The 50,743-nt window shown below is 46.8% G+C and overlaps 2 protein-coding genes across 2 annotated transcripts; both read left to right on the plus strand.

Annotated features, from left to right (window-relative positions):
* The first annotated feature begins 11,033 nt into the window (after positions 1-11,033).
* LOC115636014 (ficolin-1-like) lies at positions 11,034-22,738 on the plus strand. The gene is made up of 10 exons (XM_030535566.1): positions 11,034-11,151; positions 12,604-12,717; positions 13,326-13,379; positions 13,643-13,678; positions 14,594-14,638; positions 16,040-16,075; positions 16,672-16,799; positions 17,799-17,928; positions 18,574-18,708; positions 22,491-22,738. The coding sequence occupies exons 1-10, from the start codon at positions 11,070-11,072 to the stop codon at positions 22,736-22,738; spliced, it is 1,008 nt and encodes a 335-aa protein (XP_030391426.1). The 5' UTR covers positions 11,034-11,069.
* Positions 22,739-36,756: 14,018 nt separating this feature from the next.
* LOC115636006 (ficolin-1-like) lies at positions 36,757-47,257 on the plus strand. Its single transcript, XM_030535558.1, has 10 exons — positions 36,757-36,838; positions 38,351-38,464; positions 38,865-38,918; positions 39,181-39,216; positions 40,212-40,256; positions 41,123-41,158; positions 41,969-42,096; positions 43,513-43,642; positions 44,244-44,378; positions 47,008-47,257. The coding sequence occupies exons 1-10, from the start codon at positions 36,757-36,759 to the stop codon at positions 47,253-47,255; spliced, it is 1,008 nt and encodes a 335-aa protein (XP_030391418.1). The 3' UTR covers positions 47,256-47,257.
* The last annotated feature ends 3,486 nt before the right edge of the window (positions 47,258-50,743 follow it).

A 50,743-nucleotide genomic window follows, 5' to 3' on the forward strand; every position in this document is an offset into this window, starting at 1 on the left:
TCCGACTGTGACCTCAGATCAGATGTGGTGACCTGCTGAATTTAAGCATATTAGTCAGTAGTGGAAAATAAACTGATCAGGATTCGCTCAGTGTAGTGAGGCGGTGTGGCTCCCCACTGCCCCAGAGGAGGAAGAGCCCATCCGGAGGCTGGAGTAGGCGGAGCTAGGGAGCTCTGAGCCTGCCCCTCAGAGGGTCAGGTGGCGACCCGGAACTATAAAGACCGGCCCTCAAAGCTCAGTAGGAGCCCAAGTGCCGGAGAGAGCAGATGTCCCTAGTGGAGCCCGTGACTGGGAAACCACCATGACCCAAGGTGGCCACCCAGATTGGCCGGGCCCTGCGCCCACTATCTGGAGGAGTTGCTGAACCTGCCCTGCGCCCATGATACGGAGGAGTTGCTGGGCCTGCTGACCAACCCCTGCCCTGATGAACCCATGCTCCTGGATCCTCCAGAGACCAACACCAGGACCCAAGTAGAGCCCGAGGGGGAGTGTGGAAGTAACCCAGGGACAGCCGACCCCAGTCTGGCTGCAGCACTGCCTGAACCTATGTCAGTGTGTTGCGGCCAGGATCTGCACTGAGACAGCAGCAGGTCATCTGCCGCTGTCAGGGCCCCGGGCTGGGATGCAGTGGAGTGGGAGGGCCTGCGTCCCCCCTGCCACCCAACTCCTGGGTGGCATCTTCCCCTCTCTTTGGCCTGAGGAGGCTGGAGCCTATGGTTACTGCTCAGCCCTGCCTGAGGGCCTGAGCCCCCTGACTCAGCATTTGCTGCTCCACCCTGACGTGAGGCCGGGGCTTAATACTGTGGTTACTGCTCAGCCCTGCCTGAGGGCCTGAGCCCCTGACTCAGCGTTTGCTGCCCTGCCCTGCCCTAGGGCTGGGGCTTAATACTATTGTTACTGCTCGGCCCTGCCTGAGGGCCTGAGCCCCCTGACCCAGCATTTGTTGCCCCGCCCTGACCTAGGGCCAGGCTAACCACATTTCGTCCGGCTACAGCAAAGGCTATCGAGGGAGACCCCCTGGCTGGACTAATTCCCCGGAACCAATGATGTGTAGTGAACCGGTGTGGCTCCCCACCACCCTGGAGAGGATCGAGCCCTGGCGAACTCTTGTACACATGGTACCAGAAGTGGGGATCTGATCCCTTGACCCCTGTGAGAAGGGGCCGGAGGTTGGAGAGCCACCCCCAGAGAACCATGGAGATGGAGCGACTGTTTAAGCTGCTGACGGAGAATCAGGAGCGGCAGCAGGCCGCCCAGCTGCAGCAGCAGCAGGCAGCGGCCCAGTTTCAACATCAATAACAGCAGGACACTGCCCAACTCCAGCAGCAGCAGCAGCAGCAGCAGGCAGCGGCCCAGCTTCAACATCAATAACAGCAGGACGCTGCCCAACTCCAGCAGCAGTAGCAGCATGCCGCTCAACTCCAGCAGCAGCAGCAGTTGCTCATTCAGCAGCTCGGAGCCCAGCTGCAACAGCTGGTGACAGCATTACCTCACACCGTAGACCCGCAGCCAGGGGACAGGGCTGGGTCACCATGCCCTGCCGCCCCAGTGCGACTAACCAAGATGGGTCCCGACGATGACCCCGAGGCTTTCTTGGTAACGTTCAAACGAGTGGCACTGGTTGCTGGGTGGCCCCAGGACCAATGGGCCACCCTTTTGGCCCCATACCTAACAGGGACTGCCCAGACAGCATACTGGGGCTGGTGACGGAAGAGGCAAGGGATTACAGCTGGGTAAAGGCCACAATCCTGGATGCCTTAGATGTCAGCCCAAAGACTTTTTGGCAGCAGTTCCGGAACCAGACGTACCCCATGGGTACCAGACCCTGGCTGGTGGCCCAAGCCCTGAAGGAGGCTTGTAGGCAGTGGCTACGGCCACAGACGAGGACGGCAGAGGATGTTATGGAGCAAGTCATCCGGGAACAGTTTGTGCACATCCTCCCGGCCCGAGGATGGGCCTGGGTGCTCCGCCATCAGCCGGTGACATTAGCTGCGGCTGTCATGCTGATGGAGGACTTTCTCACGGCCGAAACGCCCGTGGGGCCCGCCTTCTGAACTCAAACCCCCGGGCCCGAACGCCCTAACGCTGAAAGAAAAGGGGATGTCCCGACCGGGCCATGGAGCCTTGTCCGCGGGCAGGAGGACCACCCAGGACCTCGGCTCAGAGGTCTGGAACCTTCCTCTCGGCCTGGACCAGTGCCCTGCCGAGTGTCATAAGGGTCCACTGGAGTCTCCCTAGGAGTCCGAGGGGAGCCCCTCCCAGGATGGTCGTCCTGAACTCTGACCCTGTTTCCATTGTGGGAAATCAGAACACTTGCAGTGGGACTGCACAGAAATGGACTGCAGCTTCGGGCAGGTCTGTGCAGGGGACACCAGGGCTCAGCTACCACAGGCTCCCAAGATCATGGTCCCAGTAGTGGTTGGGGACCATGCCACCCAGGCTTTGATCGACTCTGGCTGCGGCCAGACACTGATTCGCCAGGGTTTGGGACCCCGGGCGGACCCCCACCTGGGAACAATTCACCTGCAATGCATCCATGGGGATGTCTGGCCTTACCCTAGTGCTTTGGTCCTGTTAACAGTGGGTGGTGTCACCCGACGAATTGTTGTCAGCTTAGCCCCTCGACTTGCATACCCGGTGATCCTGGGGTGGAACTGGCCGCCTTTGAGGACGTCTTCCAGTCGACCCCGGCGCTGGAGGGGGAGTGCCAGGAGGCCCTACTGGAAGAGGAGTGCAGGACCCCAGGAACCAAAGCAGGGACCGAAGAAACCAACAATCTCCTGCTGGGGCCCGCGGTCAAACCCCTCTTCCATACTGATTTTTGCCATGACCAGAGAGCTGACCCTACCCTTAGCCGGGCCTATGAACAGCTAGTGGCAGTTGATGGGACCATCATCGACCCCCAGTGCGCAACCTAGTGACCCCACTTCGAACTATGCTGGGACCGCCTTTACCGGATCGACCGTGACCCCTGCACAAAGGAACCCCAAACACAGCTGCTGGTTCTGCGGTGTCACTGGCGAGCTGTGATGAAGCTGGCGCATGACATCCTGGCTGCCGGGCATCTGGGCCATGAGAAGACCCTCGCCCGGATTTTGATGCAGTTCTTCTGGCCCGGCGTTTGCCAGGAGGTGAGGAACTATTGTAGCTCCTGCCCGGAGTGCCAGTTAGCCGCTCCCCTGTGAGTGCCCAGAGTGCCCCTTGTCCCCATGCCTATAATAGAGATGTCTTTTGAATGAGTGGCCATGGACCTGATGGGTCTGCTCCCAAAAAGTGCTTCAGGGTTCCAGTATGTTCTGGTCATCTTTGACTACGCCACTCATTTCTCTGAGGCCATTCCATTGCGGAGCACCACTGCCCGGACCATTGCCGGGGAACTGGTGAAGGTCTTTGCTCGAGTGGGCCTGCCCCAAGAAATCTTAACAGATCAAGGCACCAATTTCACCTCCAGGTTGTTACAGCAGATCTGCAAGCACCTGGGGGTTAAACAATTAACATCTCCGTCTATCACCTACAGACGGACGGGCTGGTGGAACGATTCAACCGGATCCTCAAGGAGATGCTGCGGAAGTTCCCCCCGGAGGAGCTATGCCAGTGGGACCAGTTGCTCCTTCCCCTGCCGCTAGCCATCCATGAGGTACCCCAGTCATCAACCAAGTTTTCCCCATTTGAGCTGTTGTATGGGCGCCATCCGCGGGGCCTGTTGGACTTAATGCGGGAAACTTGGGAGCAATCCCCCTTTCCAACCCAGGGGCTCCTGAAGTATGTCCTCCAGCTGCAGGCGTACTTTGCTCAGGCTGGGACCCTGGATCATGGAAACTTAAGGGCTGCACAGGACAGGCAGGAACAAACTTATAACCAGGAGGCGGTTGGCATCGGATGGCAGGAGTCCACGTACCTAGGATACACTATTGGGGGAGGACGAGTGAAGCCCCTCATCGGGAAAGTGCAAGCCCTGGCAGCCTGCCTGATGCCCACCATGAAATGCCACGTCCGACAGTTCCTGGGGCTCGTCGGGTACAATCAAAGGTTCATCCCCCAGTTTGCTTCCATCGCAGCGCCCTTAACAGGACTGTTGACGAAGAACAGTCCTCGGCAGGTGCAGTGGTCCCCAGACTGTGAAAATGCCTTCCAGACAGTCCAGACGTGTCTCTGCCAAGAGCCGGTCCTCTACAGCCCGGACGTCTGCTGGGGGTTCATCCTCCAGATGGATGCCTCAGAGGTGGGGCTGGGGGCCGTCCTGTCCCAAGAAGTTGATGGAGAGGACCACCCAGTTCTATATCTTAGCCAAAAATTATTTCCCCGGGAGAAGAACTATGCCGTGGTTGAGAAAGAGGCACAGGCTGTGAAGTGGGCCTGTGACGCCCTACGCTACTACCTCCTTGGGGCTCCGTTCACGTTAGTCACGGACCATGCCCCCCTCTGATGGTTGATGAAAATGAAAAATAAAAAAGACCGATTACTGCAATTGTATCTGGCCTTACAGCCCTACACGTTCACCATCCAGCATAGGGCTGGCAAGGAGCATGCGAACGCAGACTTCCTGTCCCACCTCGGAGAGATGGAAGAGCCTGGCCAGGGGTGAAAGTAACTTACAGGACTTACTGGTACTACTTGAGTCCTGAGGGGGCATGGGCTCAACCGGAAGGGGCGTGGGCTCAACCAGAAGAGGTGGTGCCTCTCAAGATTTAAAGGCCCTGGGGCACTGACTGTGGCTGGAAGCCCCAGGACCTTTAAATCAACCCGGGGCTCCCAGATGCAGAGGTACCTGGGAGCCCCGCAGGGCTCGAGGGCAAATTAAAGAGATTGGGGCTCCTGCCACCACGGAGCTCTGGACCCTTTAAATCTCCACTGCAGCTCCAGCTGCCGGAGCTGTGGGCAGGATTCAAAGGGCTCTGCTTTTACCGCAGCCAGAGGAGCTCTGAGCCCTTTAAATCAAGCCCCATCCCTGCCGCTGGAGCCGCAGGAGGGATTTAAAGGGCTGTGCGTTGACTGAAGCCAGGGCAGCCCAGATCCCTTTAAATCCGGCCCCAGCCCAGCCTCCGGAGCCACGAGTGGGATTTAAGGGGCTCTGGACTGCCCGCTGTGGCAGGAAGCCCAGAGCCCTTTTAAATCCCTGCCGCGGAAGCCGGTGTGGTCCGGCACGGAGTACTGGCTCTTGCCGGAATGCCATACCGGACCGTATCGGCTTACTTTCACCTCTGAACCTGGCCCCGACAAGCGGGAGCCAGACTTGAGCGGGAGGTGTGTGTAGCAAGGCGGTGTGGCTCCCCAGCTCCCCGGACGAGGAAGAGCCCATCCAGAGGCCGGAGTAGGCAGAGCTAGGGAGCTCTGAGCCCACCCCTCAGAGGGTCAGGCGATGACCTGGATCTATAAGGCCAGCCCTCAGAGCTCAGTAGGAGCCCAGCCACCAGAGAGAGCAGATGTCCCTAGTGGACCCCAGTCTGGCTGCAGCACTACCAGAGCCGACGTTGGTGTGTTGTGGCCAGGATCCCCACTGACTAAGCAGCGGATCTTCAGCCACTGCTAGGGCCCCGGACTGGGACGCAGTGGAGTGGGAGGGCCTGCGTTCTCCTGCCACCCAACTCCTGGTTGGCAGACTCCCCCTCTCCCTGGCCTGAGGATGCTGGAGCCTATTGTTACTGCTCAGCCCTGCCTGAGGGCCTGAGCCCCCTGACTCAGTGTTTGTTGCCCCGCCCTGACCTAGGGCTGGGGCTTAATACTGTTGTTACTGGTTAGCCCTGCCTAAGAGCCTGAGCCCCCTGACCCAGCGTTTGTTGCCCCGCCCTGACCTAGGGCTGTACTAACCGCGTTTCAGCCAGCTACAGCAAGAGCTACCGAGGGGAGACCCCCTGGCCAGACTAATTCCCTGGAACTAACGGGGTGTAGTGAGCCGGTGTGGCTCCCCACTGCCCCGGAGAGAGTTGAGCCCTGGCGAACTCTTGTACACTCAATAATAGTGAGTGGACAGGAAAGAGCGCAGCACCGAATCCCCATCCTGCAGTGGGGCACAGGAAATGTGGTGTACAGATGACCCACTCCCTAGTGCCGCTCTCGGCTGCTTAAGTCCTTCTGATCAAGGCACAGCCTGTGGCTGGTGTGAGACCTGTGGTGGCCCCTGGCATTCCAGGACCGGGTCTTCTTGGAGTCGGGTGGCTTGGGAATGGAGCCCAAAGCAGGTGGTAAACTCCATCCAAGGCTAAATACTGGCACAAGACAGGCAGCTGGCCTGGGACAACAGATCCCCCTTCCCTCCAGCGAGTGTCAGAAGGGAAGAGCTGCTGCTTGGACAGCCCTGTCCCAGTCGGGCACATTTCCACTAAGGCGGTGCGCTGTGACCAGCTCTGCGTTGGCTGGGAAGGCCTAGTGGGCAGGTGGCTAGCTGCTTCACGGCAGGGAGTGTTAGACTCCCCAGGCAGCAGCTTTTGCTGCATCCCGGGGCCGAGGAAGATGACCGCTTCCGCACCTTGCCCCATGCTCCACTGTCCCCACCTCACGGGGGATGTGGTATGATGGCCGTGAGGGGGATGAGTCTCCCCACTCTCAGCGCAACTGTTAACTGGTGCATGAGGATCATTGCTTCAATGCTGGTGACAATGGCTTCAGTGAGGATGACGCTGGATAGATTTGGCTGTCCTCCAAAATGTATGAAGGGACTAAGTATTCTTCATGATCAGATGACTGCCACCATTCTCTGTAATGGCCTGGAGACTGACCCTTTTGTCATCAAAACTGGATTCAAGCAAGGATGCATTATTGTCCCAACTCCGTTCTCCATCTATCTAGCAGCCATTTTGGTACTCGTTAAAGACTGCCTCCCTAGTGGAGTGGACATTCAATACAGAATGAATGGGTGGCTTTGTAATCTTTGACATCTTCAGGGCATCCATTACTGATCTTCAATATGCTGATGACTGTGCCATCCTCACACTGACTAAGAATGATCTTCCGTCCAGAGTGGATTTTTTTGCACAAGATTACCCAAGACTAGGACTCTCAGTCACTATTGAGAAGACTAAAGTGCTCCATCAGCCTGCTTCAGGCCTTGCACATGACTTACCACACATCAACATTTAGGGGCAGACTTTGGAGACAGTTGAGCACTTCTGCTACCTTGGTAGCCAACTTTCTCAAAACGCAAAAATTGACAGTGAGATTCAAAACAGGATAAACTGTGCAAGTGCTTCCTTTGGGAAAATACTCCAATGCATTTTCATGGACTGTGACCTGCAGCAGGACACCAAGATCCAGGTCTATAAGACAATTGTTATTCCTACACTCTTTCACAGATGCAAAACCTGGGTGACCTATCGACAGCAACTCAAGAGTCTGGAGAGGTACCACCAATGATGCCTCCGGAGGATCCTTCATATCAAGTGAGAAGATCACTGCGTTAATACTAGCATCGTCACTGAAGCCAGTGAGAATAACAATCCACCATCAAAACATTGTTTTTACCAGCATAGGTAACTAAACCCATGACAATTTCATACCACGCTCTTAACTGTTTATTATGTAAAAACATAGGATCTTTTTTCTATTTCGTTGGTATTTTTGACATGTTTAACACATTTTAACAGTTTTGTCTCTCATTGTTCATTTGCAGCCAATACAGTCTCTCTCTCGAGCTCCGTATTTACCTTTTGCCATACCCAAGTACCCTTCCTGTATACTAGTGAGCATGTCAGCTTGTAACATCTTAGGTACTGCTCTCCAATTTCCTCCAAACAACATGCCATCAATAACAGATCGTTCTGCTTTAAACTGTAAATAGGGACATGGTATGTTATGTCCTGGCCACCCTGCAGTAATAGCCTTAATACCCTCTGTAAAGTCTCATCATTAGCTGTAGCCTGAGAAAATTCTTTTCACTTCCTGTCTGAGGCTGGACAATTCTTTTTTTATCCGTCTGATGTGCACTGTCTTACTCCACCCCTGTTTCTATCACAGTTTTATCAAATGTTCTGGATAATGTGTCCCTTACTTTCTCTCCCACGTGCACTCTTTGTATCAGCCCAAGGGCTGGGCATGTTTTTAAATCCAATGTACTTGCTTTATTCCCTTGCACTATCTCAGAGTCCAACAATTCTGTTTGATCTTTTACTGTTACTGCTAGTACACATGTAGGTATGAGTTTTCCCCCATTATAAGCTTTCAGTTTGACCTGTTCGCTCACCATGTTCCCTGAGTTTTTTCCAACCTTTTAACAGTAATACCTGAAACAACATTCGCCTGAGCATCAGTGCACAATTTGTAGGTTATAAGAGTCCCATTAGTGTCTAAGGAAATTGCCCATTCATCTTTTCCTTCCTTTTCGGATACAGCTCCCTAGATAGAACCCCTGAGACATTGCCTGTACTCTCTTCCTGGTTTACTTGCATAAGCATATAAGTTTCGCTTCCTCTTCCGCAGTTGCCGAACGTGGTTGCAGACTTTGGCACAATGATTGTATTTCTTACAAATATAGTAACTCCTCACTTAAAGTCGTCCCAGTTAACATTGTTTCATTGTTACGTTGCTGATCAATTAGGGAACATGCTCCTTTAAAGTTGTGCAATGCTCCACTATTACGTTGTTTGGCTGCCTGCTTTCTCCACAGCTGTCAGCATCCCTATGCCGCCCCCTCCCCCCCTAGAGCCTACTGGCAGACCCAGCAGATCAGCGCCTGCCCCCTCCTCCACCTGCCTCTTGCCGGTGGCAATTAGCTGGCTTACAGTGTTTAGGAGGCAGGAGGGAGGGGGGAGGAGGGAGGACTCAGTGCGCAGGCCCCCCACTTCCCCTGCCTCCTGAATACTGAAAACCAGCTAATTGCCCTGGGCAGGAGGTTAGGGGAGAGGGAGAGGGAGCCTGCACGCTAAGTCCTCACTCCTACCCCTCCCTCCATCCTCCTAAACGCCACAAGCCAGCTCATTGCCCCAGGCAGGAGGGAGGGTGGAGAAGTGAGGGTGCAGCATGCGAAGTAAAGGGGGAGGGGGAGGGGGAGAAGAGGCCGGTCGGGGGTGGGGGCTTGGGGAAAGGGGTGTTCAGAATTCAAGGCAACGAAAGGATGAATAATTAAGGGCATCTCAAATCCAATAAAAACCAATTTCCATGATGCAAGGACAAAAAATTATGTCTTAATCCATTTATGAATAGGTGGTAGTAGCACTGGAAGTGTCGTTAAGATACCTTAAATTTATGAGATCAGTCCCAACAAGGGTTCAGAAAGTTCAGCAATAGAGCAGCTGGACAATCCACCCTCTTCCACTTTCTGAAGCCACCACCTCAACCAAGCTTCATACTCAGCAATGATGATTGTAGCACAGTATTAAATTGCTTGTTTAAAATTGTAGATAATGCCTTTTGTCTGGCAAATACAAAAAAATCCCTGGACCCTAACACCCTCCCCCACCCATTTACATTCATTCTTATGGGGAAATTGGATTCACTTAACATCGTTTCGCTTAAAGTTGAATTTTTCAGGACAGAACTACAACGTTAAGTGAGCAGTTACTGTATTGCAGCAATTACCAGAAGCTGGGCATTGTTGACATCATTTTTGTCCACATCATGAGCAATCCTTGAAGCTTTTACAAACTCTTGTGCTTTGCATTTTTCATGCATCTCTATGTTGTTTGTTTTGTACTGACTGACTGCTGGCCAGTTTTTTGTCCCTGTTGTCACTTTATCCAGTGTGGCAATTTTCTGCTTTCCTTCCATAATTTCTATTCTGTTGAATGATTTCTGCTGCCGAACACAGACTTACTGCTTTATCCAAAGTGAGACCTATATCTTACAAAAGTCTCTTTTGCAGCTTTGAGTCTCTGATTCCAATTACAAACCACAATACCACATTTGGAAGTGTCATCACGCCTCCCTAGTGTAAAGAGAGGAAATGTCCTTTGCACAGAAGCAGAACAGCAGCTGCCTTCTTGCGGTACAGACTGGAATCATACAAACACACATGCGCATAAAGAAATGAACCTCGGCAGTGATCTGCCATCAATAGCATCCGCCATGCAGCAGTCACTGAAAAATCACATGTAAATACAAAAAAATGCAGCAGTGGTATATGAGCAGATATGGCTTGGGCATGCATCATTATTATTTATCATTTCTATGACACAGGCACACAGAGCACTGAAAAAAATCAGGATAATAATTCTTCTCTTCCACCCTTCACTTGTCTTGGCTATTTAGATTGTAAGGTGTTTGGGAAAGAGATGGCTGGAAGGTGAAGCTGGACACGTTCAGACTGGAAATAAAGTTGTAAATATTTAAAGGTGAGCGTGATTAACCACTGGAGCCATTTCCCAAGGGTTGTGGTGGATTCTCCATCACTGACCATTTTAAAATCTAGATTGGATGTTATTCTAAAAGCTCTGCCCTAGGAATTATTTTTGGAAGTGCTGTGACCTGTGTTATACAGGAGGTGAGACAAGATGATCACAATGGTCACTTCTGGTCTTGGAACCTATCCCTCTATTACTTTCTCCTACTGTGGGTTTGCACAGCATTCAACACAGAAGGGTCCAATCTGACACAAGTTCTCCTGTGGCTACTGTCATACAAATAATAATAACAGAGCAGTTGGCTAGTAAATTCACCCAATCCTGCTCTCCGTGTTCACCCAAAGGTTCCCACTGAAGCCAACAGAGGGCTTTGAAGGGATGGAGAAAGTCAGCTTGGCCTCATTATTTGGCACCGTATTTTAATATTTCAGAAGACACATTCACATGACTCAACTTTGTGAGCAAAGGTTCAGACCGGTTCTGTTCAATAATTATCATTGCAGAATACTGTGTTCGCTCTGCGGGGGAAGCAACAGCTGCCTGTCCAGTACTGACCATGTCCTATCAGACCATTTTATCAGCTATGGTTGTGACCGCTGCAGCATAAATATCTCAATGGAAACTGCTGGAATGTGGAGAGTGGGAAGGAGGCGCTGAGATGCCGGAGGCAGAGAGCTTTATTTGCTCTAGGCTCTTCGTTATTGCATATAAAAGGCTTACAGGGACTGAAATACTAAAGTAGAGGAGGAGGTGGGGAGAAGACAAGTGGAGCTGCTGTTGCAGAGACCAGCACTAGCCATGGGGAGAGCTGCCCAGCAAACCCTCCTCTCTTTACTCTGTCTAGCAGCAGCAGTTTGCCAGGCTCAGGACACCTGCCCAGGTGAGTGAAAAACAATCCTGTTCCCAACTGCGTTTCATAGTGTGGTTCTTGCCCTACCCTGGGGAACTGGGAACTGTTCAGGAATGTTTCTTGTCCTACATGTCTATAAAGTGCTTTGCCTGCTTATGGTGCTTTTTAAATAATAAGAAGAACAGCTTCTCTGTACAAAATTCCTTTGTAGAAATTACTCTCTATTGCAGAAGTGCCCGTCACAGACTAGAAGTGTTCAAAAAATAGGACACAGTTTTTGCAAATAATGTGAAATTGTTGTCTCTTGTCTTTATTGAGACTCTTCAAAAATTGACTTGACCTCCTCTCCCTCATGTTCATTTACTGTCTTTTAAAATTCATGTTGACCAAATTAAGATGATTATTTGTAAAATTGCAGCTGTTGGGTATCTATCACCACAAATCCACTACACAACTCTTTCCATGTCAACACATTCACATTGAGAATCCAGCAGCATTTGAAGGTTTATTTTACTTCATCATGAAATCCTGGAAATCCTTATGCAAGATTTAGTCACATTTGTGCAGACATCATTCAGGCAAATGGTCTCTTGGAAGGAAATGTGTCGTTTGCTAAATAAGGATTGAATGCAGGCTCTGCCATCTTATGCATAAATTATTATACTATTTCAGAGTAATATTGCTTTCTCGTTTCATCTCCTTACATCTATGATCATTTTGAAAATCATTTGCTATGTACAGTTTATGCCCAAATGTTCCATATTTGGAGGAAGAGTTCCTGTGTCACCGGGAATATTAACCATGTCCACCCCCATTTTGTTTACCTCAAAAATTTCCACATCAATAGAGCTCAATGGAGTTAACAGGCATGTCCCTATTTTTCTCCAGTGATGTCCCTATAAATAATTTTAAATCTCACAATGTGTATAATATAGAGAGGGGACTGTTAGGTTAAAAAACATATTTAATTCTTTAAAATGTATTTCCTGAGCTTCTAAGAGCAATTGTTTTTAAAATTATTTTACTTTTGCACAATATTTTCACTGAATGGCAGCTATTTGTTCTTCCTCTGCATTTCATTCCACTTTTGTTTCTCTGTAGTTAATTTCGTTAAAAGATTCTCATGATCTGACACAAGCTGCAAGAGTCAGGTCAAACATTGCAGAGGGATGTGTACATCAAAATGAACTTTGCAGTGATTTCTTTTAAATACAAATATTTAATAATTTCTTTTAAACTTTTGTTTTCACAATAACTTAAAACAAAGACTAATAGTAATAATCCCCAACTTTTCATATTAGGGCATTGTCTTTGAAATGCTTAAAACTGAAGAAAATGTTGGATTTGTCACTAATAGAGAAAAGAAAACCAAGGAACTATGTAGGCTTTCATTTGCTGGGTTTATCCCTCCGGATTTCTGCAGAATATTTCAGATCCTGAGAACCTAACAATCATTGATTATGGGTTCATTTCTTTCCCCAGACATGAGCTTAGAGGGTTTCAACAGTACCGATAAACTCTCCATTTACCAAGGCTGCCCTGGAATTCCAGGTGCCACAGGGCCCAGAGGAGACTCAGGAAATGCAGGAATGCAAGGTACATTCTCAGGCACTGAATGGGAACCAGGGATGGCTAGGTGCTGAGGTAAATGGGAATTATTTTTGTAATATGCTCAGACTTTGGAGATTCTCCTCAACCCTGATGTGAGGAAACTCACATGGCATCTCCCGTATCCTGTGGCAAGGGATTGGAGATTCAGAATAAGCAAGCTCTGAAATATTGTCCATTCCCTTTGGGTTGTCAGATTGGGAACCAAGTCTTCTGGTTCTTGCCCCATCTCTGTCACTGGCTCGCTGTGTGACCTTAGTCAAATCACTCTCTTTGAGCCTCAGTTTTCTCCTCAGTATAATGGCTATAATGGTCCTTTACCTCCCAGAGGTTATCTGAGGCACATTTCATTGATCTGTTCTCACCTGGCAGCAAGATGTGCCTGTCCCTTTGACTTCAATGGGCCTCCATGCAAGAGTCCATACTAGTGGATCCTGATGTGAGATCAGGGAGTCAGCGAGCCAGATGCAGATACATTATGTGAATTTCGACACAGATGGCTTATTGTAATTCCAAGTTGGGGTGGTGGGTGGGGATTATGAACTAAATATTTGTGCTACCTTGGAAACTATTCAGTCAGTTTTCTGTGTTTGCAGGACAACGGGGACCTCGGGGGATCCCTGGAAAGGTGGGACTAACTGGCTCAAAAGGTAAAGTAACAAACGGCAGAGAAAGGTGTTTTCCTACAGGTGACCTAAGAACAGGAAATAAGTTTTTAATCAAATATCTCTTAAAGCTAGTTATACAACACCAATTGCTCTAATATCTGGGCTCGAAAAATCACCATAGCTTCCCTTCACTCTATATTTGACAATAAAAGGTTTATTATTGCAACAGAATTTCAGTTCTGATCCACTGTCAAGATATCGGTATCTCTGATCAGTCTTTACTATCTTATTTTTTGTTCAATCAGGAGAAAGAGGTCCTGCTGGTGCCCCTGGAGTGAAAGGTGAGAGACCTCAGATGATTCTTCACACTGCAGAGCACCTTATGGTGCTATTCATGGTGACAGAGAAATTGGGAGCAACAATCCCTCCTCCTGGCCTGTGTCATTGTACAATTTTTCCTTCCAGCTTCTTGCCAAACAAAAAAGCTGAAATGAAATTGGGTCCAGTTAAACAAGAAATGTCCCCTTTTTGTTTTTGTTTAATAGACAAATGACAAAACAAAACGTTGCTCTGAAATGAGCAGTTGGAACATTTCAAAATTGTGAATAAAATTTTAGCCTGAAAAATTTCACCCAGCTCTAATTATAATGTTTGATATGCCATGAGTCCTATGCAGCCACAGGAAATAGAACTCAGCTGCAGTGGAGACGTAGCCACTGGCTATTTCATGTCAGCCAATGCAAAAGACAAGATAAGATACATGCAGTACTACCAGCCCCAAATCTCTGAAAAATTTAAGTCAGGTTCATCAAAAATCAGGAGACTGGTTTTAGAATCATGAGATTATGTAAAAATAATAGATGTGGTGTTCTTTTTATTTGCCTTTTTGAGTATTTAGGGTGCACTGGGGTCACATTTTGAGGCTTTCGCCGTAGCTTTGAGGGTTAGAAACTTACCTTTTTTTTAGGCTGATGGCTGCAATTATGTCATATCCACTTGACCCCAGGAGCTTGGGCTTTAAGGAAAAGAATAATTATCATGAGAGTCATGACAAAATCATGAGTTGGCAATGTACATCACTTAAGTCCCACAAAATGCCAACTTTAACAGATTGTGCAGAGTGTATGTAAGTGGTGCATAGACCTTGAACTAGCCTCTCGACACAATTAAACCCAAGTGATTGTTGTAGTGAGATGTTGAATTATGTAGCTGACCTACAGGCAAAACAAGGATTTTATTCTGAGTTCTTTTTTTAGGAGATAAAGGAGCCCTGGGAGCTACGGGAGCCCCTGGAACAGCTGGTGAGACCCTCTGCATTCTCCTTTATACTCTGCACATCATTTCAGTTTTATTTTTGCAGCACTAACAATTAAGTGGTTTAGAAAGCTTGAATAGTTAACATGTCCACCCCATGTCCACAATATCTATATCAATCTTCTTGTAAGATTTGGGCTCTACAAAGACAGAAATAGCCCCACCTATAAAAACAGGTGCCCATCCATGTGTTGTAATGTCTGGAACAATGCTGGCCAGATGACTTTTTTGGTATGAGAGAGAATAGTAGAAATGTAAGTGAAATCTGTAGATTTGGAAGTGTATCCTAGAGAAGGCTTCTTTCTCCTATCCCTCCTTATATTTCATACATACTGGGAGTGGGGAGTATGAACTACAAGAAATGGATCCTATTTATATGTCCCATTAGAGGAATGACCTCTTTTCTACCAGTACTTTATTTAACTGATATTCTCCCATTGTCACTTGGAATTTAAAAAAATATATATATTGAGTCATATTCAGAGCTAGTGTAAGCATATGCAACTCCCCTGACTTGGTGGGCATTGCTTCTAGTTATTGACCAGCAATTCTGAGCACATCCTTTCAGTTTTATTTCTGCAGCACTAAAAATTAAGTGGTTTAAGAAGCTTGCTTTGTGAATAGTTACCATGTCCACAATATCAAGCCCACTGATTCCCCTGTAAGATTTGGGCTTTACAAAGAAAGAAATAGCCCCATCTACAAAAACAGGTGGCCATCCATGTGTTGTGACATCTGGAACAATGCTAGCCAGATGACCTTTGGTATTAGAGAGAACAGCTGAAACGTAAGTGAAATCTGTAGATCTGGATGTGTATCCCAAAAAAGGTTACTTTCTCCTACCTCTCTTTATATTTCCAATATACTGGGAGTGCGGAGAACGAATCACAAAACAATGGATCTTGTTTAAATGTCCAGTTAAAGGAATGACCCTTTTTCTACCAGTACTTTGTTTAACTGATATTCTCCCATTGTCACTTGGAATTTTTTTTAAAAAAAATATTGAGTCAAATTCACAGCTAATGTAAGCATATGCAACTCCCCTGACTTTGTGGACATTGCTTCTATGTACTGACCAGCAATTAATTTAGTCTATTAAGGACCAATTCTTAGCCATGCAAGTAGGAGCCTCATGAGAGGGTTACAAAATAGTGTTGGCTACATAATGAGAGCCATCTCAATGGCTCAAGCTGGAAGACTCAGATGAAAGATGTGTGTGAATCCATTAGCACTTGGATTTTCACAAATAAAACCTGTCTAGAGCATTTTCAAGATAACTAGTACTTTGCTATCCCAGCTGTCACTGTTGGCCAATTACATAATTTAAATGACAGTAGAACATTTTCTAGTTCCATTTCACTTTCTATTTTGTTTCTTTTCATGACCAGTGGAGGAAGACCTGGAAGACATACAGTGTAAGAAAGGTGAGTGTTTCTTATGACCACTAAATATCATCTCATTCCATCCAGAGACCCAAACATAAAAACCCACTAGAGATAGACAAATTGCAAAAAAAATACATCTGTTATTTACCACATTTGCTGTTCTCAAAGTATCCGCAAAGCTGTTAGCAATTGGCCAGTGAATCTTTCTCCTTCACCTGATGGGTTCACTTGCAAACAGGATGAGCTGGTCTCACACAGAACACATGAGTTGGATAGGTGGTTGTGTCTTTTCCTCTTGCAAACAAACTTCATACCACCACACTGGCACATTGGAGTCTAAATAATTTGGTTTGCTAACTACAGAGAGCCTGAAAAGCGTAGATGGGTACATACGCTGCTGTCGTGGTAGGTTTCCAAAGACAGAACGCAGAGGGACCACAAACTATTTAAAGGGATACTACCCAATTCCCAAACACTACAGTGGGGAGGAGAGGAGATGTGGCTCAAAGATTGTTTTCCAGTTACCTAATTCTGCAAATGATATAGCCCTCAGTGCAACATAAAGCAGCCTATGAATCCCAGTACAAGAACAGTTATACAACCAATTTATATATTTCAATTCCTTTTTCAACCAGGAGCAAAGAACTGCAAGGAGCTGTTAGCTAGGGGGAAAATCATGAGCGGCTGGTACACCATCTACCCCCATGACTGTAACGCCATGACCGTGCTGTGTGACATGGACACAGATGGTGGAGGATGGATTGTAAGAACCGAGCATAATGAAGCTCACTGGACATTATTTATTGAACAAAAAAACATTTTCTGTCCCAAAAATGGGAGGTGGCCCTTACCCAGTGGGTTGTAGTTAGTAGAAAAGCATGAGGACAGAAGGGCTGAAGCTGTTAGCTCGTCATGGTTAGCTGAAATAATAAACAGACTCTTCCTGAGCCCTTCTAATCCTCCATAATTTTTCGTTGTGGGGATAACTTGGTTGTGAAGGTCTGGAGGGAACCCAGAGCTTTAGACTCTAAAACACCTGGTTTGAGGGGACATTTGTCACTAGTCTGACACAGTTAACCAGGTTTCCCGTCTCCTGGCTATTCTCTGTCTGGCTCTCAGAGCCTCCTCAATAGCAGCCCAGACTCTGGAACCAGAATTCCTTCTTCCTTCCACTTCTGTCACAGGCCCGTTGCCTCAGCTGCTCTATCGCTCAGGCAGCCCCTGAGTTTGAGAGGAGAGAGTGTTCTAGGGAGCTGAGGGGTTTGAACCCTGTATGTACCTCACATTTAACCCTTCCAATTTATTATTCTGCTTATTTATATCCCAGTAGTGCCTAGAGAATGTGATGAAGATCAGGGTCCCATTGTGCTGGGTGCTGAACACACACCCTGAGAGACAGCCCCTGTCCCTTACAGCTCACAGTCTCCATAGACAAGGCAGAGAAAGGGCCACACAGAAAGCAGAGGTGATGTGACTTGCCCAAATGGCAGAACTGGGTATAGAACCCAGGTCTCCTGATTGCTAGACCAGTGCTATAGATTTCAGACCATGTGATCCTTTAATCTAGTGCAGTTGCTGCCAAGATTCAATATGATCCTGTGGGACAAGCCTCCATCTGCAATAGTCATCTGAGACTGAAACAGATCTGACCCCATTAAATCTCATCCAGTGATTTACAGTCTCAGGGTTTCTGGTCTCCTGCTCTAGTAGGATGGAAATCAATGTGGGATTTCCCAGCTAAGAACCTCCTGTTTCCCTGCAGGTGTTCCAGAGGCGGGTGGATGGTTCTGTGAATTTTTACCGTGACTGGAATTCATACAAAAGAGGTTTTGGCAGCCAGCTGTCAGAATTCTGGCTGGGGAACGACAATATCCACCTGCTAACATCCCTTGGTAAAGACATCAGTGATGCATTCTTTTCCTTACAACAACCTTCTCCGTGAAGCTTTGTTCCCACATTTTAACCATGGATACAGGGTATAAATTTGTACTATCGATAGAGCTAACCAGTCTGCTCCAGACACCCCTTCCTGTTCCTTACATCCCAGTCTTGCCACACAAAGCTATTGAAACCAATAATGCTGTGGTAGCTGGGCTGGCTCCAGTCATGATTAATGGAGCAGCATTTGGTCCTTTGGTGGTTCACCCACAGTACAGCAATAAGGGATGTTACAGCATGGATGAGGTCATAGATTATGAACTACCTTAGCAAAGCATAACACGGAGCAGATTTTTAATAGTGAGGTTAGGTTGGTGGGCAGAAATTGAATTGATAAAGGTTGATATGAAGATATTGGCTTGATGCGAGAATCAGTGGGTGAGATTCTATGATGTGTGTAATGCAGGCAATTTAAATTAGATGATCATAATGGTCCCAACATAATGGAGCCTGATTCGTGTTTAGAGTATTTAGGGGCTTCTGCAATAAAAGCAATCAATAATAATAATAATAATAATAATAATAATAATAATAATAATAATAATAATAAAAACAAATGGAAGGTGCTGAACATTTTGCTTTCAAATTCTTTTCTAAAGGTCCCCAGGAGCTTCACGTCGATCTCAGAGATTTTGACAACAACTATACATTTGCTCTCTTCTCGTCATTCAGAGTTGCAGAAGAATCTTCGAAATACATGCTGTTCATTGGGCCCTTTGTTAATGGCACTGCAGGTAGATTCTCAGCTCATACTTTATCCTTTGTGGCAGATGGAAAAATGGAAAGCAAAAGTGATGCAGAGTATTCTATGGCAGAAGCAAAAGGCAATGTAATCTGTGGAAGTGATGTGTCAGGAAGCATCAGTTATTCTCCTGCTGAACTATTAAAGGAAAAACACAAGGTTTGGTGACAACAAAACATATAGTATAATATGGATATCCTGCCTAGTGGAGATCTGAAAGCAGAGTAAAGAGAAGTAGGCACAGCTACTCCTGGTTGCTTTCCTAAATTAGATCTTAATGCCCCATAGAAATATCTGAATTAAACTACATAGACACATCAGGATTGGTACAAGTCATTGAGTGGTTACATATGCCCCATGTCATGCAAACTATGCATCCAGACCCCTGCATACCAGAGACAGAAATAGTTTGTGCCATGCAGAGTCTTCTACACATCACTGCAGGATTGCTTAGGCAGACCCACAAATCAACTAGGGAGAAGGGCTTTTAACTAGGTTTAAAAGGGGCAGGGGACAAAAGCCAACAGCTAGGCATAAAAAAGGGCCATCTTAACAGAGGGCCAGATTTTTTGGGAGCGGGGACATGTAGGGTCAGAGGAGGAAGAAGAGAGTAACTAGTAGAGGCATATACTCAAAATCTCAGATACCGATACATAAATGCAAGGCGGATGGGGAATAACAGGAAGAGCTGGAAGGATTAGTACAATAGTAAATTTACCACTTAAGTAGCATCACCGAAACTTGGTGGGATGAGTCTCATTACTGGACTATTGGTATAGTAGGGTACAGCTTGTTTAGGAAGGACAGGCAAGGTAAAATGGGAGGAGGTGTTGAATTATACAGCCAGAGTAAATACACTTGTTCTCTGCTCCAGGAGGAGGCGAGAGGCAGACCAACTGACAGTCTCTGGGGAAAGAAAAAAAGCATAATAAATAGACATGATCTCTTGATACAGGTGTACTATAGTAATGAGGGACTTTAATTGCCCAGATGTTTGTTGGAAAAACAAAACTTGTGATAAGCCCTTGGAATGTAATGGGGACACCATTTTGTGGAGGAAGTAACCAGGGGGACCAGCCATTTTAGACTTAATTCTGACCAACAAGAAGGAATTGGGAGCGAATCTGAAGGCAGAAGACAATTTGGGTAAAAGTGATCATGAAATCACAGATTTCTTTATTCTAAGGAAAGGAAGGAGTGGAAACATGGGCAAACTGTTAAAGAGAAGTATAAAAGAGTAGCATACCCATGTAGAGACAAAATAAAAAAGATTAAGGCACGAAATAAGTTACACCTAAGAAGGAACAGAAAAATCCATAAGAAGGGATTCTTTACACATATTAACAGCAGTAAGAGAAAGATGACAGCAAGTGTAGTTCCTTACTTAACAGGAATGGAGAGCTAATAACTGTTGACATCAAGAAGGCTTGGGTGTTTCATGACTAGTGTGTTTCAATCTTCACTCAAAAGTTTACTGGTGATAACATACTCAACACACTATTAACAACAAGCCCAAATAGTGGGGGAAAAGTTAAACAATATTTAGATAAGTTAGATATATTCAAGTCGGGAGGGCCTGGCAAAACTCATCCTAAGGGAATAAAATAGCTAGCTGAAACAATCTCAGAACCATTAAAAATTATCTGGAGGACTCCTGGAGGATGGGTGAGGTCTGAGAGCACTGGAGAAGGGCAAACATAGTATCTATCTTTAAAAAGGGGAACAAACGGGACCTGGGGAACTTTAGGCCAGTCAGCCTAACTTTGATACCTGGAAAAATACTCACTCAAATTATTTAACAATCAAGTTGTAAACACCTAGAGGACCGTAGGATTAATTAGCAATATCCACCATGGAGTTCTCATGAACAAATTATGTCAAACCAGCCTAATTTCCTTCTTTGACAGGGTTATTGGCTTAGTGGATAAGGGAAAGCAGTAGACATGATATATTTTGATTTTAGTAAGACTTTTGACCAAATCCCACATGGCATTGTAAATAAGCAAACTAGGGAAATGCAGTTTAGGCACAATTACTGTAAGGTGGGTACACAACTGGTTGAAAGAGTACTTATCAATGGTAAGCTTGGAGCATGTAGCTAATGGGGTTCTGCAGGGGCCCGTCCTGAGTCTGGTAGTAGTCAATATTTTCATTAATGAGTTGGATAACTGAGTGGAGCATATGCTTATAAATCTCCAGATGGTACCAAGCTAGGAGGGTTTGTAAGCACTTTGGAGGACAGGATTAAAATGCAAAATGACCTTGGCAAATTGGAGAACTGATCTGAATTCAGCAAGATGAAATCCAGCAAAGACAAATGCGAAGTGATTCATGTCAGAAAGACTAATCAAATGCACAAGTTCAGAATGGGGAATAACTGATTTGGTGGTAGTACTGCTGAAAAAGAACTGGAGTTTAGAGTGGATCGCAAATTGAATATGAGTCAACAATGTGATGTAGTTTCACAAAAAGCTAATATCATTCTGGGTGTGTTTTCAAGACTGTGGCATGTAAGAAACAGTAGATTCTTGTCCTGGCCTACTCAGCACGGGTGAGGCCTCACAGAGAGAATAGTGTCCAATTCTGGACACCACACTTTAGGACTGATGTGGACAAACTGAAGACAGTTCAGAAGAGAGCAAGAAAAATGATAAAAGGTTTAGAAAACCTGACCTATGAGGAAAAGCTAAAAAAACTGGTGGGTGGTGGTAGGGTGAATCTGATCACTTGCCAAGATTCCTCATCGGTCAGGATTAACTCCAATTCCTTCATATCTCGTCTGCTTGTGTCTTTATAGTGAAGCTTGAGACTTCCTGTTGTTGTTGTTCCTTTTGATAGCTCCCCTTATAGCGTGTCCTTGGGTATGCGTCCATCTTCCAACCTACTCAGATGGCCCAGCCAGTGCAGTCATCTTTGCTTGTCATACTTAGCAAATTTGCTCTTCGAAGAACCTCTGGATTGGTAACTTTATCTTCCCATTTGATGTTGAGTATGCAGCATAAACAGCATAAGTGGATACTGTTTAACCTTTTCTCCTGATGAGCATAAGTTGCCCATGTTTCCCCACCATACATGAGAGGGCTGAGGAAGCAGGTTTGGTACATTAGCATTTTGGTCTTGATGATGAGCTGTGAGTTGTTCCATGCTCTTTTAGTTAGTCTGCTGAAGGTGGTGGCAGTCTTTGCAATGGAAACATTTTGTTCTTCATCCAGTGAGAGGTTTGTGGTCACTGTAGAACCCAAATAGCTGAACTTTTTGGATGACTTCTATCTGGTTGGCATTTAAGGTGACTGAAAGATCTTGTGGATCCCCCATCCTTATACAACCATTTTCTTGATGCTGATGGTGAGAGCAAATGCCTGACAGGTACTTTAAAGGCTGTCCATGAGTTCTTAATGGATCTTCATCGTGGGCTCTGAGGGAAGCAACATCAGTGAATATAAGTTCCCTGATTAGCACCTTTTTGACTTTGGCCTTTGTCTTAAGTCATGACAGGCTGAAGACTTTCCTATCCAATCTTGTGTGGAGATATAGTCAGAATATGGCCTGGTGAAAAATGTTCCTCTCTGGAAATAGAACTGCAATCTCTCTCCGGACCCCAGGGAAGTTTCTGCTGCCTGGTGAAGGGAGAAATTTAGTAACCCCACTCCAGAACCACCAGGCTGGGCTGTGGGAACTGAACTGTAAAAATGTAAAAAATAAACAGTAAGAGATTATCTCACCCACCTTGTGTCTGTAAAAACACGTAATAAATAAACCCAATTGTTTCTACAGGGGATTCCTTAACTGACCACAATGGCATGATGTTTACAACCTATGACCAGGACAATGACGTGTCTGAGATTAACTGTGCTGAAACCTATAAAGGGGCCTGGTGGTACCGGGGATGTCATATGTCCAACCTGAATGGATTATACCTGAAAGGAGCCCATGAAAGCTATGCTGATGGGGTGAACTGGGCTTCAAACAAAGGGTACCAGTATTCCTACAAGATGGCAGAGATGAAAATGAGGCCCATGTAGCTAATCAAGGACGGAATTGTAATAATTAAACTTAGCTCTTATATAGCAATTATAGGGCTGTCATAATGAACATTAATCTGCAGATGACAAGATCTTTTCTTTATCCACCAGCCATGAGGGGGCAGACATCATCGTACACACTTACCCAGCACAGTGCACAAGGACTAGAGCTGGTAAAAAACATAAGAATAGTTTTGTGGGAAAAAGATTGAATTTTAAAGTGGTTTGCATTTCAAAGGATTCTAAATTAACCCAGTTTTGATTTTGTGTGTTTAATTTTTTTAATTCCTCTCTCTGATATATAGTATCTGAAAATGTTAGTTTATTTTCTCGTTTACCAAAATCCTGGTTTTCTCTAAAGAAAAAAAAAAGGTCACTGACATGAGAATATTTTCTAAAAGAATTGCTGAAAACATTTCAAAAGAGGGGTTTTTTTCCTGCCAAACAAAACATTACAACCACATCAATGATATTTTCATATTTTTTTTCAAAAGCTGTTTGTCCACAGAAAAACTCGTAGTTTGAAAAATGTCAGCCAGCTCTGTCTAGGTTACGTCTCCTCTCCTACATGGCTCTGTTGTCGCTTGATTCCATTCCCAGAAGCACCACAGACAGCTCCTACTGCTGTCATGCAATTCTTCCTGTGGTGTTAGTGACTCATTACCCTCAGATGCTGCCTCTGCCTCTGGAGAACCTTCCCCTCTGTCAATAAAGCAAAGGCTGCTCAATGATTTCCCCGTCTGAGATTTGTTTGTACACACAAGCCAGTTCAATAGCATTAAAGCCCAAATGTGCCTGGCCCTGCGTTGTGAACACTGTGGGCAGAGTGCACCCTGGGCAGCCAGGGACATTATTGGCCTGGCTCCCCTGGGGAGTACAAGAGAAAGGCGCTCCCTCTGCCAGCAGCGCTGTGGCTGCAGAAGGGGAATGTCTAAATAGGGTGATGGTGCAAACAGAAGAGCACTGAGACAATCTCAGGCTAAACCTGCACTAGAAAGTCCCATCGCTCAGCCCATGCCTGCTCGTGCCTTGTGAGGCAGAACAGGCCACAATCTCCCCTCTTTGTGCTGGTATGATTCCCAGTGGAAGATTTAACAACCAGCAAGTTCCACCTCCTCCTCCTTCTCCCTCTCCCTGTGCCGGGCTAGAGGAACAAAAAGATGGACCTCAGTGCACTCTGCCCATCAATTCTGAAGCCCTTAGAGGAGAGGAAAGTGATCAGGAACAGTCAACATGGATTCACCAAGGGCAAGTCATGCCTGACTAACCTAATTCCCTTCTATGAGGAGATATCTGGCTCCGTGGATGAGGGGAAAGCAGCAGATGTGTTTTTCCTTGACTTTAGCAAAGCTTCTGATATGGTCTCCCAAAGTATTCTTGCCAGCAAGTTAAAGTAGTATGGGCTGGATGCATGGACTATAAGGTGGATAGAAAGCTGGCTAGATTGTTGGGCTCAACGGGTAGTGATCGATGGCTCCATGTTTAGTTGGTAGCCGGTTTCAGATGGAGTGCCCCAAGGGTTGGTCCTGGGGCCGGTTTTGTTCAATATTTTCATTAACGATCTGGAGGACGGCGTGGACTGCACCCTCAGCAAGTTTGCAGATGACACTAAACTGGGAGGAGTGGTAGATACACTGGAGGGTAGGGAAAGGACACAGAGGGACCTAGACAAATTAGAGGACTGGGCTAAAAGGAACCTGATGAGGTTCAACATGGACAAGTGCAGAGTCCTGCACTTAGGACGGAAGAATCCCATGCTCTGCTACAGACTAGGGACCGAGTGGCTAGGCAGCAGTTCTGCAGAAAAGGACCTAGGGGTTACAGTGGATGAGAAGCTGGATATGAGTCAACAGCGTGCCCTTGTTGCCAAGAAGGCTAATAGCATTTTGGGCTGTATAAGTAGGGAAACTGCCAGCAGATCAAGGGACATGATCATTCCCTTTTATTTGACATTGGTGAGGCCTCATCTGGAGTACTGTGTCCAGTTCTGGGCCCCACACTACAAGAAGGCTGTGGAAAAATTGGAAAGAGTCCAGCGGAGGGAAACAACAATGACTAGGGGGCTGAAGCACATGACTTATGAGGAGAAGCTGAGGGAACTGGGATTGTTTAGTCTGCAGAAGAGAAGAGTGAGGGGGGATTTGATAGCTGCTTTCAACTACCTGAAAGGGGGTTCCAAAGAGGATGGATCTAGACTGGTCTCAGTGGTACCTGATGACCGAAGCAGGAGTAATGGTCTCAAGTTGCAGTGGGGGAGGTTTAGGTTGGATATTAGGAAAAACTTTTTCACTAGGAGGGTGGCGAAGCACTGGAATGGGTTCCCTAGGGAGGTGGTGGAATCTCCTTCCTTAGAGGTTTTTAAGGTCAGGCTTGACAAAGCCCTGGCTGGGATGATTTAGTTGGGGATTGGTCCTGCTTTGAGCAGGGGGTGGGACTAGATGACCTCCTGAGGTCCCTTCCAACCCTGATATTCTATGATTCTAAGTCCCACGTTCTCACTTCCCTCACTCACCCCCTCCCATCCCTGACTCTGCACCTCCTGCTCTGCTCCCACCCAGTTCCATGCCCTGCACCAGCACTGCTGCTGCAAAAGCCATCACCACTGCTCTTGCCAAAGCCAGACCTGCTGCCGCGGGGGACAGAGCCGCAAACCACAGCTGCTGCTGCCAGCAGAGTTGGATTTGGAGCTTCTAGGAGGCAGCAGGAGGGGAGGGAAGGGGAGGGGTGCTTCTAACCTAATTGAAGGCTCTGCCATGGGCGGTCCCATTCACCAGAGTGCACGGCAGAGCCATCCTTTTTGGAGTCCCCCCTTCCTGAGCAAACTCAAATGTGGGCTGTAGGGCTCAGCACGGCTCTTCCTAGGGGTTCCAGCAGGCCCCAAACAACAGCTGCGGCCTGTACTGGGCATATGTTGTATGGCCAAGCAGCCGAGAGCCTGCGCCAGCTATTTTTCTGCCCCTGTTATCTACCTTCTCCTGCTCGATTCCTGCACCCACCTTCACAAGAACCCCTCTCAGTTACCATGGCAGGAGGCCCCTTTGCTGGCTCAGGGCTGAGGCAATTGCATGGGTTGCACATGTCTAACCTCATCCCTGGCAGTCAGCCCCAATTCTTATAGGGCTCCCAGGCACAGATGACTCATGCTCCTGCCCTTGGGCATCAGGTTTATATAATTTTTGGTGGTGTCCAGAACAGGTCCAAGCAGAGCCGTCCCATCCATAGGACGGACCAGGCCAACTGCCTTGTGCTTTGAGAGGCCCTGTGCTTCAGAGGGACACGGGGTTCAGGGTGACATGAGAGGTTAACGGGGAGCCTGGTGCCGGCAGCAGCGAGTGATCCGGCCCCAACCTGCCCCTGCTCCACTCCCTCCCCACCCCCACATTCCACCCCTTCCTCCAAACCCCTGCCCCACCTCTTTCCGTCTTTCATCCCTTCCCCCAAGCGACACTGGGTGGGGTAGATTGGAGCAGAGATGGGCTGGGGCTGAGTCGCTTGCTGCTGCGAGCACCAGGCCCCTTGCTAATCGCCCACACTGCTCTGGACCCCACATTCCCCTGAAGCTTGGGGCCCCCAAAGTGCGGTAAGCCCAAACATTGGTGGAGCCAGGCCCACATTCTCAAATATTGGTGGTGCACGGGCACCACAGCCCCCTATAACTTGCCGCCTTTGCTCCTCCCCCAGAGTGGGGGGGCACAACCTAAAGGGGAGGACATGTGACCGTCCCACTTATCATCTCTGTCAAGCTAATGCCCCCATTTTCCTATGCCCAGCATGGGGTTGCCATGCTTTCCCCTCCCCATATCCTCTCTGGGGTGGGGGTGGAGGACGGGACGCTCTGTCCTCCCACTCTGCCTCCCCCTGGCATGTTCAGTCACTCTCCCTGGCAGCCAGGCTGGGTGGAGAGCAGGATGGAACCACTTCTCACGCCGGCTGAAGCCGTCCACTCCAGGTCGCTATTCCGTGCAGTACAGCAGCTGCCTGAGAGAGCTTGGCTGGACAGGTGGCAGCAGCAGCGGGTTCCCTCCTGCCCGGGCCCTGCTGCCAGGGACAGGCGCCAACCATGCCAGGTGGGCAGGTGCAGCAGGAGGTCAGATCCCCTCTCCCCCATCACTCGGCAGGCCAGCCGGGGGAGGGGGGCACTTGGCCTCACATGAGCCCCCTACATATCGCTGCTGCTCCCAGGGGACCCATAGCCACCTGCCCTGCTAGGCCTTTGAATACTCCACAGCGTCTATGCATGCCCAGCAATGGCTGCTGCGAGTAGACGTTTCCTTTCCCATTCTGCAGAGGGCTGCAGCCTCTGGGTATATGCCAGTGCCGACGGAGCTGCTGGTGGGATGTGTTGTGTCTAGAGCCTTCTCATGCAGTGGGACACTGAGCGGTATATATCTGCCTGCTGCGGCCTCTCCCCAGCCCCACTCTAGCTTTGCTTATCTCTGCTAGCTTCTGCACAGAAAATCAACTTTCTTTATTTTTTTTTTAGGATTTCCCCCCACAATCAAGGATAAATTAAGCAGCACAAAAATACACTTCATTTAGGCCTACGCTGCCAGCTTAGTTATTCTCATTCTGGATGGGGTCTGAAAATGAAAGCCATAAATAAAAAGATGGGTCTGATTTTAGAGAATGAAAAGAAAAAGTGATTTTTTTGTTATTTCAAACGGCCTCCAAAGATCCTAAGAAGCAGAAACTATCATTTTGTACACTGCCTGGCCAATCCCTGGAGTCTAAAGTAGAAATGTGTGAGCTGCATCTCAATTCAGGGCAGATGAATCTGTCATTGTGGAAAGGTTAAAGTCAGGAAAACAATTTGTGCAATACCACACAAGTTACTGATGTAATAGTAGCTGATATGTTCAGAGAAACTTTGCTTGAAACTAGCACACCAGAAGGCCAGATGAGCTACAAACCAACATTATCTTTCTGGGTACTGAAGTTAATCTGACTGGTCTGTAATTGCCAGGCTGGCCTTACTTCCCTTTTTATAGATGGGTATCTAAGTCAGTATTGCCTCTCAGGCTTACTACTGAGTTACAGAGTCTTGTTCTCAGCTGCCTGCCAAAAAATCTCTCTGCAGGGAACAGTCAGTGAGTCACTAGTGCTGCTCTATAGTTCAGTATAGTCAAATATGCATCTGTACACGTGGCAGTGGCCTTTTTCAAAAGCTATTTAACAATTTTCACACCATTCTCTACAAGACCTTTGGATTGAGGATACCTGGGACTCAAAATTCCATACTTAACCCCATCCTCCTGAGCCAATTATTTAAATTTGTTTCTTCAAACTGTGGAACATTATCAGACATGAGACCTGCCCCTGGGTTCCCATCCGACTGTGACCTCAGATCAGATGTAGCAACCTGCTGAATTTAAGCATATTAGTTAGTGGAGGGAAAGAAACTAATCAGAATTCCCTCAGTAATAGCGAGTGAACAGAGAAGACCCCAGCGCCAAATCCCCATCCTGCAGTGGGGTGTGGGAAATGTGGTTTGCAGATGACCCACTCCCCGGTGCTGCTCTCGGATGCTTGTGTCCTTCTGATCAAGGCACTGCCTGTGGATGGTGTGAGGCCAGTGGTGGCCCCTGGCATTTTGGGACTGGGTCATCTTAGAGTCGGGCTGCCTGGGAATGCACCCCAAAGCAGGCGGTAAACTCTGTCTTAGGCTAAATACTGGCACAAGACCGATAGTCAACAAGTACCATAAGGGAAAGTTGAAAAGAGCTTTGAAGAGAGAGTTCAAGAGAGCATGAAACCATTAAGAAGTGAATGGGTGGGGTCCATGCAGTCTGCCTGGAGGATTCAACACAGCAGGTTCGGGCAGCTGGCCTGGAATGACAGCTCCCTCTCCGCTTCCCCTCCAGGAGGTGTCAGAAGGGGAATGATACTTGGACGGCTCTGCCACTGTCAGGCACATTTCCCCTGAGGCGGTGTGCTGCAATCAGCTCTGGGTCTGCTGGGAAGGTCTGGCGGGCAGGTGGCTTGTTGCTTCATGGAAACAGTTCTTGCTGCATCCCGGGGCCGAGGGAGATGACCATGGGGAACGTGGTATGGTGGTCGTGAGGAGGACAGGCCCCCCTGCTCCCAGTACGACTGTCAAGTGGTGCATGAGGATCATTGCTTCAATGCTGGTGACAATGGCTTCAGTGAGGATGATGCTGGATAGATTTGGCTGTCCTCCAAAATGTATGAAGGGACTAAGTATTCTTCATGATCAGATGACTGCCACCATTCTCTGTAATGGCCTGGAGACTGACCCTTTCGTCATCAAAACTGGATTTAAGCAAGGATGCGTTATTGTCCCAACTCCATTCTCCATCTATTTAGCAGCCATTTTGGTACTCATTAAAGACTGCCTCCCCAGTGGAGTTGACATTCAATACAGAATGGATGGGTGGCATTTTAACCTTTGATGTCTTCAGGGCATCCATTACTGATCTTCAATATGCTGATGACTGTGCCATCCTCACACTGACTGAGAATGACCTTCCGTCCAGAGTGGATTTTTTTGCACAAGCTTACCAAAGACTAGAACTCTTAGTCAATATTGAGAAGACTAAAGTGCTTCATCAGCCTGCTTCAGGCCTTGCACATGACTTACCACACACCACCATTGAGGGGCAGACTTTGAAGACAGTTGAGCACTTCTGCTTCCTTGGTAGCCAACTTTCTCAAAACGCAAAAATTGACAGTGAGATCCAGCACAGGATAAACTTTGCAAGTGCTTTCTTTGGGAAATTGCTTCAATGTGTTTTCATGAACCGTGACCTGCAGCAATATACCAAGATCCAGTCTTTAAGACAATTGTTATTCCTACACTCTTTTAGGGATGCCTGGGTGACCTATCAACAGCAACTCAAGAAGTACCACCAATAATGCCTCCAGAAGATCATAGCATATCAGAGTTGGAAGGGACCTCAGGAGATCATTTTGTCCAACCCCCTGCTTAAAGCAGGACTAATCCCCAGGCAGATTTTTGCCCCAGATCCCTAAACACCCCCCTCAGGGACTGAACTCACAACTCTTGGTTTAGCAGGCCAATGCCAAACCACTGTGCTATCCCTCCCCCATCCTTCATGTTATGTGAAAAGATCACTGCATTAAGACCAGCTACCTCACTGAAGCCAATGGGAATAACAATCCACTATCAAAATGTTGTTTTTACCAGCATAGGTAAATAAATCCATGCCAACTTCATCCTACACTCTTAACTGTTCATTGGGTAAAAACATGGGATCTTTTTTCTGTTTCGTTGGTATTTTTGACACTTTAACACATTTGAACAGTTTTCTCCTTGATTGTTCATTTATGGCCAGTACAGTCATGAAAAAGTGGGGTTTTTTACCCACAAAAGCTTATGCCCAAATAAATCTTAGTCTTTAAGGTGCCACTGGACTCCTTGTGGTTTAGAGAAACAACATACCATCAATAATAGATAGTTCTGCTTTAAACTGTAAATAGGGTAACCAGACAGCAAGTGTGAAAAATCAGGACGGGGGTGGGGGCTAATAGGAGCCTATATAAGAAAAAACACCAACTATCGGGACTGTCCCTATAAAATTGGGACATCTGGTCACCCTAACTGTAAATAGGGACATGGTATATAATGTCCTGGCCACCGTGCAGTAATAGCCTTAATACTCTCTGTAAAGTCTCACCATTAGCTGTAGCCCGAGAAAATTCTTTCCACTTCCTGTCTGAGGCTGGACAATTCTTTTTTTATTCGTCTGATGTGCACTGTCTGACTCCACCCCTGTTTCTATTACAGTTTTATCAAATGTTCAGGATAATGTGTCCCGTACTTCCTCTCCCACTTGCACTCTTTGTATCAGCCCAAGGGCTGGGCTTGTTTTTAAATCCAATGTACGTGCTTTATTCCCTTGCACTATCTCAAAGTCCAACAATTCTCTTTGATCTTTTACTGTCACTGCTAGTACACATGTACCTGTTGTAGGAATGAGTTCCCCCATTATAAGCTTTCAGTTTGACCTGTTCGCTCACCATGTTCCCTGAGTTTTTTCCAACTTTTAAAAGTGTAACCCTTCTGCCCCTCTGAGTTGGCAGCAACAAGGGCCGGGTTCAGTATCCAGGGGTTATTGTGAAATGTGGCAGGGGCCCCAGAAATTCCTTGTGGCATGCGTTTGAACTGGTAGAACCCTAACGGGCAGATGAAGGCTGTCTTTTTCTTATTCTCTTTTCCCAGAGGGATTTGGTAGTATTCACTTCGAAGATCCAACACAGAGAACCACTGACTACCCAGCAAACAGTCCAAGGCATCTTGTACTCGAGGCATGGTGTACTGATCAACTGTAGTGCGCCTGTTTAGGGTGCGGTAGTCAATACACATCCGGATTTTTCCACTCTTCTTACGAACGACCACAATGGGTGAGGCATAGGGGCTTTGTGACTCTGTGATGATACCATTTGCGATCAGCTCTTGAAGATGATGGCGCACGTCTTTCATCTCAGAGAGGGCAATCCTCCTAGACCTCTCCCTGAAGGGTCGGGGATCTTGTAGCCTGATATGGTGTTCCACTCCCTTTGCACATCCCACGTCCCACTCATGTAGTGAGAACACCTTGGATCTCTCGCAAAGCTTCTTCCTCAGGCGATCCTTTCAGTCCTCAGACAGCGGTGAGTCCCCGAAGTCAAACTTCGCAGGATCTATCATTGGAACTTCAGCTTCACACTGGGGTTTCACAACATTTTCAGGCTCAAAAATGTCTGCAATTTTTTGCCCTGGTTTTACAAACACATCACGGCGTGTTTCATTAGCAACCAGTATCGTCACCTCCTCCTGGGCTTCAGCAGGTAGGGTTATGACTCCACTGAGAACCAGCACTTCTTCTGGGAGCCCTCCCTTGGTTGGCTGCTCTACCACAGCTAATGTTCCCTTACTGCCTTTTAGGCAGGTACTTCTGACAATCACCTCCTTTTCTGACATGGCAGGCACCACTAAAGGGACCGGGCCCGCATACCTCAGTGCTCCTACTGGCAAATCAGGCATCACTTTTCTCGTGTCCTCAATTTTTCTGTAAGCCTCGGCACAGTGTGTGTGTATCACCAAGGTATTCAGATATTGGTCTCCTGCTTGCTATCTGCAGTAATCGGCCAGTATCCTAAAGAGGCTGGAGTTGGTCCCTATTAGCATAGACACATCAGAGGCTCCTTTGCGGTCAGGGCATATTAAAGCAGCAGTGTCCACCTCCTGTCTTAACCCAGCAATCTTTTCTGGGAATTCCAGGTGTACCATGACATAGCCCTGATAAGGGTATTCATCCATGCTGAGGCCACATAGGCCAAGCCCTGTCAGGGGCCGTATAGGCAGATGCCCAAGCATCTGCTGGTAGAAAGACTGGAATATGATAGTCACCTGGGATCCAGTGTCAAGCACTGCTCTACATTCTGTCCCTTCAACCTTTACAGTGACCTCCGCTCGGGGTCCTATCAATCCTGGGGGGATTCGGGCTGCATGGTTCCTTCCAGGGGAGCCTCCGCATCTTGCAGGCCTAGGCGGCTCCCTTCCCAGGCCCTGGGGCCGTTTCCCGACTTTCCCCAGGTGGTCCTCAGCTTTTGATATACCAGCATGGGATTCTCTGCATTCTGACACCTTGCAGCAATGTGCCCACTCTGGCCACACCGGTGGCAGAAGAAGGATTGTCCTTTCCCTTGCTGTCGAGGGGGTGCAGATGTTCTAAACGTAGTCCTCCGGACCATGGTAGCAGAGGGTTCCATGCACCTTGAAGTCTTTGCTGAATCGAGGGTACTCTTTAGTTCAGTCACTTTTTGTGTCAAGGCCTGCACTCGCTGAGTAAGTTCCCCTTGAGGACTCACCATTAGTGCCTTGGGTGTCCGTGTGGATGTTGTGCCAGTCGTTTGGTGTTGCTGCACCTCCCAAACCTCGCCAGCTGTCTGCCTCTCTTCTTCTTCTCGGACCTCTTTTATCAGGCGAGAGTAACTTGGTGGATTATCTTGCCGTTCCCTTAATCGAAGGTGGAGAAGGATTGGGTTCTGATATTGAATTCCTCTCACAATCTGAGCCAATCTAGTTCGGTCCATTTGCTCAACGGCTACTGCTCCCCTCATGATGGCTCTCTGTAATAATTTCTCCAATCTTTGGACATAGGCAGAAACCTTCTCTCCCTTTTGTTGCCTGGCATTGAGGAATTTGCAATAAACATCCTCTGAACCCTCAGTTCTCCCAAAGGCATGGTCCAGGGCCTTTAGGCAGTCTCTCACCTTGACCCCAGGGTTACCGAGCTTCAGGGTGAGAATCACATCTAGAGCTGGCCCCCTGAGACACTCTACTAGTCGCCTTTTCTTTTCAGCCTCAGGCACCTCCCACTCCTGCAGCATCTCTGTGGTGTGCTCCAGCCAGGGTTCAAATGCTTCCTCCCCAGGTATTGGGGTGGGACCCCCAGAAAACAACCTCAGTTTACGATAGGGGCTTGACTCGGGGTGGGGAGGCATGACCTTCCCTAATGCTTGCCCCAAAGCCTTGACCCACTCATCAGGTGAAGGAGCAGTCTCCTGTTGTGAGGCTTTCGGCTTAAGGTCCAACAGACCTGGCATATCAGCCAAAGTTTTTCCCTCTTTCCCCAAAAAGTCTGACATTTTTTTTAAAAACTCTACATCAGCAGTAGGGGCTGGTGAGGGCTGGCTCCCAGTGGTTATTACCTTCCACTCACCATTATGCACTGCTATCGTGCCTGGAACCTGTAGAGGGTCCACAGCCGAGGGCAGCTCACACAATACAGCAAAAGCGCCCTCTTCTCGCACAAAAATGCGCCCACGCATTTTGCACTTACACAGGTGGATGACCTTAAGATAGGTTCTATTGAGCCCTCATCGACTGCCTCCAGTACCCCCGTTATCAGAAGACAGTTCCTGGGGTCAATATTCATCCCCTTGCACCAATCCTCTAACAAGTGTAGGGCCATTATACAAACTCTAATCTTTTCCCAATACAACAGATCAAAACAACAAGGTAATTAGGGGTTTTCCCAATTCAATGGATCACTCAAAATGTGCTTGCGAGGGGTACTGACCTAGGATATCCCGGACAAGCCCCCAAAAATGTAACCCTTCTGCCCCTCTGAGTTGGCAGCAACAAGGGTTTGGGTTCAGTATCCAGGGGTTCTGTTTCAATAACCCAATGCCACCCCACCCAGTGACCTGGGAAAATCTTACACACATCCCTAGGCACCTCAAAGAGGCAATGCTTCCCCTCTCGCAAGCACAGAGTCTCGGTGTAGCAGAAAAGGTTTAATACATGAGATAAACAACAAACACTAAATTGGGAAAAACACCTCAACTAGAGTTCATAGACCCAACCGTGAGCAAAGACCCACCCCAGGAAATTGGGCTGTGTCCTCTTTCCTGGGCTCTTGAATCCAGCAACCCCCCAAATCACCCACAGTCCCAAAAGTCCCACAATCCCAAAAGTCTCTGTCCTGGGTCAGTGCAGCCCCCAAAGTTCGAGAGTTTATCTGCAGAGGTCCCTCCCCCCAGCCTGGGTAGAAGGGGGCACCTTACGTGATCCGGGGCCAACTGCCCTGCCTCTCTGTGGGTTCTGCTCCCACCTTCTCCACGAACTGCTCCGCTTTACCAGCCGCTCCACTCTGCTCCTCCAGCCGTCCTTACAAACTGCTCCGCTCCACCAGCTGCTCTGCTCCACCAGCTGTACTGTGGGCTGCTCCAGTTGTCCCTGCAAACTGCTCGGCTCAGTGCGCTCTGTGGGCCGTTTCACCCGTCTTACAGCTAGTCCGCTCTGCTCCACCAGCTGTCCCGTGATCCGCTCCAGCCATCCACACAAACTGCTCCACTCCACCAGCAGTTCTGTTCCACAGTATAGCTCTGGGCTCCCCACTAGTTAGCACAGTACTCAGTGCTCTCAGCTCAATAATTTCAGCTTTTTAGTGATTTTTAGCTCTTTAGTGATTCCAGTTCATAGTAGGGGAGCCCCAGTGCTAGTGCACCATTAGCCAAAGTGATTTTAGCTCAGTAACCTGTATTTAGATTTTTGAGGGAATAAAAAAAATCATCTCTGATATTCTACAGTGGAGAGAGGAGGGGGTGCAACCGGTGCTTCTGGCTTCACAAGGACACTGCACCACCAGGCACAGATACCTGTCCCCAGCCTCTCTCAATTCTCTGGGTTTTGGAACCCATGTCCCTTGTCTAGCAAGTACCACCCAACTGAGGGTGAGTCATTTGTCACCAAGCAGTCCCACCGCTCAGCAGTCTGGGATAGGGTAGGGGTGCCTATGCAAATATACTCTCTGAAATTCTTTCCACCAGATGTCAGTGTAGAGCTTATCATGACACTGCTTACAAAAGTCATACCTGAAACAACTTTGGCCTGAGCATCAGTGCACAATTTGTAGGTTACAAGAGTCCCATTAGTGTCTTCAGGAACAAAACTACAATGTTAAGAGAGGAGTTACTGTATTGCAGCACTTACCACAAGCTGAGCATTGTCATTTTTGTCCACATCATGAGCAATCCTTGAAGCTTTTACAAACTCTTGTGCTTTGCATTTTTCATGCATCTCTATGTTGTTTGTTTTGTACTGACTGACTGCTGGCCAGTTTTTTGTCTCTCTTGTCACTCTATCCAATGAGGTGGTTTTCTGCTTTCCTTCCATAATTTCTATTTTGTTGAATGATTTCTGCTGCCGGACACAGACTTACTGCTTTATCCAAAGTGAGACCCATATCTTACAAAAGTCTCTTTTGCAACTTTGAGTCTCTGATTCCAATTACAAACCACAATACCACATTTGGAAGTGTCATCACGCTTCCCTAGTGTAAAGAGAGGAAATGTCCTTTGCACAGAGGCAGAACAGCAGCTGCCTTCTTGCTGTACGGACTGGAATCATACAACACACATGTGCATAAAGAAATGAACCTCGGCAATGATCTGCCATCAATAGCATCTGCCGTGCAGCAGTCACTGAAAAATCACATGTAAATATAGAAAAATGCAGCTGTGGTATATGAGCAGATATGGCCTGGGCATGCATCATTGCTATTTATCATTTCTATGACATAGACACACAGAGCACTGAAAAAAATCGGGATAATAATTATTTTCTTCCACACTTCACTTGTCTTGGCTATTTAGATTGTAAGGTGTTTGGGAAAGAGATGGCTGGAAGGTGAAGCTGGACACGTTCAGACTGGAAATGAAGTTGTAAATATTTAATGGTGAGCGTGATTAACCACTGGAGCCATTTCCCAAGGGTAGTCGTGGATTCTCCATCACTGACCATTTTAAAATCTAGATTGGATGTTTTTCTAAAAGCTCTGCCCTAGGAATTATTTTTGGAAGTACTGTGGCCTGTGTTATACAGTAGGCTAACGTCAGACTAGATGATCACAACAGTCACTTCTGGTCTTGGAACCTATCCCTCTACTACTGTCTCTTACTATGGGTTTGCACAGCATTCAGCACAGAGGGATCCAATCTGACACAAGGTCTCCTGTGGCTACTGTCATACAAATAATAATAACAGAGCAGTTGGCTAGTAAATTCACCCAATCCTGCTCTCCGTGTTCACCCAAAAGTTCCCACTGAAGCCAACAGGAGGCTTTGAAGGGATGGAGAAAGTCAGCTTGGCCTCATTATTTGGCACCGTATTTTAATATTTCAGAAGACACATTCACATGACTCAACTTTGTGAACAAAGGTTCAGACCGGTTCTGTTCAATAATTATCATTGCACGATACTGTGTTCGCTCTGCTGGGGAAGCAATGGCTGCTAGTCCAGTACTGACCATGTTCTATCAGGCCATTTGATCAGCTATGGTTGTGACCGCTGCAGCATAAATATCTCAGTGGAAACTGCTGGAATGTGGAGAGTGGGAAGGAGGCGCTGAGATGCCGGAGGCAGAGAGCTTTATTTGCTGCAGGCTCTTCGTTATTGCATATAAAAGGCTTACAGGGACTGAAATACTAAAGTAGAGGAGGAGGTGAGGAGAAGACAAGTGGAGCTGCTGTTGCAGAGACCAGCACTAGCCATGGGGAGAGCTGCCCAGCAAACCCTCCTCTCTTTACTCTGTCTAGCAGCAGCGGTTTGTCAGGCTCAGGACACCTGCCCAGGTGAGTGAAAAACAATCCTGTTCCCAACTGCGTTTCATAGTGTGGTTCTTGCCCTACCCTGGGGAACTGGGAACTGTTCAGGAATGTTTCTTGTCCTACATGTCTATAAAGTGCTTTGCCTGCTTATGGTGCTTTTTAAATAATAAGAAGAACAGCTTCTCTGTACAAAATTCCTTTGTAGAAATTACTCTCTATTGCAGAAGTGCCCGTCACAGACTAGAAGTGTTCAAAAAATAGGACACAGTTTTTGCAAATAATGTTGTGAAAATGTTGTGTCTTGTCTTCACTGAGATTCTTCAGAATTTGACTTGACCTCCTCTCCTTTATGTTCATTTACTGTCTTCTAACCTCTCAACGCTGCTGCTGGAATCTCTCTGTCTATAGCTCCCATCTCCTCTACATACTGGGGCCAAAGCATTTCTAATCTGGCAGCTGACCGATCCACACAGGCAGATGACCTAAATTCTGGAAAATTAAATCTCAATCTTCAAAGCTCAGAGTGAGCCTATGATTTCAGATCCCTCTGCTTTTTAAAATTCACGTTGACCAGATTAAGATGATTATTTGAAAAATCGCAACTGTTGTGTATCTATCACCACAAATCCACTATACAACACTTTCTGTGTCAACACATTGATTTCTGCGCTTTGGGTTGAGAATCCAGCAGCATTAGAAGTTTTATCTTAGTATTATTTCAGAGCAGTATTTCTTTTCACATTTCCTTTACTTACATTCATGATCATTTTTAAATCATTTGCTATGTACAATTTCTACCCAAAAAGTTCCAAATTGGGAGGCAAAATTCCTATATCAGAGGAAATATAAACCATGTCTCCATTTTGTTTACCTCAAAAATTTCCACATCAATAGAGCTCAATGGAGTTGACAGGTGTGTCCCTATTTTTCTCCACTGATGTGCTTATTAATAATTTTAAATCTCACAATGTGTGTAATATAGGGAGGGCGCTGTTAGGTTAAAAAACATATTTAGTTCTTTAAAATGTATTTCCTGAGCTTCTAACAGCAACTGTTTTTTAAATTAATTTACTTTTGGACAATTTCTTCACTGAATGGCAGCTATTTGTTTTTCCTCTGCATTTCATTTCACTTGCACAATGAGAACCGACTAGTCAGTGTCACTTTTGTTTCTCTATAGTTAATTTTGTTATGCTGCAATGGTCGGGTTGCAAACACGGCAGAGGGATGTCTACATCAAAATTAACCCTGAAGTGATTTATTTTAAATACAAAAATTTAATTAACTTATTTTTAACTTTTGTTTTCAATATAACTGAAAACAAAGACTAATAGAAATAACCCCCAACTTTTCATATTAGAGCATTGTGTCTGAAATGCATAAAACCGAAGAAAATGTTGGCTATCATTGCTAATAGAGAAAAGAAAATGCAGGAACTGTGTAGGCTATTTGCTGGGTTTATCCATCTGGATTTCTGCAACATTTCCAATCCTGAGAACCTGACAATCATTGTTTATGGATCATTTCTTTCCCCAGTGGTGAGGGTAGTGGGTCTCAACAGTACCGAGAAACTCATCATTCTCCAAGGCTGCCCTGGAATTCCGGGTGCTGTAGGGCCCAGAGGAGACCAAGGAATTGCAGGACATACAGGTACTGAATAAGAATCAGCCTTGGATGGTAATTACTTTTGTAATATGCTCAGACTTTGGAGATTCCCCTTGATCCCGATATGAGGAAACTCTGCCCAATTCAGATGGCCAATCCCCCATGTCCAGTGGTGAGGCATTGGAGCTTGAAGCTCTGAAATATGGTCCATTGCCTTTGGGGTATCAGACTGGCAACCAAATCCTCTGGTGTTTTCCCCATCTCTCTCACTGGCTCACTGTGTGACCTTAGAGATCAGGGACTCAGGGAACCAGATGCAGATACATTATTTGAATTTTGACACAAATGGGATATTGTAATTCCAGGTTGGGGTGGTGGATGGGGATTATGTATTCAGTACTTACAATACCTTGAAAAATATACAGTTACTTTTCTGTGTTTTCAGGACAACAGGGACCTCAGGGGATCTCTGGAAAGGTGGGGAAAACTGGCCCAAAAGGTAAAGTGACAAAGGGCAAAGAACTGTGTTTTCCTACAGGTGACTTAAGAACAGGAAAGAAGTTTTTAATCAAATACAAAATAGAGCTAGTTATAAAATACCAGTTCCTATAGTATCTGGGCTCCAAAACCACCATAGCTTCCCTTCACTCTATATTTGACAATAAAGGGTTTATTATTGCAACAGAACTTCAGATCTGATCCACTGTCAAGATCTCGGTATCTCTGATCAGTCTTTACTGTCTTATTTTTTGTTCATTCAGGACAAACAGGTGCTGCGGGCCCCCAGGGACTGAAAGGTGAGAGACTTCAAATGATTCTTCTCACTGCAGAGTAGAGCACTTTATGACGCTATTCACGGTGATAGAAAAATTGGGAGCAACAATCCCCCCTGCCACCCTGTTTCATTGTACAATTTTTCCTTCCAGCTTCTTGCCAACAGAAGCTGAAATGAAATTGGTTCCAGTTAAACAAGAAGTGTTTTTGTTTAATAGCCAAATGACAAAACAAAGTGTTTGAACATTTCATAAATGTTGAAACAAAACTTTAGGAGTATGTAGAAAAATCTTTTACTTGGCTGAATGTATTTAACAGATGTGACCCAAATTCATGAACTGTTTGAGAGCCGAAACTGCATTTTTCGGTGAATAAAATATTAACTGGAAAAATTTCACCCAGCTCTAATTATAATGTCTGATATGTCATAATGTTCTATGTAGCCACAGGGAATAGGTCTCAACTGCAGTATAGACACAGTGTAAGGGTGAAATTCAGCAAATGCAGAAGACAAGACAAGATAAATGCAGTACTGCCAGCCCCAAATCGCTGAAAATCTTTAGTCAGGTTCATCAAAAATCAGGAGATTGGTTTTAGAATCATGAGTTTATGTAAAAATAATAGACGTGATACTCTTTTATTGCCTTCTGCTTTTTGAACCTTTAGGGTGCACTGGGGTCACATTTTGAAGCTTTCTCCAAAGCCTCGAGGGGTAGAAATTTACTTTTTCTTTAAGACTGAAGGCTGAAATCATGTCACATCCATTTGACCCCAGGAGCTTGGGCTTTAAGGAAAACAATAGTTATCATGGGACTCATGATTGTTGGCAACATTGTAAATGCATCACTTAAGTCCCAGAAAACACCAACTTTAACAGATTGTGCAGAGTGTAGGTGGTGGATAGGCCTTGAACTAGCCCCCTACATAATTAAACCCAAACGATCGCTGTAGTGAGATCTTGAATTATGTAGGTGATCTCTAGGCAAAACAAAGATTTTATTCTGAGTTCTTATTTTAGGAAGTAAAGGAGACCTGGGAGACCCTGGACCCCCTGGAATACCTGGTGAGATCCTCTGCATTCTCCTTTATTCTGAGCACATCCTTTCAGTTTTATTTCTGCAGCACTAAAAATTAAGTGGTTTAAGAAGCTTGCTTCGTGAATAGTTACCATGTCCACAATATCAAGCCCACTGATTCCCCTGTAAGATTTGGGCTTTACAAAGAAAGAAATAGCCCCATCTACAAAAACAGGTGGCCATCCATGTGTTGTGACATCTGGAACAATGCTAGCCAGATGACCTTTGGTATTAGAGAGAACAGCTGAAATGTAAGTGAAATCTGTAGATCTGGATGTGTATCCCAAAAAAGGTTACTTTCTCCTACCTCTCTTTATATTTCCAATATACTGGGAGTGCGGAGAACGAATCACAAAACAATGGATCTTGTTTAAATGTCCAGTTAAAGGAATGACCCTTTTTCTACCAGTACTTTGTTTAACTGATATTCTCCCATTGTCACTTGGAATTTTTTTTAAAAAAAAATATTGAGTCAAATTCACAGCTAATGTAAGCATATGCAACTCCCCTGACTTTGTGGACATTGCTTCTATGTACTGACCAGCAATTAATTTAGTCTATTAAGGACCAATTCTTAGCCATGCAAGTAGGAGCCTCATGAGAGGGTTACAAAATAGTGTTGTCTACATAATGAGAGCCATCTCAATGGCTCAAGCTGGAAGACTCAGATGAAAGATGTGTGTGAATCCATTAGCACTTGGATTTTCACAAATAAAACCTGTCTAGAGCATTTTCAAGATAACTAGTACTTTGCTATCCCAGCTGTCACTGTTGGCCAATTACATAATTTAAAAGACAGTAGAACATTTTCTAGTTCCATTTCACTTTCTATTTTGTTTCTTTTCATGACTAGGAGAGGAAGTGCTGGAGAACATGCAGTGTAAGAAAGGTGAGAGTTTCTTATGACCACTAAGTGTCATCTCATTCCATCCAGAGACCCAAACATGAAAACCCATTAGAGACAGACAAATTACAAAAAAATCTGTGATGTACCCAATTTGCTGTTCTCAAACTATAAGCACAGAGACGTTGATCTTTTAAAATGAAGGGGTTTAGGTGGCCAGTGAATCTTTTGTGGAAATACATTTCAGTCGATGGGTTCGCTTGCAAACTGTTTGATGTGAGTATTCCTGTGAGTATCTGATATTCTTTTGGGGTGAGTGCTCACCCAGTCACATAATGACTGGAAGCCCCTCTGACTCACAGAGGGATTTCAAAATGCTGCATAGGAACTTGCAGTACAAATCTTTGTGCACATGTCAGTTTCCATGAGTTTTCAAGATGCTTTGAGCCAATCCTCTGTTCAGGATGAGCTGGTCTCACACAGAACACAGGGCTGGGCAGGTGGTTGTATCTTTTCCTTCTTCAAATAAACTTCATACAACCACACTGGCACATTGGAGTCTAAATAATTTGGTTTGCTAACTACAGAGAGCCTGAAAAGCCTAGATGGGTACCTACGCTGCTGCTGTCGTAGGTTTCCAAAGATAGAACACAGAGGGACAACAAACTATTGAAAGGGCTAGTTCCCAATTCCCAAACACTACAGTGGGGAGGAGAGGAGATGACTCAAAGATTCTTTTCCAGTTACCTGATTCTGCAGATTGATCTGGCCCTTGGTGCAACATAAAGCAGCCCACGAATCCCTGCTCCAAGGAGAGTTAATACATTTACATATTTCAATTCTTCTTTTGACCAGGAGCAAAGAACTGCAAGGAGCTGTTAGCCAGAGGCAACATCCTGAGCGACTGGTACACCATCTACCCCCGTGACTGTAACGCCATGACCGTGCTGTGTGACATGGACACAGATGGTGGAGGATGGATTGTAAGAACAGAGCATAATGAAACTCACTGGATATTTTTTCTTGAACAACAGTTTTTTGTCCCAAGAATGGACGGTGGTCCTTAACCAGTGGGTTGTAGCTAGTAGAAAGACATGAAGATGGAAACTCTGAAGCTGTTAGCTCACCATGGTTAGCTGAACAAAAACACAGACACTTCCTGAGCCCACAGGCACCGAGCCCATGGGTGCTCTGGGGCTGGAGCACCCATGGGGAATAATTTGGTGGGTGCTCAGCACCCACTGGCAACTCCCTGCCCAGCTTACCTCTGCTCTGCCTCCGCCTCCTCCCCTGAGCATGCCGCATGCCTACTTTTCCCCCCTAGCTCCCAGCACTTGCACCACAAAATAGCTGTTTCGCGTGGCTGGGAGTGGGGGAAGGGGGAACGTGGCATGCTCGGGGAAGAGACGGGGCTGGGCTGGGGATTTGAGGAATGGGTCCAATGGGGCAGGGAGGGGGCGGAGTTGAGGTGGGGAATTTGGGGAAGGAGTTGGATGGGCTCGGGGCAGGGGCAGGGAAAGAGTGGGGTCAAGGGGGCAGGAGGGCACAAGCACCCACCGGTGCTGGGGAAAGTTGGCACCTATGAGGCCTTCTACTCCTCGGTTGTGGAGACACCTTGGTTGTGAACACAGTGGGTTTCATGGAGGGAACCCGGAGATTTAGAATCTAAAAGACCCCATCTGAGGGGACTTTTGTCACTGATCTGACACAGTTAATCAGGTTTCCCTTCTCCTGGCTATTCTCTGTCAGGCTCTCAGAGCCCCCTCAATAGCTCCCAGACTCTGGAACCAGAATTCCTTCTTCCTTCCACTTCTGTCACAGGCCCGTTGCCTCAGCTGCTCTATCACTCAGGCAGTCCCTGAGTTTTAGAGGAGAGAGCATTCTTGGGAGCTGAGGAGTTGAACCCTGTATGTACCTCACATTTAACCTTTCCAATTTATTATTCTGCTTATTTATATCCCGGTAGTGCTTAGATAATCTAATGAAGATCAGGGTCCCATTGTGCTGGGTGCTGAACACACACCCTGAGAGACAGCCCCTGTCCCTTACAGCTCACAGTCTCCATGGACAAGGCAGAGAAAGGGCTGCACAGAAAGCAGAGGTGATGTGACTTGCCCAAGTGGCAGAACTGGGTATAGAACCCAGGCCTCCTGATTGCCAGACCAGTGTTACAGATTTTGAACCATGTGATCCTTTAATCTAGTGCTGTTGGTGCCAAGATTTAATATGATCCGGTGAGACAAGCCTCCATCTGTGACCGTCACCTGAGGCTGAAATAGATCTGACCATGTTAAATCTCATCCAGTGATTTACAGTCTCAGAGTTTCTGGCCTCCTGCTCTTCGAAGGGTGGAAACCACTGTGGGATTTCCCAGCTAAGAACCTCCTGTTTCCCTGCAGGTATTCCAGAGACGGGTGGATGGTTCTGTGGATTTTTACCGTGACTGGAATTCATACAAAAGAGGTTTTGGCAGCCAGTTGTCAGAATTCTGGCTGGGGAACGACAATATCCACCTGCTAACATCCCTTGGTAAAGACATCACTGATGCATTCTTTTCCTTACAGCAACCTTCTCCACCAAGCTTTGTTCCCACACTTTAACCATGGTTACAGGGTATAGAGTTGTATCATCAGTAGAGGTAACACTTCAGCTCCAGATACCCCTTCCTGTTCCTTACAGCCCTGCCACACAAAGCTATTAAAACCACTAACGCTGTGGTAGCTGGGCTGGCTCCAGTCATGATTCATGGAGCAGCGTTTGGTCCTCTGGTGGTTTGCCCACAGTACAGCAATAAGGGATGCTACAACCTGGATGAGGTTATAGATTCTCAACTATCTTAGCAAAGCATAACGTGGAGCAGGTTTTTAATAGGGAGGTTAGGTTGGCTGGTGGAAATTGAATTGATAAAGGTCGATATGAAGATATTGGCTTGATGCAAGAATCAGTGGGTGAAACTCTGTGATGTGTATAATGCAGGCAATTCAGACTAGATTATCATAATGGTCCCAACATAATGGAGCCTGATTCGTGATTTGGACCTCTAGAGGCTCCTGCTATAAAAACAAACATTAATAGTAATAAACACTAATGGAAGGTGCTGAACATTTTGCTTTCAAATTGTTTTCTAAAGGAGCCAACGAGCTTCGCATCGATCTCAGAGATTTTGACTTCAACTATCAATTTGCTACCTACAGATCATTCAAAATTGCAGGGGAGTCTGAGAGATACAAGCTGATCCTTGGAAAGTTTGTTAATGGCACTGCAGGTAGGTTCTGATCTCGTCCTTTACCCTTGTGGCAGATGGAAAAATGTGATGCAGAATATTCTATGGCAGAAGCAAAGGCGAGGTGATCTGTGGAAGTGATCTCTTTCAGGAAACATCAGTTATTCTGCAACTAAAGTTTTATAGGAGGAATACAAGGTCTAGTGACAATAAAACATATAGTATAATATGGATATTCTACCTCATGCTGGTTGCTTTTCTACATTAGCTTTAATGCCTGGTAGAAATATCTGAATTAAACTAAGTAGGCACATCAGGATTGGTACAAGCCACTGGGTAGGTACATATGCCCCATTTCATGCAAACTATGCATCTGGACTTCCGGATACCAGAGACAGGAATATTCTGTGGCATGCAGAGCCTGCTACACATCACTGCAGGATTGCTTAGGCACACTGACAAGGCAAGTAGGGAGAAAGGCTTTTAACTAGATTTAAAAGTCCAGGTGACAAAAGCCAACAACTAAGCATAAAAAAGGGCCACCTTAACAGAGGGCTAGATCTGTGGGGGGCATGTAGGGTCAGAGAAGGAAGAAACGGGAAATCAGTCAAGGAATCTGCTCAGTATCTGAGATCCCTGTATGTAAATTTCAGGCGGATGGGGAATAAATAGGAAGAGCTGGAAGGATTAGTATAATAGTAGAATTACTACTTAAGAGGCATCACAGAAACTGGGTGGGATAAGTCTCATTACTAGAATGTTGGTATAGTGGCATATAGCTTGTTTAGGAGGGACAGGCAGGATAAAAAGGGAGGAGGTGTTGAATTATACAGCTAGAGTATATACACTTGTTCTCTGCTCCAGGAGGAGGCGAGAAGCAGACCAGTTGATAGTCTCTGGGTAAAGAGAAAAAGGGTAAAAAATTGAAGTGACCTCTTGGTACAGGTGTATTATGGTAATGGGGAACTTTAACTACCGAGATGTTTGTTAGAAAAATAATGCAGAAAAACACAATATTTCTGATAGGTCCTTGGAATGTAATGGGGACACCATTTTGTGGAGGAATTAACCAGGGGGATCAGCCCGTTTAGATTTAATTCCCTTCCTGACAAGGTTATTGGCTTAGCGGATGAGGGGGAAGCAGTAGATGTGACATATTTTGATTTTAGTAACACTTTTGACAAAATCCCACATGACATTTGGAATAAGCAAGCTAGGGAAATGTAGTCTGGATGAAATTACCATAAAATGGAAGCATAACTGGTTGAAAGACAGTGCTCAGAGAGTAGTTATCAATGGTATGCTGTCAAACTGGGAGCGTGTATCTAATGGGGTTCTGCAGGGGTCAGTCCTGGGTCCGGTAGTAGTCAATATTTTCATTAATGAGTTGGATAATTGAGTGGAGCATATGCTTATAAAATCTGCAGATGGCACAAAGCTGGGAGAGGTTGTAAGCATTTTGGAGGACAGGATTAGAATACAAAATGACCTTGGCAAATTGGAGAATTGGTGTGAATTCAACAAGATGAAATTCAGTAAAGACAAGTGCAAAGTGATTCACTTAGGAAGGACAAATCAAATGCACAACTTCAGAGTGGAGAATCACTGGCTTGGTGGCAGTACTGCTGAAAAAGAACTGGGATTTAGAGTGGATCGCAAATTGAATATGAGTCAACAATGTGATGCAGTTGCACAAAAAGCTAATACCATTCTGGGTGTGTTTACAAGACTGTGGCATTTAGGAAACAGTAGGTAATTGTCCTGCTCTACTCAGCACTGGTGAGGCCTCAGCCAGAGAACAGTGTCCATTTCCGGGCACCACACTTTAGGAAAAATGTGGACAAATTGAAGAGAGTTCAGAGGAGAGCAAGAAAAATGATAAAAGGTTTAGAAAACCTGACCTATGAGGAAAAGTTAAAAAACTAGTGATGTGTAGTCTTGAGAAAAGAAGACTGAGGGGGGAATCTGGTAATGGTTTTCAAATATGTTAAGGGCTGTTATAAAGAGGACTGTGATCAATTGTTCTCTATGTCCTCTGAAGGTAGGACAAGAAGTTATGGACTTAATCTGTGGTAGAGAGATCTAAATGAGAATTAGAATTAAGTTTCTAAGTATAAGGGTAGTTAAGCTCTGGAATAGGCTTCTAACAGAGGTTGTGAAATCTGCCTCACTGGAAGTTTTTAACGATAGGTTGGGGAAACACCTGGCAGGGACGGTCTAGATTTACTTGGCGCTTCCTCAGCCTGGGGTGTTGGACTCGATGACTTCTCAAGGTCCCTTCCAGACCGACATTTCTATGATTCTGTGATTCTATGATCCTGAACCCTCAGCAGGCTCCCAGCTAAGCTCTTAGTTTAGGAGCACAGTGGGCTCACATTATACCACCACAATGTTGCAAACTGACTTCAGGACACCGAAGGACTGAGCACATTGACTGCAATAAGTTATTCTGGATCTATAGTTGTGTAACTGAGATCAAAATATGGCCTGATGAAAAATGTTCCTCACTGGAAGTAGAACTGCAGTCTCTCTCCTGCACCGGAGGGAGAGTTCTGCTGAGTGGTGAAGGGAGAACTGAATTATAAAATGTAAAAAATAAACAATAAGAGATTATCTCACCCACCTGGTCTCTGTAAAAACATGTAATAAATAAACCCAATTGTTTCTACAGGGGATTCCTTAACTGACCACAACGGCATGATGTTTACAACCCAAGACAGAGACAACGACTTCTCTATAACTAACTGTGCTATAACCTTTAAAGGGGCCTGGTGGTACAAACATTGTCATAGGTCCAACCTGAACGGATTATTCCTGAGTGGAGCCCATGAAAGCTATGCTGATGGGGTGAACTGGTTTTCAGGCAAAGGGTACAAGTACTCCTACTGGTTGTCTGAGATGAAAATTAGGGCCGTGTAGCCAATCAGAGAGGCAGTTATAATAATTATACTTAGCTCTTACATAGCATTATAGGCCTGGCATAATGAACATTTATCTGGAGCTGACAGTAAAGCTCTTTTCCTTATGCACCAGCCACTAGCGGGCAGACATCATCATACACACTTACCTAGCGCAGTGCACTAGGACTACAGCTAGTAAAAAAGATTAAAATAGTTTCGTTGGGGGAAAATGTAATTTCTAAGTTGTTTTCATTGCAATGAGTTCTAAATTAACCCATTTTTGCTTTTGTGTTTTTAAATTTTTGCAGATTTTTTTTCATTCTTTCCCTGATATCAGACAATGTTATTTTAACATTTTAAAAAAAACCCTGGCTTTCTGTAAAGAAAAAAACGTAGTTGTTAGCCTGAGAACATTTTCAAAAAGAATTGCGGAAAACATTAAAAAAAATGGTTTTTTTCCTGCCAAACAAAATATTACAACCACATCAATGATATTTCATGAAAATTTTTATATTTTTTTTCAAAAGCTGTTTGTCCACAGAAAAACTCGTAGTTTGAAAAATGTCAGCCAGCTCTGTCTAGGTTATGTCTCCTCTCCTACATGGCTCTGTTGTCGCTTGATTCCATTCCCAGAAGGACCACAGACAGCTCCTACTGCTGCCATGCAATTCTTCCTGTGGTGTTAGTGACTCATTACCCTCAGATGCTGCCTCTGCCTCTGGAGAACCTTCCCCTCTGTCAATAAAGCAAAGGCTGCTCAATGATTTCCCTGTCTCAGATTTGTTTGTGTACACAAGCTAGTTCAATAGCATTAAAGCCCAAATGTGCCTGGCCCTGCGTTGTGAACACTGTGGGCAGAGTGCACCCTGGGCAGCCAGGGACATTATTGGCCTGGCTCCACTGGGGAGTACAAGAGAAAGGCGCTCCCTCTGCCAGCAGCGCTGTGGCTGCAGAAGGGGAATGTCTAAATAGGGTGATGGTGCAAACAGAAGAGCACTGAGACGATCTCAGGCTAAACCTGCACTAGAAAGTCCCATCGCTCAGCCCATGCCTGCTCGTGCCTTGTGAGGCAGAACAGGCCACAATATCCCCTCTTTGTGCTAGTATGAGTCCCAGTGGAAGATTTAGCAGTCAGGTAGGTGAGCAAATGCTGGCTAGACTCCACGTCCAACCTCTCCCCCCCACCCTTGTGGTAGAGGAACAAAAAGATGAGCATTGATTCAGGCAGGGCCAGCCTTAGGAGAGGGCCACCTTGGTGACTGCCCAGGGGCGCCATGGTGAAGGGGGGTGCTATGCAGAAGTGTGCACTACCAGTGCAGAGTCAGAAACTGCTCCTGGCTAGCAGGGCAGCACTGTGCGGGGGGGCATCCATGGTGGAGCGGTGACAAACAAATCCTGCTCCCCTCCCACGTTCCTGCAAACCCCCAGAGGGCTATGTGGGGAGGAGCAAGGAGCAACACCAAGCACTCCGTGCATCCAGGTCACTTTCCCAACCTGGTCTGTGCTGTGAGGTGAGCCTCAGCAGCTGCTGCTCTCTTCCCACCTGGCTGCGTAAGGGGAGGGCAAAGTGACCCAGAAGCGGGGAGTCTTGACTTTGCTCCTTGCCCCCCTCCAACCCCCAAGGAGTGCATGGAGGAGCAGCGTTCAAAGGGGGGAAGCAGGCAGCAGAGCTAGCCACTCCATACATCCAGGTCAGTTTCCCCATGTGGGTGCAGGTGTTAGGGGCACAAGGGTTAAGGGTGCAAAGGGGGATTGGGAGCCCACAGGGGCCAGAGGCACCAAAATACATATTCCTCCAGGGTAGTATTTTCCCTAAGGCCAGGCCTGGGTGCAGGTTTTTATTGTGGGCCCCCCATGCCACCGCAAGTCCCACATTCTCACTTCCCTCACCCCCACCCCACTCATCCCTGCCTCTGCATCTCCTGCTCTGCTCCCCCCGTCCATCCCAACACCCCCACCCAGGTCCAGGCCCTGCTGTCTGCTCCCTCTGGCCTGAGCCCTGCACCAGCGCTGCTGCTACAAGAGCCATCACCACTGCTCCTGCCAAAGCCAGACCTGGTGCCACGGGGGTCAGAGCTGCAAACCACAGCTGCTGCTGCCAGCAGAGTTGGAGTCAGAGTGTTGGTGTCACTAAGCATAACCCTACGTAACTCGGGAGGGTGGAAGACCACAAGAGTATGGAGCCTTCCTGGTTTTAGGCCTCAGCAGACAAGAGTCCCTCCATGTTTGAACTTTAATCGACCTAAAAGGCCAGGTGTAACAGCCGTTATCAGTTGCAACAGTTCTAACTGGTCTAAAGCAGAAATAATGAGGCCTGTGCACCTTTAGCAGAAGGACAAGATAACTTGCAGAAGGAAAACTTACTAACGAGCTGCCGCGGCCAAGATTACTTAATGCACCTGCACTTACGTAATTGCTACAGGGGGAGGAAGGAGGAGGAGGGAGGGGAAACGGGAGATTGCTAGTCAGTGAGAAAAGTTCTCATGGATATAAAGGAACAGACTGCTTGTTTTAGGTGTGCTTGATCTGAGTCAATCTCCCTGCACAGCTTTGAGATCTCAAATAAACTTGGTTTGCTTCTCCACCCTGGTGTGTTTATTGGCGCGGCACACCAGGCCACGGACCCCCCCCCCCCCGCTGTTGCTTGGCCTCAGGCAGTTATCTGCCGGCAACAAGAGTTTCTAGGAGGCAGCAGGAGGGGAGGGACGGGGGTGGTGGTGGCTACCAACCAAAATGGAGGCTCTGCCATTAGCAGTCCCACTTGTCTGACTTCCCTGCAGAGCAGGGGCGCAGCCACATGTGGGCCTGAGTGGCTACTACCGGGAAGTGGAGTTGGGACGAGGCGGGCTCGTCCCACTCTGCCCGTCTCACTGGCGCTCCTGCTGGGGAGTGGGGTCGGGGTGTGGGGCTTGCTCTGCTCTGCTCGCCTGGTGCTCCTGCTCACGAGCGGGTGGCTGGTGGCACTAGAGGAGATCTTCAGAAAAGGTAGGCCCGCCACCTGGGGGGGTCGGGCCCAGCGTGGGGCAATAGGACCTGGAAGGGAGCCAGGAGCGCTGGAGAGCAGCGTCTCCTCCCAGAGCTGGGTGCACACCCAGGCCACAGGGAGCCCCTGGCCATGCCGGCTGCAGGGTTGGGGGGATGTGGGTCCCCCCATCCCTCCCAGCCCCCCTGGAATTACCTGCCCACCCAAATATCCCACATTGGCTATGCCATTGCGGCAGAGCCACCCTTTTGGAGTCCCCCTCCCTGCGCACGGCTCTTCCTAGGGGTTCCAGCAGGCCCCAAACAACAGCTGCGGCCTGCGCTGGGCATATGTTGTATGGCCAAGCAGCCCTGAGCCTGCACCAGCTATTCATCTGCCCCTGTCGCCTACCTTCTCCCGCTCGATTCCTGCACCCACCTCACAAGTACCCCTCTCAGTGACCATGGCAGGGGGCCCCTTCGCTTGCTCAGGGCTGATGCAATTGCATGGGTTGCACGTGTCTAACCCCATCCCTGGCAGTCAGC

This window comes from Gopherus evgoodei, chromosome 16, assembly GCF_007399415.2.
Source record: "Gopherus evgoodei ecotype Sinaloan lineage chromosome 16, rGopEvg1_v1.p, whole genome shotgun sequence".
NCBI lineage: Eukaryota > Metazoa > Chordata > Testudines > Testudinidae > Gopherus > Gopherus evgoodei.

Bases quoted from the DNA above. Each gene is read 5' to 3' on its own strand.
- LOC115636014 (XM_030535566.1), top strand. From the start codon at position 11,070: ATGGGGAGAGCTGCCCAGCAAACCCTCCTCTCTTTACTCTGTCTAGCA. The intron at 11,152-12,603 runs GTGAGTGAAAAA...TTCTTTCCCCAG, and splicing joins GGCTCAGGACACCTGCCCAG to ACATGAGCTTAGAGGGTTTC. The intron at 17,929-18,573 runs GTAAAGACATCA...TCTTTTCTAAAG, and splicing joins CCACCTGCTAACATCCCTTG to GTCCCCAGGAGCTTCACGTC.
- LOC115636006 (XM_030535558.1), top strand. From the start codon at position 36,757: ATGGGGAGAGCTGCCCAGCAAACCCTCCTCTCTTTACTCTGTCTAGCA. The intron at 38,919-39,180 runs GTAAAGTGACAA...TTGTTCATTCAG, and splicing joins GGGGAAAACTGGCCCAAAAG to GACAAACAGGTGCTGCGGGC. The intron at 43,643-44,243 runs GTAAAGACATCA...TGTTTTCTAAAG, and splicing joins CCACCTGCTAACATCCCTTG to GAGCCAACGAGCTTCGCATC.